The sequence below is a fragment of the Astyanax mexicanus genome, chromosome 2 (assembly GCF_023375975.1).
Source record: "Astyanax mexicanus isolate ESR-SI-001 chromosome 2, AstMex3_surface, whole genome shotgun sequence".
In the NCBI taxonomy this organism is placed as follows: Eukaryota; Metazoa; Chordata; class Actinopteri; order Characiformes; family Acestrorhamphidae; genus Astyanax; species Astyanax mexicanus.
Window position 1 is genome coordinate 53,849,137 of NC_064409.1, and position 72,089 is coordinate 53,921,225.

The 72,089-nt window shown below is 37.1% G+C and overlaps 1 protein-coding gene across 1 annotated transcript; it reads left to right on the forward strand.

The window, feature by feature from the left end:
* Window positions 1-3,697: 3,697 nt before the first annotated feature.
* tafa5b (TAFA chemokine like family member 5b) lies at window positions 3,698-38,926 on the forward strand. The gene is made up of 4 exons (XM_007246616.4): window positions 3,698-4,556; window positions 20,294-20,443; window positions 37,958-38,085; window positions 38,170-38,926. The coding sequence occupies exons 1-4, from the start codon at window positions 4,466-4,468 to the stop codon at window positions 38,176-38,178; spliced, it is 378 nt and encodes a 125-aa protein (XP_007246678.1). The 5' UTR covers window positions 3,698-4,465; the 3' UTR covers window positions 38,179-38,926.
* Window positions 38,927-72,089: the final 33,163 nt, after the last annotated feature.

Consider the following 72,089-nt stretch of genomic DNA (forward strand, 5'->3'; position numbering starts at 1 on the left):
TTTTGGGTCTGCACAAGTGTTTGAGTGTTCGATTCGATCCAGTAACAGGTTGAAGTCAGGAAGTGTATGATCCCTAGAAATCAGCAAAACTCACTCAGGAAATGTAAGATATCCAGCCTTTTATAACATGCTTGGATTTTAAAAGTATTGTAGCATTTCTAAGGATTTAGCAGCAGGCTGGCCCAAAAAAATTTAACAAGATTTATTTCAATCCAGTATTGCATTAATTTTTCACCAAGATCTTGCAGCATTGATGATGGTAGAATCTGACCACTGCACAAAGCCTTCTCCTGCACATCCCAAAGATTCTCAATGAGGTTGAGGTCTGCACTCTGTGGTAAACAATCCATGTGTGAAAATTATGATCTCATGCTCCCTGAACCACTCTTTCACAATTCCAGCCCCATGAATCCTGGCATTGTCATCTTGGAATATTCTCGTGTCATCAGGGAAGAAACTGAGAAATGAGTGACCTCATTCTTTCAGCACATGCTGTTGCTGAACCTAGACCTGCAGACCAACTGCAGAAACCCCAGATCACTCACTTAGTTAAATCCAGGTGCCAATTTTTTTTTTGGCTATTATAAACATAATATTAAATGTCAGCATAAATGTTGTCTGTTTTATCCTTTTAGTGAATAAAATTTATGCAACACTTATCCACATGGCATCTCTCCCACCTCTTCAGAACCTCTCCCAGGGCCTTCAACTTCTGTGGACATTCCTTACACCTCTGCTGGGGGGCAGCCTAATGTGAGTGGCAGCAGAAGCACAAGCCCACCTCCAGCAAAAAGAAGAGTGATTATACCATATCATCAGCAGAGCTAATGTTTGCAGTTGTACAGGCTAACAGGGCTCTGGTATGGACATTGGTTTATAGAATTTATAAATGAATGCCTTTTAAAGACTTGGATGTCCTATATGTGGCACATTTTTTTTTCATTTTGAATAAGGTAAATTCCTCAAAAGAAATATTAACATTACTCTGAAATAGACTTATATTTGTTTGTTCTTTCACACACACCAAATAAATATCGCAAACTCTTGTTGTATAGTGACAGACATCTTCCTTGTATTTGGAGAGGTTTTGGATATTTTGGAGAGATTTTGGACGCTTTGGAAACACTAAAAGGACAGCTAATATAATGCTGTGTAGCTTCTCAATGTTTTCTTGTATCTTCTTCATTTTTTGTACCTTGTGTGTCAAGACTCTGGTGAATCAGGATATGAAAAGTATGACTGATGTTTCTTTTCTAGCATCCATACACACATTATAACCTCCAACAATAAAAAGCTTTTTTTAGTTTTTTTTACGCTTTTTTGCATTTGATGTTCAAAAATGGAACCTAATATGTTTTGTCCCAAGTGTCTACCTTAGTTTACGCCTTAAATGATCATTGTGCTGTACGTAAAACTTAATATAACAAGTGTTATAGTGAAGTAGTAGAGTGGACATAAATTTGTATCTGCGTAAAGGGGTTAATTAAGACCCAAGCCAAGACTTTTCTCTCTGTTTTCTCATTTTTTGTCTGTGGTGGTTATGTTATTGTCAGCTTACAGAGTGTTTGGGATGCTGTAGGTTGAGAAATCTCAGCACCAGGTCAACTTTCACAGGCAGCTGAGGCCAGGGCTCCCTGCTGATATCCCCTTCATATTCTGGAGTTTGTGCTTTAGTCCAGCACCTCCAGTTCTGGGCTTCATCTTCTGTAGAATCAGTCACTACAGGGCAGTTGAGGCTCTTCAACAGCTGCTGTTTGATCTGGTGGCCCACTTTCAGACTCTAGGCCTTCTAACCTCCAGCTTGTAGGTTGTAAGCATGGGGTCCACCTCCAAAAGGTGGATGTGCTAGTGCTCGCTCAAAGTGTGGCCATGGATAAATAAGAAGACATAATTATTCCCTCCAGACTTAGTGAAAAAGAGGAGCACAGGGGCTTAAGGGTCCTCCACAGAACAGCAGCCTATTTCATAATGGGAAGAACCTCATATCAGGGTAAACAAGCCATCAGACCCCTTAGATATAGAAGTTTGATGCCCACAGGGTGTTGGCTGCTCTAAGCTCATGGATCCATCAGGGAAATGGAGTCTGTGCCATCTGATTCAAACCAACAGGGCTGCTGTGATACAATTTAATTTTAAGTCTCCACATTTTTAATGATTAAAGTAATGTGTGTATAAACTGGATCTCGGGAAGATGATTTTTGTTTTATTTAACATCAAGGCGTTAATCAGGTGTGTTTGCTCATTTCACCTGTAAGATGTGGTGGAACATCCAGCCCAACCCTTGCTGGCTCCACCTATAAAACATAAAGGACTGTTATAATCCAGAATGCCTTCAGAGGTTTTGTAGAGTCTACAGTGTGCTAGAGTATAGAAGGTTCAGGTAGCATGCAGAGAACCAGTGCTATATAAAGCAAATAGTCTTAAAGCCTCATTAGTGAATCATTTTTCAATCGAGATGCACCCACTCCTGTCTGAGCATGTCCAATATATTTAATGAGACCATACTTGAGTTCACTGAGCCTCATGGTTGTGTCTGAATAAATATCCCCTGCACTGATTTACTGATAAAATGTACAAATGAGAACAGATTGCAGTGATTACCAGTAAATACATTAATCACACTATGAAAAGAGCCCATAATCTGGATCAGAGAGAGAGAGAGAGAGAGAGAGAGAGAGAGAGAGAGAGAGAGATGGGGGAGAGAAATACACAGAGAGGGTTTGAAAGAGAGATAGAATTAAGGAAAAAGAAAGAAGGAGGGAGAGAAATAAAGAAGAAGATGGACAGAGGGAGGAGAGAGAAGGAAAGAAATGCACAGAGATTAACTGATAGATGAAAAAAAGAAAAAAAGATAGAATCAGAGAGAGATACATAGAGAGAGAGTGCAAGAAAGATAAAGAGAGTGGAAGTAAGAGAGAAGGAAATACGAGGAAAAAGAGGAAGTAAAAGAATAACATGAAGAGAGAGATAAATAGAGTATGAGAGACAGAGAGATCAAGAGAAAAAATATATAGAGAGAAATACACAAAGAGGAACTGTCAGAGAGATGGGTACAAGGAAAAAGAGAAAGAACGAAAGAATAAGATAGTAATACATGGAGAGAGAACAAAAAAGAGATAAAAAGAGGAAGTACGGGAGCAAGGGTGATGGGAGATGGAAATGCAAAAAAAGAGAAAAAACAAGTGACAGAATAACATGGAAAGAGAGTAGATAGATAGATAGATAGATACCAAAAGAGAATTAGAGACAAAGACTCTAGAGTAATAAAGACAAAAACTGAGAGAAAGAGAGAGAGAGAGAGAGAGAGAGAGAGTGAGAGAACTGCAAGAGAGATGGAAATAAGGAAAAAGAGAAAGAGAGATATACATAGAGAGATATGAAAATACGAAAATGAGAAAGAACAAATGGCGGAATTTCTAGAGTAGATAGATAGATCACCTATTTTTAACACACAGTAAAGGTAATCTATAATCAATATCAGAGGTAAATAAGGGAAATACTTCAGTCAACAATAATAAGTAAACAAGATAGAAGATAACACACAACTAGCGTCGAGAACACATTCCAGGGGGTTGAGGTGGGGGGTGATGACGTAACCTACAGAGCAGTTTATGAAACTGTCCCCCTGCAGGGTTTTGGAGGGGGAGAGCTGCTGCTGCTGCCGCTGCTGCTCAGACCAGGAGTGATGCACCTTGCGCGAGCGCAGGAGGAGCAGAAGCAGCAGCAGCAGCACGCGGAAAGGGATATGAGCTGAGCGTGTGCGCGCGCACACACACATTCCTCCGTCACACCACACACACAGCACCGTCGCAGCACACACACACACTCACACTCACACAGAGCTCTCTATGCCTTACGGCATTTGAGGAACAGCGTCTTGCCTTAAAGAGGACATAGAGAGAGAGAGAGAGAGAGAGAGAGAGAGAGAGAGAGAGAGAGAGATAGAGAGAGAGAGAGAGGAGGAGTGCTGCTGATGCGCACGGGGTTCATGGATCGGATACAGACACGCACAGCATCAGCATCAGCTCTGGAGAGGAATATGTGCGTTTGACAGATCAGGAGGGTGAACACATCAACCCATCTTCAGCGTACAGGAGCTGATCTTTACCTTCCGGCTGGACTACATGCTTCTGTAACTTTTTGTCTAATGGAACAGATACCTGTGCGCAGACTGGGGATCTGCACAGACTCCAGTTCTCCATTTCCATTTTTGCATCATGTAGTTCTGAACAACGTCTTTTAACTTTGTGTGTAAAGATTTCAGCCATAGAAAACACACACAGCCTCTCAGAGCATCCTTCAACTTTTCCACCGCAGCCTCTGACCGTCCCATTGATCTTCTTGCATCTTCTTCTTAAAGGATTTGTTTGCGTCCTCTTTGTCCTTTTTTGCTCTCTGGTCTGGAGTGATGGGCGCTGAGTAAGAGAGAGAGAGTGAGAGAGAAAGAGAGAGAGAGAGAGTGGACATGCAGCCTGTCCGGGTCGCGTGGGCGCTCGCGGCAGCAGCTGCTGCCCTTTCGCTCCTGGCTTTGTTTCAGGCACATTTTCTACGAGAAGGTAAAGTACATTGTCTTTATGTAAAAACGCCTCTTTATTAAGAGCATGTTTGTTCGTTTTAGTGCATGAATGACTATATATAAGTTTATATATAAGTATATACGCTTGTATATACAGCTCTGTAAAAAAAGAGACCACTTCAGTTTCTGAATCAGTTTCTCTGATTCTGCTATTTATAGGTATATATTTGAGTAAAATGAACATTGCTGTTTTATTCTATAAACTACAGACAACATTTGAATATAAAAATATACAAATATTGTCATTCAGAACATTTATTTGCAAGTTCATATTCATAAAGTTTTAAAAAGTCAGAAATCAATATTTGGTGGAATAACCCTGGTCATGCATCTTGGCATGTTCTCCTCCACCAGTCTTACACACTGCTTTTGGATAACTTTATGCCACTCCTGGTGCAAGAATTCAAGCAGTTCAGCTTAGTTTGATGGTTTGTGATCATCTTCTTCTTGATTATATTCCAGAGGTTTACAATTTGGTAAAATCAAAGGAACTGGTCATTTTAAAGTGGTCTCTTATATTTGTCCAGCTGTAATAGTACTATTGCATCTAGGCCTTACAAAATCTTTTAAAAGGTTTATATACAGTAACCTAGAGAACCTATTTTAAAATGAATTTACAGATTAAGTAACATATTTAAAGAAATAATTATAGTCTAAAGAATAACAGAATAATACTATTCAAAGGACACATTTTTAATACTATAGAGAATTCTTTTGCTAAGAGTGTAGTCTATATATTGTAAAAAAAAAATTACTAAACCCCCTTGCACTAATATGGAGAACTATGCTGAACCTTGTAATTTTTGCCTTGAGTGTAGCCTATATTTAAGGATCCCATTTTAAATACTATGTAGGACAATATTTTTAGGGTGTACCTGATAATAGTAAAAGCAGGAATTCACTAAAACCCTTTTTTAGTGGGCTATCCCGACAAAAACAGAAAAAAATGCCATGAGTGTAACCTATATATTGTAAAGCCAAGGATTAACTATTACTTATTTTTAGAACTAAACATACTATACACTTTTGCTTTCAGTGTAGTCTATATTGAAAGAATTCATTCAATTACTATGTTGTTTTTGTTTAGAGTGCAGCTATCCCATTCTATTTCTTTCAGTACTATGCAGGAGCCCCTTTTGTGTAGCCATATTTAAAAAAAAACTATTTTGAGTACATGTCAGTATTATGGAGAACTAAATAAGTAGATCTAATTTTGCTACTTGTCAATTTCAATATAAAACCAAGGTTTTACAAGCCAAAAAATAAATTTTAGTACTATGTAAAACCCTTTTTGCATAGTGTTGCCTAGAGTAAACCCACAGATTTACTAAAACCACTTGTGAGTACTATGTAGAACCCTTTTTGCTTCAAATGTATCCAGTAGTAAACGGAACATTTTGTCACTGCTATGTAGAACCAGAGTTTTACTATCTCAGTAACATGTAGACATGTAGACAGGTTTGATGATAATATGTAGAGCCTTCTTTGGATAGAGTGTATCTGAAATGTGTTAATCATAGAGCCGTGTTTTAGTGCTATGTAGAACTCTATGTAGAATTGCTGAAAATACAGCCTAGGAGCAGCTATTTGCTTTACAAATTAGTTTCAGATACAGACACTTTTACTTATTTAAACTCAATTTTACCAAATCTTACAAAAGAATTCTCATTATTGGACTGACATGAACCGTGTCGACTTAATTTGCACATAGCTTGACTTCAGTGTGAACACAGGAAGAGTTAATCCAGTGCTGTCTGGCTGTTCCTCTGGGGCTGATAAATTTCACTGAAATTGCATTGAACACATTACTGCAATATAAATCATCTCTCTTAATAATTTAATATCACTCAGCTGTAAAAGCACATTGGTGTGTGTGTTGTATACTTTCAGTGGTGTTGTGTATTGACATTCAAACCTAACTGAAGGGTAAAGATCAATGGTCAAAATCTTACATGTTTTTTTATTTATTTGTGGGTTTATTTGCTTGTTGCATGAATTGGTAATCTAGAATTGGTTTTGCTGTTTATGTGCACCCCAGCAAGACGATGCCTGAGGGGCTGATCTAAATGCTCCCGCTGACTGTCGTCTGTCAGAGATATTTGTATGGAATGACTAATAGAATGACTGAAGTCCAATATCAAAGATTTCACAAACATATAAGGACTATTGAATGTGATACGCTTGGGTGAGCTCGTAATTATCACGCAGGAAAAGTGCAGCAGAGCAAAGACACTATGATTGCAGGTAATCGATACACCTTCACACTGACCATTACGCTTGTGTTTCCCTGTAGAATGGGAATTGTACCATAAGGTGTTTTGGGAGACTGTAGACTTCAGAGCCAGAACAAAATTGCAGGTCTAGTTTATGTGCATGAAAGCTTTGTTCTCAGGTTATTTTTTGGGTTTATATTATTTTAATGAGGCTTTTAATAGGTTTTCATCTTATTTGGTGCGTTCAATCTTCTCAGCACTGAAGGAGAGATTGAGTGACCCTGAATGGCATCTCGTATGATAACTACCTCTCTGTAAAATATAATGGCCTCAAGATTTAATCAGAAAAAGACATTTGAGTAAAGGCTTTACATAGGAAAACCAGGACTTTACCATATCAGTAATATGTGAAACTTTAGCTTACAATCAAATAACCAAATTAAAAGACCACTTCAGTTTCTGAATCAGGTTCTCTATTTATAGGTAAATGTTTGAGTAAAATGAACATTGTTGTTTTATTCTATAAACTGTGGACAACATTTCTCCCAAATTCCAAATAAAAATATTGTCATTTAGAGCATTTATTTGCAGAAAATGAGAAATGATTGAAATAACAAAAATAAAGATGCAGAGCTTTCAGACCTCAAATAATGCAAAGAAAACAAGTTCATATTCATAAAGTTTTAAGAGTCCACAAATCAATATTTGGTGAAATAACCCTGTTTTTTAATCACAGTTTTCATGCATCTTGGCATATTCTCCTCCACCAGTATTACACAATGCTTTTGAATAATTTTATGCCACTCCTGATGCAAAGATTCAAGCAGCTTGGTTTGATGGCTTGTAATCATCCAGTTTCCTTTTGAATATATTTCAGAGGTTTTCAATTAGGTAAAATCAAAGAAACTCATCATTTTTAAATGGTCTCATTTTCTTCCAGAGTTGTGTATAGTAAGACTCATTTCATTGTACATTTTGGACTATGCAGAACTGTATTTGTCTTGAGTGTAGCCTATATTTAAAGAAACATTTGAAGTACTATGTAGAACACTTTTTGCTTAAAGGGTATCATACATACAGTTGCAGTCAAAAGTGTGGACACAGCATCTTATTCAGCATGTTTTTTTATATATTTTTTTTATATATTTTTTTACATTTCAAATTTTTATCTTGTAAACAAAAAGTGTTAAACAAACCATACTTTTATACTTTAGATTCTTCTAAGTACCACATTTAGTTTTGAGGACAGATCTGCACATTCTTTGTACTTAAACCTCAGTGTCTTCATGAGGGAGAGTCACCTGGAATAGTTTCTCAGCATCTTAAAGGAGTTCCTGGAGGTGCTGAACAATAGCTGCTGCTTTTACTTCACTCTGTGAGGCTCCAGCTCATCCTAAATCACCCATCTCAGCTGGGTTTAGGTCAGGGGATTGTGAAGGACAAACATTTACTTTTTTCCTACATAATTCCATATGTGTCAATTAATTGTTTTTATGCTTTTAATATTAATCTACAATGTAGAAAACATATTAAATAAAGAAATAAGAGAAAACATTGAAGAGGTGTTTGACTGATATTGTCAAATATAGTAAAACCAGCATTTTAATTGTCATTTTGCTAAGGTTGTTAGCAGTTTTACTATTCAAAGAACCCACTTTCAGTACAGTGTAGAACTCACATACTTAGAGAACCCATTGTAATTACTACATAGAACTCTAAGCACAAAATCGCAGGATCAATGTGTGAATATAAATAAATAATATAGTGGGCATACACATTATTATATTATAGGCTTTCAGTCTTCTGAACACTGTAGAACAGATTGAGTGACCCTGAATGGCCTCTCTCATGATAACGACCTCTCTGTAAAATATAATGGCCTCAAGATTTGATCAGAAAAGTGGTTTGCATATTGTGAGAGCAGGGATCAGGTGGGCTACAGCCAGTTACTGGAGGTAATTGCCGGAGGGGCATAAGTGAGCTTATAGGTCTGCGCTGGTTTGCTTCTATGGTTAACAAAAAAGCAAAAAAAAAAAAAAAAAAGAACACATTGGCTTGGTTGCCACAGTAACAGGGCTTTTATTGAAGATAATTGGAGAATGCACGGCTTTGCTTTTCATAAAGTCAGAGGACACAAGCGGAAAGCTCTGGCAGACTGAGATCTGGCATCGGCCAAAACACTTTTCATTTTGCTCGTGCTGAGTGATGCTGGGTGGGGAAGTTGGCGGGCTTGTTTGCCAAGGCTGGAGTGGAGCTCACATTGTTTTTAAAGCTCACTCTTATGTATAAAATTATTTTCATTCGTTAAAGATCTTGTGTATATTTAATTATTTACATTGAATTGATTACATGCATAGTAACATATGATAGTATGACATTCATTTTACTTATAAATAGCAAATTACTGTTTTTTGTTGATGAGTTAACAGATTTCACAGGATTTATTATTATAGGGGCTGTTTTACAAATAAAGTTTTACAGACTACATATTACTTTCAATAGAAAATCTCTATTCATAATGCTGTGTAGTCCAAGACTGCAGATCATTATGTAGCATTAAGACTGTCTGTGGATCTGTTCCGTAAACTCTAATATCTTGTGACAGTAATTGTAAGATTAAAATGGTAAGAACTGTTATAGTCAATCAGTATTCAATATTACAATTATTATACACAAAAACAATAATAAGTATCACTTATTAGAGAACCACTCATATAGAGAACTTATAGCACATACTTAGTACTTGAACAATGATCTTTTTACTAATAACAATCCATGTCTGAGTATCGTTAATATCAGATCCAATGATATAGAATACATAAGATGTTTTATGAAGTAAACCCAGCTGGCACACAACCGACCTTCAACGTTAAAATGTGGTTAAAATATGATTGAAGTAATGTCTGTTTTTGTTTCAACACTGAAACAATGTTAAATCAATATTTAATGTTAAATGGTTGTGCAAATGTTGAAATTTTAACATAAATCAACATTTTCTCCTCATCCCTCTGCCTTTTGAATTAGCATTTTAAATTTCATCACCATACAATTTTAAAAGGACAACAGGTTGGATGGAGGGATGAAAAAGTGTTTTTATTTCATTTGCAGTAATTTTTAATCTGGCACCAATTCTTCACCATATCTGGGGGAATGTTAATGTTCTATTTGTTTTACTGTTGTGTTTTTGAGATCAGATGTTGAGTAATCAGATTGGTAGTGGTGGGTAACATTCTTTATACTTAGCTTTACTACAGTGATGTAAGTGTATTGTTAACTCTCTGTTAACCACAGGATTTTCTAGTTTTAGTAGTTTTTCTACTTATACTAATTGCTTTTTGTTTGTAGTTGTACAGTTCCTACTTATCAGAGATGCATTTTCAGAGAGAGAGAGAGAGAATAACATTCTATAAAAAATGTTCACCATGGCATACAGTTTTTTTTCTTCTATACAATTTTGAGCATCCTGAATGTGAGTTATGGTTTATTAAAGGTTAAGTTTACGACATTGAAACAACGTTGCCATATAAATGTTGATTCACTTTTCAAAATCAACATCAATTCCAACGCTGATTCAATCATAAAATCAACGTTGATTCAATGTTGATTCAATTCAATGCCAGCTATTATTAGGTACTTCACCCTACTTTAACATCTTATTTATCTTCATTTTTAACTTTGAATTCATAATAAATGCTTTTACAGAAAAATATATATATATTCCTGGAAATGAGTCATAGAAATTATATTATTATATTAGTTAATTGGTAAATAAATAGTAACTAGTAAAATATTTTTTTTGCATTAATTGTTAATGCAATAATGTATTGTTAATAATGGCAATACCTATTATTATGAAGATGTATGATCATATTTGTGAAATCGACAAGAAACATTTTATGAAGTGAATTATTATATATATATATATATATATATATATATATAAAATAAACTCCCATAATTTGGGGGTACTAATGAATTTAAAGACCCCTGGAGTCATGAATTAATTTCCATCATACTTAAATTTAAATGCTTGCTAAAAACCCCATTGACCCCATTTAACATCTTAAATATCTTCATTTTTAATCTTCCATTAATAATAAATACTTCTACTGAAAAAGTTTAAAACTCATTCCAGAAAATCATTCATAGAAATGATATATTTAATTTAATTGTTAATTATTGATTTATGTTAAAAGCTCTACATTTCTTGGAAATTTTGCTTCATGGTTATAAATAGAACTAATGTGCATCAAGTTAGTATCAGAGCATCTCTACAAAGCAAATGGACACTTTTTCTAAAAGACAAGCACTGCATTGATGACACAGCAGAGAAAGATTTTATAACAAGAAAGAAAATACTTTTATTTGCTATAGTAGTCCTATCATCAGTCATGTGACAAGAAAAACATTGTTACATCCAACAGTTTTCCATTCAAATATAAAACTGTTATAATGATATAATGCCCAATGTTAAAATGTTTAAATCCTATTTAAATGTGATTAATGCTTGTTTTTTGTTATAAAATGCAAATTGCATTGAAGTAAAGTATTATGGTATTAATGTATATTCTATGACCATATGCTTAAGGAGTCACAGCTAAGTAAAAAGTTTCAGCTCATCTGGGAGACTTTAACTGTCTTCAGCCTTTACTGGTTAAAACTACTATGAGTAATAAACTGCCACCTCTTAGTACAGTGAGAGTGAGGCCTGGTTTTAATAACACATTCCCACACATGAAATGAATAAAATAATCATGGTTTACATGTGCCATTTTGTGGCAGGGATGCAGGAAAGGTTTTCATTTCATGGCTCTACTATGATACATTTTTTGTATCAAACAACACTGCATGTTGAAATGGTGCACCACCAATCTTTCATGTAGGTTCTTGGCAATTGTACAGAGATTTTGATTTATCTGTCTGAGCATATTTTGTCTAAAATATTCTTGGTCTTCCAAATTTCAGGTTAAACTTTACATTTCTCCTCCATATTTCTTCATTCTCTTCCTCAAACACAAGCTGAACTACACTGAAAAAGCTGAAAAACACTTGGCTGAAAAACACTTCTCATTTAGAGCTTTCCTCATTCATGTGAGACTTTAAATTTCAGATCTTACACCCAGTTTATTAGGAAAGTCCATGCTTGCTGAGTGTTTGTGTTAGGATTAAGGAGCTGATTGGTTTAAGGTAATATAAGGACTGAATATATTATTTTATGTATAAATGTATTATTTATATTCATTTTCTTTTTTGATTGCTGCTCTGGCTGTTCTGATATGCAAATGTATTCCCTGGATGTATATAGTTTTTGTTATGGATGTCCAATAATTTTAGTCAATGTTAAAACTCTTAATAAGAAACTCTGTATGTTTTTTCTGTAATGCCTTTCTAAACAGAAAACAATAGGATAAAGAGCAAATGTATAAAGCTTGACATTTCGATTCAGCAATCACACTGGATTTATGTATATTTTTTAACACATATGTTTAATGTTGACCTTGATTTCAGAACAAATCTGAAAGAAATAACATAGGGGAAAAGTGGGCTCTTAGTAGCTTTTTAATGAAAGTCTGCAATAAGCATCTGTATATAAGTACTGAGACTGCAGCAGCCACATATATTTAATATTTCAAGAAATAATTTTAAATGTTTATCTTTGAGGTGAAGTGATATAACCTTCAGAATACAATATAAAAGCACCAGGTAAAAAATGGTTATATATTAAACAGATTTTCTGGACTCTTGTGGAGCATTTTGGGGGCTTTGCAGTACAATGTCTTTTAAAAAAAGAAACATATCATAATCAGTTTAAAGTCATTCTTAGTAGTTAGTTTTTACCATATTTCTAGCCCTAGCCCTAGACCAGACACAACATAAACATATTGTGGGTTCATACTGTCTGCAATTAAGTAAAAGTCAAAATAAATGTAAGCACTTTTTGCACTTTCTATGCTGTATTTTTCTGATTTGAGGTTGTACATAGATTACTTGTACATATATATCCACTCTACTGAAATACTGTTTATCATCAGGACTATCTATAATAACTGAACATATAATTGCTATCAGAACAGAATCTTCCCTGAGACAATTTATCAGTGGCATTCAAAAACATATGAAAGAAGCTATAAAAATTAAGACAGCTGGTGTTTTAAAATGTTGTTAAAAATTATGAGATTATGGAACAGTAAGATCATCGTTCATGTTTAAATTCTGTCAAATGAATATGTATTAGGAATGAATGCGTATTCCTGCTTGGATCTGACAGGACAATTGGTAAAGTTATTTGCATGTGTGGGTGTTGTCTGTACAGAATGTTTGAATGTGTAATTGTGAAAAATGTGCAGTTTGTAGAAGATTTCAGATGTGTTGAGCCTCCAGCCACGCTTGTAGCATCACTAAAAAAATGAGCTCTGGTCCCAGTGACAGATCCCAACCCTCAAATCCAGCTGTACCACTCGCCATCACGAGTTTATCAAATCAAATACTTCTAAATTAGTTTAATGAAGATAATGGCGTTAGGCATATTAAGTGCTTAATCTCCACTGAACTCATTTAGAAGTTTGAGAAATGGAAGATTTTAGCATTTAAGTTTTTGCCATGCAGTAAGATTCATTGCTCGGAGCACAGGGCCTAGCTGAGATGCAGAATCTTTGCCAAACTGGCTTAGCACCAGGGCCAGTGACTGGCTGATGAGCGCTGCACACTCCAGAGAGCAGCTGGCATCTTCATTTTCATCCTCAGCTAATCCCAGCGGTCTCCAAAGAACAGGGAGGAAGAACCCGAGGAAGACGAGGCCGATTAAGGGACGCTGTTTGTTGCGCTATTCAGATTTTTGCTCATTTTACACCTTTTCTTGGCAGATGAAGCTTTAAATGGGAGAACATGTTGGCTATGCTGATTATGTAACACAGATAAGATTTGAACCCCAGCATACTTTTGAGCTGTTGTTTACACAAGATTAGAATCATCCCTTATGGCCAATAAGCTCATCAGTGCAACAGAAATTAGCCTCCACATTTAGTCAACCCATTGCATAGTAGTGACCACACACCAGGGATACTTCACTAGTGCTAAAATGCTGTATCTGCACTATACTAGAGTATTATTTTTCCTCCTAATTTTATTTTTTTACTACAGTCTAAGGGCCCTATCGCACACCCTGCACAAGGCGCATCGTGATGCTCTTTGCTACGTTACACCCCGTCAAACTTTTTTTCTACGCCTTGTGCCAGCACTGTTAAAAGTGCGTCGAAGTTTAGGAATATATCTACATTAATGGGCATGGTGGTCTGGAAATTAGGTGAGTTCAGGTAAATATCTGACGTGTTTCTATCTTGGTGGTGGAACCTACTGTATCTATCTTAGCTACACAAGTGCGCCTTACACACAAACACACAAGTAGGGTTGCAACGGTATGAGATTTTCACGGTATGATAACCGTCTCAGAAAATACCGCAGTATCACGGTTATCACGGTATCACAGTTTGTTACATATATTATTAAACTGACCCTTAAAGAAATTACAACAAAGGTTTTTTGTTCAATTAACTATTTATTGTAGAAACCTGGAACAACTATATAGATAATGTCTCCTTAAAAAAAATAAACTGTACACCATTAGGTGAAGGAAACCAGGTTTTTCCACTACTCTTAAGGTCATTAAGGGTGTATATAATTATATATATATATATATACACACACACACACACACACACGTGTCACACATTACATGTCCTCTAAGAAGTAAAGATCCTGTGTTTAAACTATTAAGTACAATTATTTAAGTTTAAATTATTTAATATCTGATAAACTGAGCCTGGGTCAGTGTCTGATCAACAACTGTTGTAAACGTCCGTTTTACTGCCAAGTTGGTATATAACCAGATACTGCAGAAAGAGGGGATTTATTTCTGACATGATCCTCACAATAGAGATTTCTATTTTAAGGCTTTCACACAGAGTCTGGTTTTAACACATGAAAAACAGGCACGTCAGAATTTGAAAATTAACGCATGTAAATGAATGGCGTCTTTCACGTCCAGTCCGGCCAGGACCTTTACACGGACACGTGAATCCGTCGTAGCACGCACTTCACGCCTGTACCTGCGTGCCCAAATTTCGGATAACTCAGCGCTTTTGCGAGCGCTTACCGCATGGGTTATGCACGACTACAAAGAGGTTTTATTTATGTTCAGATTAAAATTATAAACTAAACACATACTTTGCGCTGCACGGCGGGGTGGTGTTCTTGGAGATGGGAGAACAGGTTTGACGTATGTCCACCTTTAGCTGTGACTTTACGGCCACATTGATTACAAATCGGATAACCATCCTCGGGTGCGTTCGGCGGGTCTCTGAAATAGTCCCACACTGCTGATTTTAGTTTAGCCTTTTTTTAGGTGGACGGAGATTTGTTTAGTCTGATGCACTTTCTGCTGTTCTCACCGCTGTGTGCTGAGTAGCTGAAGCGGAGCAGAGTTGCGCATGCGCGGGTGAGTTTCTCCGCTGGCTTGCGTTTTACCGGTAATAAGCAAACACACACGGTATGATAACCATGCATTTTAATACCATGGTATACCGTGAAACCGGTTACCGCTGCAACCCTACACACAAGGATGTGTTGCAGCACGCAAATCCAGCTTTTACATCAACAATAAACAGAATACAAAACAAAATAACATTTTGGCGTCTTAACGATACCAAATACACATTAACATGCCCCAAATCCAACTAAATACTGACCTTTTATTGAGTAAATATCCTCATGGCTTGCTGTCAATTCTGTTTAGCCTCTCTTTTGGGCAGGTTTGTTTAGGGATTTAATTAGACTCCATGTAAATGTACTGTATCTTGAGCGTTCCTGTCCTTGTACTTCTGCTAAAACAAAAGTAATTGTGAGTGTCCTTTAGCCTAAACTGTAATTCTGTAATTACTCTAATTACATTTTCTGCATTACATCTGTAGCTACATAACACAGTACTTTCAGAGTAAACTCCTTGCAATACTTAAGTTCAAAAAAAAAGTTGTTCCACTTCTGCTTAAAGAACACTTCAACTTCTACTCAAGTCACTTTTTTGATAGAGCACTTAAAGTACTTTTACTCATAATAATCAGTTCTGAATAGGGGCAGTGAGCACACATATATCCAATTTGGTTGGGTGCCTTTGCTGATTCAAAACAAATGTGCATTAACCTGCTTATGAGCTTGCATTCTTTCTACAGTTCTATTTGCCTTTCCTATGCTCCCAACCAATCACAGGTGTTGACACGTTATGTTTTCGTTCCACAGCTTCATTGCCTAGCTTACATGTGTGTGACACAGTGTTTGTTCATTTTTTTTCATAACTATATCATCTTATGTCATTGTTCTCCGAAGCCAAGTGAACGCTGTCTCTGTAAGAAGTGTGCTGAGGCCTTAAGGTCACCTTGGCACCATTAGTTGTAAGTGTTTTTCATTCACTCCTCCCCCAGAGTCCTGCTGGGTTAGGGGATTGAACCAGTGATCTTTCTGTCTTACTGCCACATATTCCAGTTAAAACTCTCACAACACATTACAAGGTGTACAGGGTGGCAGCCAAAATCCCACAACAAAGTGGTGTGAAGTGTTTCATATTATAGAAAGCTTAACTAAACCATATGTAGTTGACTGCATGATTTGTCATCGGATTGAAACGCTGATATCATGCTGGTGCATTCCTAAGTGCAGTCTTGGTCCCCTGATGATAGATTCACTTTTCACTCCATCACTTTTCTGACAGGCTGTAAGGGATAGCTTTTGAATTTCAGATCAGCAGAGGCAGCACACTCTCCCTCTCGGAGATGCGTGGTTGGCAGCTCTTTCATCCCTAAAACGGTGGACTGAAGCATGCAGTGAAGTATGCAGGAGATTTCGTAGGGGGAGCTTTGAGGGGTCTGAGACACGGCAGACGTTTCACTGTCACAAAGGCCATTCACACAGACAGTCATGACATATCATCCATCTTGAACTGGGCCACTTAGCATGGCAAAGACTTCAGTTAAGTAGCATGAAATTTAGGAGCTATTTTTCTATTTATTTAAGAGTCATCCTTAAATCGCCTGGGTATTTGTTTAAGCGTAAATGTTGCTGAATTAGTGGATGAAGGGGGTTAGAGTAAACATTGATGGGCACCAGAGAATGAAAGTGAGGGGGGCTGATGTGTTTGTCATACAGTGCAGGCCAGGCCCGGGCCGAATGAATGCGCAAGGGATTAAAGGAGGAGTGCTTGAAGTCTGAATTCAATCAACACAGGGCCATGCTCCATTGGCAGCATGCTGATGAAGCTCTATGAATGGCCCCATGCACTCCCTCACTCCAGCGTTCAGCAGGTCTCACTCATTAGACTCTATTTGGGTCTGAGATTACAAATGAATGCCAATACTTTTCAAGCATATCACCTCTCTGCTTATGATGGCTGCAGACTGAAATATAGAGAGATTGAGAAAAATATGTACATTTACTTATGTAATGTTCAGCTAATCTTGATTGAATCTGGATATGGATGACACAAATCATGTTAGATGAAGAACTGGTAGAATAAAACTAGTTAGGTTGCATTGTTGGTGAAAAACACTGTTAAATGGCTCTTAGCTTTGATCATTGGTTGTCACACAGGTCTCATCTACGAAAAGTATTTATTTAAAGATCTGTTCATTGAAAGGATCTTTGAGGAGACAAAATATGGCTGTGGTTCTCAAACCAGTATCTTCCCTGGATCGTAAGTGGCACTTACATAAAAGCAGGACACAAGTTACTTTATAACCATTCATAAACTGCTTTATAAACTTTTTATAAATCCTTTATAAAGGAGCCTCGTTTTATAGGTGGTACCAAAGTGCTTCATCTAGGTCCTGGTATCGCTAATGTGTCAAAGAAGGTTTACATCTGTATTGTTTTCTAATAAGATTTTAACTATGTGTAAAATTTATTTGTTTTTGTGGGAAAGAAATTGCAAATTTGTTTGTTGCATGGCCCTTTTTACTGGTGTTTTAGTTGCAGAATGCTGTCACTTGTGGTCCAGATGCATCTCGCACCACACGTGTCTTGTGTTTGTTTATAATTGCATTGTTATGTGGCTTATTCTTATCCAGATATAATCCGGACATTTGATATGGATTAAGGGAGCAGGTGTAAACATGGCTAGTGTTTTCCATTCTTAGCCCCGGAGATCCCTTTTCTCTAACACATACACTTCAACTAAGCTTGTTAATAAGTTGATTAGTCGATGGCTGAAGTATGTTTAACAGGGGAAGCACCAAACCACTGACCAATCTCTTTTTTCTCTTTTTCTGGCTGTGTTCTCTTCTTCTGATCAGTGTTAATAAAACAGTTACAAAAATAGCATCACCTTCGATTCTCTTGACTGATTGATATTTAGAATGGAATAGACACAGAAGCACTGCAGTGTGATATTGCAACGCCAAGGGCACTATATGGAAGTTTCTTAGAGAACAGTACAATAACTTTGAGAGAGTTACTTTGGGAGGGAGAGTGAAAACGAGCGAGAGCGGCTGGTGGGAGGGGAGAGATGGGGAGAGACAGAGAGAATCAAATCACTCTTGAAAATGTTCCAATAATCACTGAAGCGCTCAAGCAACTCAGCTGCCTGAAATAGATTGGAGTGAAAGTACGTTCGGTTTTTATGATGAGAGAGGCTTGCAACAAGGGTCGTCTGGAGAACTTTTTTTCAGGTTTTTATGGCAGCTCTGACAAGCCCTGCAATATTTCTCTGCTGCTTTAAATGTAGCCTGAAATACGGGGAGTAATAAAGGCTGCTTTGCATCCCGATGAGTCAGTGATGGGGTGAAAGAGGAGGGAGAGAGGATGGAGGGGTGTTTGCCTGTGGGAACAGAATGAAGTCTCATCATGCCTCACAGGAATTAGGGATGTTTTTGGGCAGAGGAAAATGAGGAGCGAAACACATATTGGAGAAAAGTCCAGTTCTCGTGTCTTCAGGGGATGTTTGTGTGTGCGTGTGTGTTCTTGGCATCTCGACAAAATTCAAAAGAAATACAGCACATAATGCTAAACACTGAGGAAAGCTGGAGGGTATAATCATGAGCACTGTAAGGATGTCAGCTAGCGAGCTCACAGCAGGAGTCTTTTTGCTAAAGCGAAAGAATTAAACCACTGTCAAGTCAGAACACCATTAGTCTGGACACATTGTGTCAAGCTAATTAAAGATCCGGTCTGATTGTTTTTGGAACAGTTTTCCCCCTTTCTTTGCCGCTTCCTAAAAACACTGTTTTGAATAGTTATTTTGAATAGATTTGACTAATTGTATCTAATTTATCAGAGTATTTACTGATCACTCTTCCATTATAGGCCTGTTTTAATTATCACACCATGTCATTTATCTCTACAAACCTTTATTATACCGAAAGAGCTGAAAAAGGCTGCAATGCAAAAAACACATAGAAGCCACAATACAGTATATTCTGGCTCCTTTTGAGCATCATTTTGTTTTTGACAGGCTGGATAATGCATTTGCCAGCTGGACTCAGGAGACTGCCTTCTGCTTGCAGCCATTTGCCTTGACAAGGAATTGTTTTGATTGTCAAGCATCTGCACTCCCGCCTTGAACATCAAGCATTAGCTGACACATTGCTGCTAAGTGCTGTAAAACCACATTCAGCTAACTGCAATCAAATCTACTGTCTATCAGATTTTGGAGCATTGCTGTGAGGATTTGAGTGCATTCAGTGAAAAGAGCGGTGAGGTCTTAGTGAGTTTAGGATGTCCACTGCCTGACCTTATTCCAAACTACCCAGCTAATACCTCAAAAGTAGTGGACAAGCAACCAATATTCCACAGAACACAGTTCCTCTTCACCACACTGCGCTTAATAGGTTCATGCGTATCTGCTCTAGATAGTCCTATTTTATTGGCAATACTTCTTTACAAGGATTAGACAAGCTTTGCGTGCAGCAAAGGGTGCAACCCTCTGCAAGTAGCTGAATGCATTCATTAGAATCAGTGTCCACAAACATTTAAACATACTAAATAGTGTATATGTAAATCAGTGTCACAGCAGGTTATGTGCAGGTTAATGAGGACAGGGCTGAATTATGGCAGTGATGTGTTTGTTTAGCAAAATAACTGCCATAAGACATTAAAATCCAGACATAGCCCTCATTAAACCCATCCATAATGTCTTGATTTGAGCAGTTTTTAGGTTTATAGCATTCTAAACAGCATTGGGCAGCACTAGGAATGGAACATTTAAAGGTGTTAATTGCGCTGAACAGAACAAAACCAATGATGATAATTGCATTGGTTCAACCTCTGATTTTTACAGTGGCTATAATAGCTAAAAGTGCAATAATGCTGAAAAAAAAGCAATTTTTGTGATATTGTGATGAGAAATGGTCGTTTATTTCTATCCCCATGCAGCAGTGTGAGGCTTCAGGCCTTTAATTACACTGAAATTAAAAAAAAGGATTTTTTTTTCTATCTTCTCAAAGCCTTTTGTCTTTTTATCCAGGTCAGCTGGCAGCCGGTACATGCGAAATCATCACCCTCGACCGGGACAGCACTCAGCCGAAGAGGACCATCGCCCGGCAGACGGCCAGGTGTGCCTGCAGGAAGGGCCAGATTGCCGGCACAACCAGAGCCAGTCCGGCATGTGTAGACGGTAAGAGCCAGGGGGCACTGGTCCAGGCTTTGGTGCCACTGTATAACTGAGCCCACTGGAGCACACCAGAGCAGCGTCTGATCCTAGAGATTATGCTGTCTGCACAGTGATCGAATGTGTGAAGCATCACTCATAGGATTTTGACTTTGTTGCTGTGGGTTTCATCACTGTCTCCCTGTGAAGGGAGACCACCTGTGGAGGATTTGTTTCAAGGTGCTGGACACCTGGGAAATCATGATCTTGTGGGGATGGGGATTTAGATGCCTCTGTGTGATCTCTCTGTGTGAAAAGAAACCTGTGGAATTGACACACAACTTCAGAGTGAGATGCTTTTCAAGTGTGTCCTGCTTGCAATCGAATCATTGATGTTGAACAAATTGCAAGCGAGATATACTCCACATAAAAAAAAAAAACAGTTACAAAATAGTTGCACCCAGAGGGAGAGATAGAAGTGTCAGATTGCAGATTTCCAAAATGATGTTTGGAAGGAAGATTAAGGTTACCAGGTATAATACATTATTAAAAGACATAGAAAATATGGATTGATATGGGCAACTCTTGGTCATATTCATTGACCTACACATGCAGAACTAGTGTGTAATGCACGTGTAATACAGAGTTGTAGAGGTTCCTAATGGTGTCCTGCAATATATCATTCCATGCAGATTTTGCAATAGGGGTGGAGTGTTGATAGTACGTCCAAAAGCATCCCCTTCATTTGCATCTATTGCATAGTATCTTGAAGATAGTATGGCAGAAGTATATGAACAAGCATTGTCCTGTTGGAAAAGAGCACTGGAGCATGGGTTTAGAAAAAGTAGGGCCACTGGTAACAGGACCTCATTAACATAAGTCTGGGCTGTCAAAGTGCCTGTAATGAAGGTGACCTGGTATTGTACAAAACTGCAACCCACACCATGACACCAAGCCTTCATATACATATATTGACAATAGCCTCTCTAAAGCATATAAACATAGTATTAGAGACTAATGGAGCAGATAAACTACTACACCCTTGTGGATCTATCTATCTACCTACCCAGCCACCCACCCACCCACCCACCCACCCACTCACCCACCCACCCAGCCACCCACCCACCCACCCACCCACCCAGCCACCCACCCATCCACCCATCCACCCACCCATCTATCTATCTATCTATCTATCTATCTATCTATCTATCTATCTATCTATCTATCTATCTATCTATCTATCTATCTATCTATCTATCTATCTATCTATCTATCTGTCTGTCTATCTAATGCCAGTCGTGTGTTAGAGGGGTATTGAAGGGGGTGGGGGGGTTGAGGTGGGGTAGTATTTGACCAACATCTTGAGCTTACTAATGCTCTTGTTGCTGAATGATTCAGATTCTCACAGCAATGCTCCAAAATCAAAGTCAAAGTCAGTAAGTCAGGTTTTCCTATCAAAAACAGGATAAACTAATTTGGTATCCCTGATTTTGGAAGAACTTGTCCCAGTGCTTATATACAGATGCACCGGTAACACCTCATAATAACTTTCATTAATATATTTTTAACCAATGATCAGTAGACGTGAACAAAGCAGTAGTTCATCAGAATTTTAATATTAACAAATGCTCACACATGACACTTATTTATCAGCATGGATATTCATATTAAAATGTTAGCAAATCATTAGCTCATCAGAATTGGAACATTTATAAATCGCTAGTAAAATGTTTATCAATTGCAGTTCCTGTTGCCAATGCGTTCATTAGTATTTACAAATGTGATAGCAACTTTTAGTTTCTAAAAATGTGAAAAATAACAGATATTAGTCATTAAATAATGGTATATTAATGAAAGTTATTATAAAGTGTTACGGATGCACCAATCAATATATCTAATGTCCTAAACAAATTTGTTAGTGTATGCCTACAGGCTTAAAAATACAAATTCGTAAGTTGTTATTGGATTGTATTGGAGGAAAAACCTTTAACTGTTGCAGAACCACAATAAACTACCATCTGTAACATCTTTATTATTATGGACTTACATTTTAGAAAGATGTAATTAAATCACATTTACATACACTGACATGCCAAATGTCATGAAACATGAACTAGTATCGTGTCCCATGAATTTTGACATGTCCTATGAGACTGAAGAAAACAGCCCATTCTGACCTCCAGTATATGTGTGTGGAGTCTTCTGCAATGAATGTGGATATGATTTTCACCATAATAGCACCAGACAATTCTAGCCAGAGAGCATACTGCTATCCCATGACTTTTGGCATTTCAGTGTACACGGTGTACACAGAGTATATGACTTTTAATCCTTTTTATATTGGAGCTCAATGTTTTTTTTGGAGCTCAACGGTTTGAAAAAACTGTAGTGATTTATCTTTCACAAGAATCTTGTGAATATTGGTAAACACAAAACATATCTAGACACAAAAAACATTTGGAAAATGCAGTGTTTCTTTCACTAACCGATTAATTCTTCCCAGAAATGATCCACGACTCCAAGAATCACTGGCTTCATTTAAGCAGCATCACTGTGTGATAACGGCAGAGGAGCAACATTTCCTGCTTGACCACTAGCCGACCACAGACAATCCTTAGGTGCAATTTCATGCTCTCTAGCCCTTCCCTTGTCTCTCACAACATGACAGGGTGAAGCTATTGATTTCTGTGGAGGGCGAGAGGGGATAAATAGGCACTATTGTCAGACAACCACAGCAGCTAGTGGCCTGATTGGTGGCCTTGTGATGTCCCCACTGGATTAAATGATAGCTCTTCAGAGCGGCTAAAGGAAAGTATACTGTTTATCTTTGTGCCCGGTGGCGCTCTATCTGATCCTGAAGAAAAAGCAGGTGATCAGAGGGACTCTGGAGTCAAAGGGAGAAATAGGCTGCTCTGTCTACCATTGTGCCAGGCCTTTCTGCCAGGTTCAGTCAGGCGATCGCTGACAGTGTGTAAACATGCCTAGCTGTTGGAAGGTGAGCTATTTTTCAGTCACACATGATGGGATGAGGCTAGGAAAATCTAAAGCCCTCCGTATCCACCGGAGCATGGTTAAAAAGATGATGACGAGACTGTAGGTCAACCACAAATCTTGCCAATAGGCCGTGTTTGAAGTCTTATCTTTGGTTCAGCAGTTCTCTGTGAAAAGTGTCAGCTTTGTTTGTGTCCTCGGTCTAATCACTCGCACTTATGGATCTTTTTGTATTTTTTTCAGTAGAGGTCAAACTTATCACTAAAGTCCCAACATAAAAACATAAAAAAAATCATGCTTTCCTTATTTTGTGTTTTTTAAACACTGTTCAAGTTTAAAACACATTGCTTTGACTCTAAATCCTATATGTGGAAACTAAACTTTAAAACAAACCCCAGTAAAAAAAATAATAAAATAAAATAAAACCCTAAATAAATTAAATCTAGATTTAAAAGAAAAGCTTTCTGATTTTGCCTTTTTTTTTTTTTCTAATTTTTCCCATTTTCTCCCCAATTTACATGGCCAATTACCCAACCCACTCATTAGGACTCCCCCTATCACTAGTAATGTCCCAACACACCAGGAGGGTGAAGATTAACACATGCCTCCTCCGATACATGTGAAGTCAGCCAGCGCTTCTTTTTTTTCGAGCTGCTGCTGATGCGCAGCGGCTCGGCTCCGGTACATCAGCTCACAGACGCCTTGTGCTGTGGACATCACCGTAGGAGTGATGTGGGGAGAGAGCGCCATCTACCCACCCGGAGGGAGCAAGGTTGGCCCTTAGACCGCTGGACCACTCGGCGCCTGATTTTGCCTTTTTTAATCATTTAATAACCAAAATGAAAAATTACTAATATATCATAATAAATTATATAATTAAGACCTATATGTTGTCCACTCACACACACACACATGCATACACACAGTCAGTCTACACATAAAGTCTACATTTTACTGTTAAAAACCTATTAATGATTAATGTCTTTTGCTATCTAATCAATTCCAAAAGTAAGAAAATCCTCTGTTTAAACATACACTTATCACACCCCTGATTCAAATATCTTTTATTTACTGTATAATGTAAATGCCAATTTACATTTATAAAACTGGAATTTATAAAACTGGAAGACATTTTATTTTCATAATTTGCCATAAAATAATAAGGGCTCTCTCCACCCACCAGGATTGCGATAGCAATGTAACCATTAATAGCAGTCCTATTTTAACAAAAGTGTCTTTTAAATTATGTATCAGGTTTAACCACATTAAGATGTAAGTAAATATTTGATCATGCCTCATTGATTGTTGCTGATGATGATTGAAACAGGAAGAAGCACATGGAGTAAAGTGGTAAATTAAAATTATTAAATTTTACGGGTTGTGCAGCCTTAAGCAGTTCTTGCAGACACTGTCCTGCCTGCTTATTCAAAGTTACATGGTGCAGTTAGCAGCATAGAGTCCAAAGTAGAAGCAATAGAAATGCTACTAATACAAGTGATTGAAGTATCAAAGAAATTTAAAGCTGTTTTGGGTAAAAATGTTATATAATGTTGCTTCAAATGGCGAATATTACAGACAATAATGTGATGTTCTATTTAAAATTTGTTGATGATTGAAACATTGATTTCTTAATTTTTACAGTTTATAATGATATTAAGCTACAAAACAGCCCATTTTAAATGAACTGATTTTTGTAAAGTCAGTAAAAAACTGTGCATTTACATAACATTACTGTGCAAAAGTCGTATGCATTTGAAATAAGACATAAAATCGTTTTGGGCAATAAATGTTCCTTTGTTTAAAGCACCAAACAGAAAGCAGCAGTCCACCTTAATTTAACTTTTCAGCTTTTCAAAATATTTAGATGTGTGTGGTTGGTATAGCCAGTAGTTTTTCTGTGTGTGAGTTCACAAGGTTATCCAATCCTCTCCTTGAAGAAAGCCAAAAATTTAGTATTTGTCCACTCACTTGCTCTCAACACACCTAATGTAGCACTAATGATCTCATTGACCAACCGTTCCTGAGGTGAACTCTGAAATCTACAGTAAACTACGCAGGCCGTTGGTACTCTAAAACTGTGATTGAAAACCACTGAACAAATCAATTCTTCATTAATCAGAAGACCTGCTGGTGGAACTGAACAGAACCTACAATTACTACAATTACTGAATCTGTGTTATCAGAATATTATATTATGTTGCACAAGCAAATACTTTTAAACAGGATTCATAGCTGCCTAAAGCTTGAGCTGAAAGTGTTTGGATTATTTTAGCCCACATTTATTTTAAAGACTGAGGGTGGTCTCTTACGACCTCAGGATTAAATCTGTGTCATCTACCTCAATCAGACTTTAAGAAACCATAGGAAAAAAACCCAATATGTTTAGTATTAACAGATGAACAAAAAAAGGATTGAAAATGTTTGTGTTAAGATAAAGGATGCTAAACAAAATGGGTGAATTAACTTCAGTGAGAAAATAGAAGATTACAAGAAAATTGTAGGATATGAGGTCATCAGTGGTTACTCTTGAGGCTAATAAGGTTTATTTAAATGGTGAACGTGTCTCCTACAGTGAATCTGTTGTTGTGATGATTAAGGGTTTGCAGGTGTTAGGGCGTTCTGGACAAAATAATAACAGATTATTAATACCTCCCATTTCTCTCAGCACTTACCGAGGGCAAAACATTGCAGTTTGTTTACGCCTCAATTAAATTTTGTAATTATCCTTCACAGTGTGGCAAAATGCATCTAAAATTTACAGACTCATAAACTGGCTCTGTTTTTGTTCCTTGAGGCGTTACTCAACACCTCCAGCAACTTCTAATAAGTCCGTTTGGAGAAAGGAACTGTGTGCTCGCTCTCAGAATTAAAGCGCGAGAAAAGCAAGGCAATGCCAAGCTTGACTAAACTCACAAGGACATCTGTCATTACTCTGTGTCATGCAGACTGGTTAGACTGATACCACCTCATTGTGCAGACTGATTAGAGTGATCACAGCAATAAATAGCCCTGCATTCCGAATGAGCTCATAGAGGCTGCAGCTCTTCAGTTCAGCAATTTAAGGCAATTGAAGGCAATGCAATTTTAGGGACAAGAAAATTCAAACCAGAAGCCCTTCCAAACAAGTAATTCTGAAAAAATATTCACATATAAACAACTGTTTCCTGGAAAAGTATCCGATTTAATATCTTCTTTTTTACAAGATAAAAAATACACTTGTTGACAAAAAAAAACAACAAACGATCAAATAAAAGAAATGAAAAATGTAAATGTGAAGATGATAAGTGCCCTGGCACGTCTAGCCTGGATACAAGATATGGTTGGGCATAGAGACATACAGGTTCACTATGGTAGGGCTTTCTAGCCTTTTGTAACTCACAGGCCATTAAACCTACTGAAGGTATTTTTTTGGGGGGCACAACCATCAACCTCGTAATTTTATGTTCCTGTAAATGTAGAGCTTAGTGCTAGATACTCGCTGCTGTACTTTCTTTGTTTGGGTTGATGTTTACTTTTCTTGGTTTTCTTGGTGTTAAAGAGTGGCTGCTTCACTTGTAGATAGCTTAGTTTCAGAATATTTTGTTGTCAAAGACAACCATTTATCCATGAGGTCACTCATATTCTCACTAATAACATAACTAGCGTTTTAATCTACTAGCTATCTCTGCTTGTGTTTTTTTTTAGTTTTTTTGCAAATAAGTTAATTCCATATTACCCTATTAATTAACTTTACATTTTAAATGACATTTGATGAACTGTCATGAAATATTTAAAATATTTTTTGCTTTGCAAAAAAAGAAAAAAAAAAAACCTTGCAGCTTATCCTGTAGATCCTCCACACTTGTAGTTTTCAGAAGTTGGTAGAGCTTAGATTGGGCCCAAAGTCTCACGCCCGACCCACCCCGAGCCCGTGCAAGTTCTGCCCGAGCCTGACCTGACCCACTCCATACACTGTCCTTTAGAACCTGAGCTCAAATAAAACCCGACAAGTAGAGCGTTAAAACTGCTTTTAAAAAATATTTTCGGAATGTTTGAATGAGCAAAATCTGTTCAGAATGATTGCAATTAACATTGCAACACTGAATAAAAAATATTTAAGAAAAGATATTTATTAAGAATATAAAATATTCATCTGTAAATTAGGTTACAAGAATGATGTCTGAATGACATCACATTGATATAATTTAACATGGTTTAAGAATAGAAAAATATTTTATATTGAGCTTATAGTCTATGTACAAAAACACCCACATAATAAACAGTAATACAGCTATGCACTGCACAGCGCTGCAGGTCAAGTGTGCAGTATGGACAGGTGGAGTGTGCACAACTCACTTTTTTTAAAACACAATTTGATTTATTACTTTGCTATATTGTGGTTAAAAAGGCAGAACTTTATATAAAATTAAAATATTATTTAAAAAAGACGCCTACGTCACAGATAATAGGAAATTGGTGAGAAATCTCTGGTGGGGCCTCGGGTCGGGTTCAGGCAGAGAATCTAAGCTGTAGAAGTTGACATCCCAGCTGAACCCATAAACGGGTGATTGCCGATAAATCAGGCAGGCCAATGAAGTGTTGCAATTTGGCAGAGACATTTCTGTACAAACCTTGCTGTGTGTATCCTGCTGAAAAATGCCAGTTGGAAGCCCTGTCATGGGAGGCAACACATGGCTACAGGCTGTCTTACACAAATTAATGAGCCCTTAGTGTCCCTCCCCTCATATCACTACTAGGGGTGACTGACTGTTATATGTAATGGCATATATCTGGAGGATCATCACACCCGCATTTGTGGCTGTGTGTCACTAAACAGCAAAGACAGGGTGGAAGCTCTTTCAACAAGGCCTTCATACATGAACCCAATCATCACTGAATCACAAAACAAACCTGGATTTGTTTCTAAAGACAACACAGTTACAGTTCATTGCACATTTCCCATTTACAGTATGACAAATTAAGGTCATAGTGGCTGGCTGTTGGATGGCCTTCATGGTGAGCAATTCCACCCTGAAATGACCACCCTGGATCTCTCAGTCTAATGATGCTTAAAGTCTGTCAATAGGCAAAATGTATTGTGCATGAGTGCATCATAGGGGCATGTCTAGTAGTCAACAAGCTCTCACCAAGAGGTACACTACCCACAAGTAGCCTCTGGGAGCCTTTTATAGAGTATCAGAGGAAGCACTTTAATTCCCTCTTGTGGCAAGACCCAGTTTCTAATTAAATCACACCTGTAATTTACACATCTGCCTGACACATAACTGAGTGCCAAGTTTTGCAGAAGTTTTTTGTCTTTTTGCTTGCCAATGATTGGATAATGCTGATCTCAGATGAACGAGCAACTTCACAAAAGCATGTTTTCCAGTATACTGTAGTTAAAACACTGGAGGTTAGACCTTTAACATGAAGTGGCTTACTACAGAAATTTTCCATTCTACATTGAAAGGTACAGTATGTACATTCTGGCTCCTGCATAGTTCTTAGAATAAGAAGCAAAGAAACTTTGCCACAAAAAAAATATATTTCACATTAAGCTCAAGTTGGATTCTTATTACAAAGCTCAATTTCATCTTGAATAGTGCAGCATTTCATTTGGTAGTGTTGAGAGGTGCCACCAGAATGTAAATGCAGGAAATCTAAATCCAAAGTTACTGACAGCCTTGTCTTACTCAGTCTATTTGCGAATTGGAAGAAAATTAAACTGGAATTAAATTTGAGCTAAAATCTGACCATCACTGTATTAAGACTTTACGAGTTGGTTACTGACATGCCAAATATTATATCAATTTAATTTATATAAGACTAGGATATCATATGGGCTTCCTGGGGAGTCTCTTGTTGATCACAATCATTACCATCCACTGTGCTGTCCACAGGTGGTGATAATGCTCTCTATGACCCTATCAGGCCTTGCTTCATCTGCTTCATCAAATTGTCTTGCCACGAGCATGGTGTCCAGTGATTAACCTCACTTATAAGATAACACCTCACAACTTATACATTCAAGTATGGACCTTCCCAAGCCATCACTTGAGTTAACACTTGATCACATGATCAATTTACTGTACATACTGGTATCCAGTGTATTCTGTTTTGTAGCTCCCTGTTATTGTGCTTCAGAAAGCTGCTGTACATGAGTGGGATATACAGTACAGACACAGAAAAGAAAGAAACAGAAAGTTTTGCTATGAAAATACAAGTGAACTGACTGGATAATCAGACAAGTTAAAAGAATGCTGAACAAACCACTGTGAATATGTAGATAAGCACCATGTGTATCTTCACCTAACAAATCGATGACACCTGTAATTTGTCCAGGGCCGCCCAAACATTTGCAGAAGACAGTGTGTTATTTTGCATCACGCCTGGCTGTCTCCTCTCACAACTCGCCCCGCGCCAGAGTTTGTTCTGCAGCTTCCTTCAGCACTTTTTCTTTCACTGAAGTTTGTTTTCTTAAGCTTTGGGAAGCTTCATTGAATTGAGCGGCTCATTTCCTTTCCCATATTGTCTCCCGTCTCCAGTGTTGGTTTAAAAAAAAAAAAAAACATTTATTTTGGTTAGCACTCTCAAATCCAAGTATAGACTCTGGAGATCCAGCAGGCCCACAGTGATTCTCTTTGTGAATAAATGAAAGGATTATGGGAGAGAGCATGTTATGTAGTTACTTAGAGTAGCTGTCCTGTGATGATGGAGAATGGTGTGTGAGCTAGCCTACTCTCCGAGATGCTTGATTAAAACATGGTGTCTCCGTGGGGAGCAGCGAAGAAAAATGTCTCTGCTGCCTCGGTGTGGAGTTTTACTCTTGGGGGAATCTAATAAGAAAATTCCTCTCTGCTAAATATGAAAGTGCATATGTCTGGTGTTTCTATGTGGCCTCTAAACTTCACACTCTTCATCTCAGGATTAATCCTGTGAGTGTACTGATCTCATCAGTTACAAAACGTAATGTTCAGGTAGCCTTACCATACTTTATGAACTGAACTATGGTAAAGTAATTCATAAATAAGTCTCTGCCAGTTCCTTTAGACCAGGGGCCGGCAATTAAGTTTGGCTGTGGGCCAGATATTTTCCAAGCCATTACGTGGTGGGCCAGAAAAAATAATTCTGTTTTAGAAAATTACGTGATGACGTATGTGAAATGACGTACAGGCTAGGAGCTCTCCAGCCCAGAGGGTTGTTGAACCCAGTTGCAGGAAATTTGAATTCAATGCATTTAAACCCAAGAAGAAAAGAAAAAAAAATAATAAACACTGCACTCCTTATGCAGGATCAAACCCGTGTCATCAGGGTCGCGGTCCTGAACAAAAGCTCACCAGAGAAGCATTTTTTTTTATTATTGTTCATTATAGTTCAAACACTCTCACAGGCCAGATGCCACAGGCCTATTGCCGATCCCTGCTGTAAACCACTGTACCCAGTATGCCACTCTACACTGAGGTTCATCACTGGTGACCTCCATAAAACTCATTACTGAAGACTGTATGAAAACGTATGAGGTTGGCCCTCATTATCAGCACAATGAGAAAACTGTTTTATTAATAAACATTGTTTTTTTTATGAACCCAGAAGAGCCCATGGTTACTTACATGTCACAGAACTTTAAAAGCTTTGGAAACTTTAATAGACTACACTGTCCTTCCTTTTAACTCATTGGGCCCTATTTTAGTGAACTACAGGTGAGCCCTAAACTGTGCACAACTTTCAGAGTGTCTTTGGTATTGTAACGATTGGACAAGTTCTCCTTGCGCGTCTCGTCTTTTGGGTGCAACATACAATAAACCAACCAGCACATAACTTGCCATTCCCTTTAAGAGCCAGGTGCACTCTGATTTAGCGGATTGCTATTTCAGGGGTGCAGCTAACTGGTCGTGTCCATTGCTTCTCAGGAGAGAAAACTGACCTGCAGTTCACACTCATTCATGCTTGTTTCTTCTGTTTATTGTTGATGTAAAAGTTTGCTGTCAACAGGCACGTGCTTCATGTCCAAGTGTGCATCAAAACAATGAACATCTGAGGGTTAACTGTTGTCTAGGTTGTTTTTAGACAGTGGCGCACATGTGTTTTCCATTGCCAAGATAGCAATACGCTATAAATTAACCTGTCCACATAAGCATCTTTGCTAGTTTAACAGCGCAGGTGCACGGCATTAGAAGAGACTGGTTGCAAGATAACAATTATTATCAGGGCACGCTGGCACTGTGTAAAAGACTGTGCATGGGTTGGGGTTTAAGATAAAATTAGTTCATTATAAATGTGTCTGTTCTGACCATTTTAGCAATTAAAAAGCTTTAAATAGGGTTTAATACTGACCCCATTTTTAGAACACAATTATGAAATACAAGTTAAAATTGCCTCTTGTTTTGACATGTGTTACAGTGCAATTTTATTTGTAAAAATATTTACAAAAGTCATGTGATTGTGTTATCACCAAAAAACACTAATGGCTGCTTAATTGATGTTACTGAATCAGTAAATATTCAGAAAAGGGTCCAGGCTCATCTGGGTTAGTATAACACTCTCTGGTAACGTTTTTTTCATTTGGTTTAATATTAAAAATAGGTTTGTTTAAATATTTTTTATGTTCATGGCTTGCTTATTTTTATTTTTCTTGTTTTTATTAATGATAGTTAAATATTGTTTTTTTTTCTGTTTCAGTCTCTGTGTATTGTAAATGCTCAGCAACACTGATAATGAGGGTCACCCTGAAAGCACCTCTGAGTAAAAATAGAGGTTTTTGATTGTTTGATTGATTGATTGTTTATATGCTGGAAGGGATACAGTATCTCTGTGGTGGATGTGACTTGTTTTATTTGGATGTTGGACTCTCTCAATCACGCTTTGTGAGTGGTCTGGCTGAGAGGTCTACAGAGACAGAGTGTGGCTCTTTGAAGTATTGATTTGGAAAAGTACTATTGTGTTTTTGCCACAGTCGGCCTGCCTATCAGAGGAATGGCCATCTCCCCAAATCCCCTCAGAGACTCTGCAGACAGCTCATTAGTGCAGCAGGCTGAGAGTAGCACTCAGTCAGTGGCACACCGGTAGGTAATAGGATGCTCTTCGGCACTTGTTTGTGTTTGTTGATTGTCGTTGCTCCATTAGACAGTGGAGGTGTAGTGTCAGACAGTGCGCAGTTTGGATTACTTAGCACCTGCAATCAGGTCCTGAAATTACCGCAAATAGAATTAGTCACTTTTATATCTTTAGAATTACCCAGAAAGGAATCATTCCGACTCCAGGGGCCAGTCCACGTCCAGCTGACAGAAAGAAAAGCTTTCTATGCCACACGTTTGCTGGTTGCTGGATATTGAGCTTTGTCGAGTGTAAAAACACCTGACAGCGGGTGTGAACTCTGCTCTATTTTTGCTCCAATGACATTCAAAGTCCACTTTAAAGTATCACATGGACAAGAGAAAAAAATGTATTGTATTGTTTGGGTGTTTCTTCATGTATGAATAAAAAGTATGTAAATGGCTACGTTAGAAAAATGCTCAGATGTAATTTTACAAATCTATTTACAATCCTGTAATTTGGCATTCAGAATGAAACAGGGTTTTGTATGAAGCATTGGTGGGAAAAAAAAAAACAATTATTTTTTTATGCATCTGTAGTGAAGGCCCTGCTGTCCCCTCGTTGTGTACACTTAGTTTAATAAGCTGTTAGCAAGCTGAAGAGTTTGTGGCTGGCTAGCTTTTAAATTTGGTTGCCAGTTTTTGCTTATGCTTTTGCTAGTGGACTGGGTGTTTGTCAGTTCTATGCTGTAGGTCAAAACTGCCAAAACACATTAGTTGTTATAGAATTGTTTCATTTCCCGGCCCTGTTTTTTGGTTTGGCAGAATATATATATATATATTTTTTAAGCAGAACATGGTGGTGTTGGGGTGATTGTACTGAATTATCATTACAATTTGTCACACGTCTAACCTGTTATCATTTTATTTCAGATCAAAATGATCAAATGAGAGAGAGGCAGAGTTTAGCAGTCTTCAGTTCCTGTGCTGAGAGATGCTGGAAGATGTATTTCTGCAGTTCTATATGTGACTGAGTGCTCAAGTCGTTTATTGATCCTCTACTTTTGTGCTTCTACTGATGTTGTTTTTGAAATGGTACTTTTACTATCGATTAAGACGCTGCTTTACAGAAGTAGCAATATTTTAAGCTGAGTATGGATTTACACTGGTCTACACACCCCTAAAATCACACCTCTGCTAACTCCACTGGTAAAGAGCTTTTATACAGTCGTTAAAAAGACAAAAGCAAGGGCGCCGAGTGGTCCAGCGGTCTAATGCGCTGCCACTATGAGCGGGAGGTCGCAGGTTCGAACCCCCGCTCATGCAGCTTTGCCATCAAGCTGCCGGTGCTTAGAGGGAGCAAAATTGGCTCTGCTCCCTCTGGGGTGGGTAGATGGCGCTCTCTCCCCATCACACTTAAGGTGATGCTGGGCGGCATGAGGCGTCTGTGAGCTGATGTATCAGAACCTAGCCGCTGTGCTTTCCTCCGAGCGCACTAGCTGCTCAGGCAATGATTCATCAGCAGCAGCTCGAAAAAAGGGGTGATTGACTTCACACGTGTCGGAGGAGGCGTGTGCTTGTCCGCATCCTCCAAGGGTCACGGGCGTCACCGGTGATGGGGACGCACAAAGGGGTGGGGCAATTGGATATCCAAAATTGGGAGAAAATGGGGAAAAATCAGAAATAAAATTATAAAAAAAAAAAAAAAAGACAAAAGCAAAAGCTAAACTGACATAGAAATTTAGGACCAAATTGTGAGCAGCAGCTTTCACATAAGTTATATAAAAGGGTCAGTTCTCATCACTGCTTCAAAACACTTACACAAGCAAAAACTGTGGAAATGTGTCTTTAAGCCTAAAATAATTCAACCTACAGATAAAATTAAGCCTCTAATCTAATGAAGGTGTTTTTTAAGGTGAGTTTGTGTGTGTCTTAAAGCTTTAAAAATCAATTCCTGAATGTAACAATTATTAATGACCTTTCATTATCTTTTCATTCCAGCAATATAAAGTACTTATAGGCAAGACCTTTCACTTGGAAGCCTTGGCATCTTTGTTGGCAGTCATAAGAGACCCGAGCCATACAAAAATACACTCCTGTCTGTTTGAATGGGGAAAAAGAAAATACAAGAAACTAAAATATAAAATAAAATACATATTTTTCTAACAATATCTTCAAGAAACCTCATGAGAATTTTGTAGCATTTGTAACGTAATAATGCATAAAAAAATATTTTTCAGATAGTTTTGACTACTGCGCTTGCACAGATCTCCATATCGAGGAATGGCTTCTCCAAAAGCACACTGCCAAACAAACACCATGATAATCGTTAAAACAAATCCTATTAATATTTCAATAACTCATCTTTTTGTTATTAACTTCTCTGATCAAGATCAGAGATAATGTTATTGTTACATCTTCTGAGGACAACTTTTGCAATGGCAGCAATATAAAAGGATAAAAAACTGCTTTAGAAGTGCACAGCCTATTTCAGTATTGGAGGCACATATACATCCACAGAGAGAAAAGGAGAAAACAGACATCCATAGTCAAAGTTTGTTCTCTTCTTTATCACATCTGTGCAGTGAACACACACTCTAGTGAACACACATACCTGGAGCAGTGGGCAGCCATCGCAGTGAAGGTTAAGAGCCTAGCTGAAGTTCCCAACAGTGGTGGCTTTTCAAACCCATGTATTAAATCCACAACTCAACAATCTCATCAGTAACTCAGTGCTGTTTTTACTGATCTATCTATTTAATTATCTGAATTAAAAGTCCTATTCCAGATTTTAAATAATTAGGAGAGCCAACAAAAAGTAAGACAATATATATATATATATATATATATATATATATATATATATATATATATATATATATATATATATATATATATATATATATATATATATATTTATATATGTCAGATTGTTCCATGTTTTTTTATAACAAAGGAAATAGAGTTGACCTCTACATTTAGACAGACATAACATATATTCTGAAAATGAGAGAAATTATATTACATGCAATTATTTATGTAGATGTTAATTAAGAATTTTGAGCTGAATGTATAAATCAGGAGATGTATGAAAACAGTCAGCAATTTGTGCCTAAAATATAATATCTATACATAAAGCAATACAAACTTGCTTAAATTTTACCACTGTGATAAAAACAGAAACAATCACTGTTCCCAAGGTGTTTAAGAAGTTAATATCATTAGTATTTTCTTATGATATTATTTTATGATAATCTGAGTGACATTTACATTACATTACACTTTCTTACAATTCCACCTTAACATTATAACTTTGTAGTAGCTTTATTAGTCACAGATATTTTCTGATCATAATTTTTCCCTAGAAATGTGAAACTAACCCCCTTCTTCTTCCTCCATCTCTCCGTCTGTCTCTAAGGGACAATATGTCATGGTATGCAAATGAACATATATAGGTGCCCTAGATATTATAAATAGACATTTGTGTTTGATTAAGTGAAAAAAAAATCTTACCTCAGGAAAAAAAATTGGTTCTCTGATGATCCAAAGTGTTCTGTTTTATTATCAGGCTGAGAGTGACTTTCTCCTGTGCTTTATTGGCTTTATTCTCTGCTGTATGTCAGACACTGTGCCCTTCCTTTTCTTAGCTTTAACCTTGAAGTTTACTGTGCATTTCTACAGCAATTTAACATGAAAAGCTTTACACAACACTGTTACACAGCAGTCTGTCGGCAGTGCTAAACGATGACGTGAATCCTCAGCAGTGGAGGCACATACTGGTTCTGTTACTGAGTTGAACTGGATTATATGATGTGCTATGAAGACAAGAAACAGATGAGTCATGATACAGTGGATTAGGATTTACGGATGTAATCCAAATGTAATTAATGTACAGTATCTGATCTATAGTAAGGCAATAAGGTCAAGCTAACTGTTGCATTCTGATAAAAAATAGGTGATGCCTTATTGTCCTGCAGTATTGTATGCAATTTGTGATTTGTATGTAACTGTACACATTACATTTATTAACTCATAGTTTTTATCTACCTATGGCAAATTTACTGTGTAGTGTTGTGTAGTTTAGCTTGTTCCACCAGGGACTTCTGGGTGTTTATTTTCTATGTGGAGTTATATAACTTAGTTTTAGGAGTTTGATCCACGCCCTTACTCCTCCCTTTCTCCTCCCTGTATAAACCATCACTTTCTCTCTGCATGTTGAACAACCCACCTCCTCCCCATCTTCCTCCTTCATTTATTTCTCCCTTTCTCTTCCTGTTTCTCTTCATGTGGGGGGCTTCAGCTTCACGCTTTTCCAACGAAGCTGCCCCGAACTCCAGCCCAAATACTCTGAGTTCCCCCCCCCTTCTTCTTCTCTGTCCAGTCAAGGGTGTGGGACAATACTAGCAAAACAGTAATATTCATGTCTATTATAGATATTAAACTAGAAGGGCCATATCTTATACCCTGCGCAAGTCCCGTCACAATGTTCATTTCTATGTTACACCCCGTAATCAGTCTATTTTTACACCTTGCGTCTGCATCCTTAAAATAGCGATAGAGCTATATCTAGTAGTGAGGTGTGTTATAAATTGAAGAATTTTCTGGGGTATTGTTATCTTACAGCTACTGACTGATAAGAATGTAGACAACAGTCAAATGTCAGGTGTTTATTGCTATCTTGGCAATGCAGAAGCACCGTGCACAGCAGTGCACAAACCCAACCTTTACATCAACAATAAACAGAATACTAAACAAAATAGCACTGCTGTTCCCGTAACCGACCTGGTAACGCACCTTCACAGCTTGAATGAGCAAATAATTTTTTTCTGCTAAAAATCCAAAAATCGCTGTGCCGTTAAAATAGCAATTTGCCAAAGTCAGAGCACACCAGGCTTTAAAAAGGTATAGCAAGTGAAATGCTGGTTGGTTTATTATTACATGCTACTCCCAAAATCAAGGTGTACTTTTGCCGTCATTACAACTGCAAATACAAATCAAGTTGCACTGTGCGCTGTTGAAAGCTCACCTATATATATATATATATATATATATATATATATATATATATATATATATATATATATATATATATATATATATATCACTAAAATAGGGTCTGAAGTATTACATTAAATGATCATAGTCTATACTAAGAAAAGCATTTTTTGGCATGTGTACCACAACCATTACCAATCACATGCAACTATTTAAATACGCTTGTTTGATATTATGTCAAAACGGCAAAAAAATATACAAATATATTTGAATGTATGTTTAAATGTAGATGTTTATTTTTTTTTTATTTGATAATCAATTTTTTGACTTCTAATTATTTATAGTTGTGCAGAATGCAGGGATGAAACGCAAGTTTAGACAGGGCCAACTGTATTGATGCCTTCCCTCTGAAAGCCGCTATGTAGATTGAAAACCTTGAAACTGGTGGAAAATGAAAATGGCATTAATTTAAAAGTGCTGAAATTTAAAGTGCTGATATGCAGGTATATATTTACTTATATAAATGTTTTTTTCCTGGTTGCAGCTCATATCGTGAGGAGCAGGCAGTGGTGTGAGATGATGCCCTGTTTGGATGATGAGGGCTGTGACTTATTAGTAAACAGATCAGGATGGAGATGTGCACAGCCTGGAGGAAGAGTGAAAACGACTACGGTAAGTTACAGTGCTGGCATGTCTTCACTGACATCATAAAGATGGACTTTGTCATTAGCTCATAAAACTCTGGTCATTTCCCAGGTATCCTGACGTCTGCTGGAGTCGACACTTCAGAGAGAGGCTACTGCAGAAGCACCTCTCCATCTTCAACGGCCACAGATAACATCACTATCTGATAGCGTGTCCCTCCATCTGTTCATATGATGGATGGAAGAGACTGAAGATCTGCTCCTGGTGCTTCTGTTGGTGACAGTTGTATCTCCGAACAGCATGGATGATGGGAGATGCGTGGAAACGGGTTTCATGTGGGACAATTCCAGAAATAAAGACAGGGACGCTGCTGGACGGGGCAGGAATGTGGATTTACTGACAAGTGAGAAGAAGAAGAGACAGCAAATTAGAAGGACCGTTGAAGTTTCCAGAACATGGTCTTCTTCATTATTGTGTGATATTTTTTACAGACCAAAGAAAAACTGAAAGGACAGTTTATATCTGTGTGGAAAGAGTTTGGGACATAAGCTGTTAATATCAAATATAAATGCACAATAAATGAGGCAAACACACCAGTATACAAACATATATACACATGCAAACCCACCTACATCTGATTGTGGAGCACTGAAGGCAATAAGAGTGCTCTTAAAAGCCTGGAATTCTCTGTGTGGTTAAGTTGGTAATTTTGCTGTATTTTGAACATTAAACAGACATTTATAGAAGGCATAGAGCGCCTGATTGATGACAGGCAAAACTCTGACTAAAGACCAATAAATGTATTTTCAAAAGTGCACAATGTGTTGATTTTTTTTATTCTGTGTTTCTATAGAGAAGGGTATTTCAGCCCTTTCAAAAAATACCCATACATTATTCAAGCATAACAATATGACCACCTCATTTTTTCAGCTTCACTGAGCACATAGGAGCACTTGTAGGAGTTCTAAAATTACAGACTGTTGTTCTTCTGTGTCTCTGCATAATTTATTATCCTTTTTTCACTCTGTTATTCAATAGAATCCCACAGGTCAACCACCGACAGAGGTGTCAAATAGCAAACTACAATTACTTCCTTGCCTTAAATATCAATTTTGATTATCTATGGTTTACTGGAGTAATTATTTTTCGGTTGACTTTTTACCTCTACCCTTTCACACAATAATCTGAACTTTCTACTACTTACATTTTAAAAATAGCCTTTTTCTCCTATTTCATTTTAGCTTGTTTCCATTACAACTTCTCATATTTTAAAAATAAACATTACAAATAGTGATTCATCACACCTGCACACGTCATGTCACACTCCAGTAAGAACATAACAGATGTATGTAGTCTAGTATGAAGATAATCTGTCGCAGAGACTCAAGATAACTCGAGTAAAATGTCCCAACTGAGCTTCTTTAATATATTTGCATTGTACTAAAATGCATTCATTTCATTGGGCATATATGCAGCTGAAACAGGGAGACTGTTGCATCCCAAGTTTTTTTCCTTAGTGGCATTTCCCCTTACCGGTACATTACTTTTACTTTTATATTTTAAGTAGTAGTAAAACCAGTAGTTTCACACATTTACTTGTGTGAAAAGCTTTAGTTGATAGTTCAACTTCTACAGAAGTATTTTACACCCTAGTATCTATACTTTCACCTGAGTAATGAATGTCAATACTTTTGGTACCTTTGTGTATTAGATACAGCAGTGCTGCTGAAGTTTTTAAACACCTCAGTGTCACTGCTGGACTGAGAATAGTCGACCAAGCAAAAATATCCAGCCAACAGCCTCCTGTGGGCAGCGCCTGTTGCAGTGTCCTGTAAGCAGCGTTTTGTGGGTAGCATTTTGTGACCCCTGATGAAGGACTATGATGTCCTTCATTTAGACGTATATTCCTTCATTCATAAAGACACTTACAATTACTTACAACATCAAAGAAAATTACACTGATTTCTCCCAAAAGGAAAAAACGTTTGATATATGGTTATTCACTGAAAGGGCTCATTTAACACCAATAATGTGCTGAAGCATGCTACCGTAACTGGTGAATTCATCTCCAGCCATGTCCTTGCCTTTCTGACATACTTATTCTTCTCAAGTATTAAAAAAAAAGGACAGATGAGGTGATGCCTTTATTATTCCAGCAATGTATTTATCATGAGAAGATAAATCTCACAATGGATGTCCCCCGTAATGAAAGTGTTTATGTGCCACTTCGGCCGTTATATGTCATATGACAACTGTTGGCGCATTAAGGTAATGGTCCTAATAAGATAATGGAGTTTTGCTCTTTCATATATCTTGTGTACGCACCCAGGTCTGTCTCAGCAAGCTCTGTGTCAGGTATCGCCTCTCCTAGTCCATTACTCTGCCCTTGTCCTGTTCTCCCCCCCTCCTTTACCCCCCTCCTGTCCGGAGCCTGTGGAGATATGCTGCTGTCAGCCAGGTTTCAAGCTCCATTTAACATCACTAACAGCCTGCATACATTACACACTGCTCCTCTTATTACTGACACACTGCTGCTGCGCCCTGCCGGAGCACTCACCTCGCCTCTGCTCCCCTGCGCAAAGTGACATACTTCACAAAAGAAAGAGAGAGAGAGAGATAAAAAGAGAGAGAGAGAGAGAAAGGAAGAAAGATTGTGTGCTTTTTAAACACTGCACTAAATAACTTTACTATAACAAGAACTTTTGTCGTAATTTGTTGCTGCAGCCATAATTCCCTTTCAGGCTGCCATCCCTAGTAAAAACTACTAAAGCCTTAAAGGACCAATATGTAACTAATTTTCAGTAGTAAAAGATAAAATGATCAGGATGTATCATCAGATATTAAGGAAACATGTTGAGTGAAAGCACTGGCAGCTCTTGTCAGCATGGCTTCAGCAGTACGTTCCTATTACGTCCCATTGACAGTCCCCACACTACACTACAGCGATCTGTGCTGCAGCAAAGGAGCTAGCTAGCAGGGCTGAGTTCAGTTAATCCTCAGCTGCTACACAGCCTAAAAAGCCTCAGCATGTCTCAAAAAAGCTCAATGACCAAAGAAGGAATATAACAAAAGTGAATATTGGCAGTGAGGGGCACAACCGACCACGGCACTCCCTCGCGCGGGATATAGCCCCGCCGACTGCGTCGCTCCCTCGTGTAAAATACAGTCAATATAACGCCAAATACGGGTGATAAAAGAGTTTACAATTGCTGTATTTCTCCTCTCTCCTCTTGCTTGTACTCTAAGTTCTCTGCCTTTCCCTACTAGTCTAAACTTTGTATAGATTGTGTACATTCAGCCTGCTGAAATTGGCAACCCGAGGTAGTTTCGTGTTTGGGGAGAGGTGGGCGGGGCAGACTACTCTCTGTGGTGTTTTGAAATTGGACTGCTGTAGCCATTTCACACACTCGCTCTCAGTTCCTACAGAATGTACCTTTAAGTATACTTAAGAGCACTAATAGCAAGTTCAAATTAGGTAAAAAACACTAAAAGTACATTTTCTCTTTTATATAATTTATGAAAATACACATTAAACATATTTTCTCTGCATTTGCCATCAAATAAATTAAGTAATATGCATTAAATTATTTTTTAGGTGTGCTGATAGAAAATGTATGCACTGCCTAACATACTAAAACAAAAGTATACTTCATCATAAGGTAAATAAAAGTGTATTCTTTAAAAGTATATTTTAAAGAAATGCACTTTAATATGTGACTAAGTACAACTGAGGAAGTCTACATAAATAAATATATTTCTTCACATACCGAAGCACATTTAACTAAGAATTTGTTAAATGTTGTTATTTCAACTAAAAGGCATTATATAAAAAATAATTTTTTAAAAACGCACTTCAATCCATGCATTAATCCAACGTAGAATTTACACTTCTTTTAAAGTGTCACATATTGTGGTTTTCCTAATTAAAAGTACATTGTCATGATTGTCATGTCATTTTAAGTGTAGTATGTAAAAATATTTTAAACATTTGCTTTTTAAAAGTAAGAGTATGATTAGATACAGCTTAGGAGATATGGTTGTGGGAATGGATTTCACTCACGCACTGAAGCAAGCTTCATATGTCAATAAATATACCCTAAATTGATATAACAAATTAAACTATTTTATTATTTTGTTTTCATACAAAAAATATTTGGCTAAATAAAGCACTTTCTTGTCATGTAATCTGAGTCGTGACTTTTAGGTGTGTCAAATGTTCGGGTAGTGTAGCCTTGTTGAGTAACTTGCTCAGTTCCCATTGGTTACTTGTATTTGCAAACTGGGCGTGTCTTTCCCTTCTTTACGTTCCATCAGGCTGCAGTTATTCCTCCCAGACTACCTCCTCTCATGTGAGAAGGTAGAGCAGTCGAGCTCTTTATTGGATTGTATTTTCCTGGACTTTAAGAGCAAGTTACTGAATTCTCTGCTGCTGAGAGTGGGTCATGAATTACATCATCAGCATTTGTGAAAACAGGAATTAGCAGTATGTCAGTAAAAAGAACTTGCATGAAGTACTGCTCAAGTGTAGTTTGGTGTTCACAATGTTTGCATCAACACAGAAATCAATACATTTACAATATACTATATATTCAAGTGTATTAACAATTAACTTAAATATTAACTTAAGTTTGCATATGTTGTACAGAAAAAGCACTCAAAAGTTCAACTTAATTATTTTAGGTTGTTTTATATATATATATCACAATTACATATAATATAAATAGAAAATATATAAATAATATATTTAGTCTGTACTTAAGTATGAATAAATGTTAATGCAAAAAGTTTGTACTTTTTGTCTTAAATTCACTTTTAAAAAATGGAAGCAATAATGTACTCACTGAGTTGTCATTTATGATAAAGAGGGATAGTTAATACACTAAAATCTTTTAAAATCAGTGCTTGTCAAGAAAATAAATGTTATATATCTGAATGATAATTCTAATAAAACTCTCTCAAAGCCCAGGTAAATCATAATCACTCTCTCCAGTATATTATCTCCTTAACCAACAGTAATTGTAATGACATTTTAAAACAATTATTAAGCCGTTATTAAACTAGCAGGGAAGAGGGCAGCCGAGAGGCAAAAGAACCATTTGCCGAAGTCAAAAGCTCTCATAAATTCATAATCCCAGCTTGAAGTGATGTATTGAACCTTCGCAAATTCCTATACACATCACAGAAGCCCGACTCACTCATCCAGAAACTAAATGAGAAAAATTACAGACTTTGCCAGCTCCCGTTAAAACCCCATTTACATTCTGTCAGCTCCTATTAAGGACGAAGATTGGGACAATGAGCAAAAATATGCATGGAGAAGAAATCCAGCCCCAGTCCATCACGCAAATTTCAACACTGCTTACCATGCTGGCAGCCGATTTCTCCACAGTTTGGACTTTCCTCCTCGCAGGAGCCACACTAAACACAAGCTGATAAGCACCCTGCCTGAAAACCTGCTTTAACATTATTATACAATTATGTGCATCCAGTAACAGTATCAGCCATGGATTAGAGGACTAAATGCTGAGCTATGAATAAATTTCCCAGAGTTTTTGCATAAGCAGGAAAAGCTAATGGGGAGGGGCATGTAAGGCCTCAGCTTTTCATTGTCTAGCATGGGTTCAGTGACTTTGGAAAATAAAATAATGTAAATTGCAGAATTACTGGAGCAGATGGTTCATGTCAAAAAGGCAAAAGCTGAAATTAGTTTTGTTGTTACACACAGCTGTTAGTGTATATGCTTTGATTTTGGTGGCATTCATATTTCAGCTAAGGATTTACACGCCTATCAACACGGCCCCTCTTATACTAAACTGTATTGACAAGGAAATGTCATCTGCAATTCAAATGGAAATAATTAGAAGAGGCAGAGATGCAGATCATTAATAAGATCCCATCGCTGTGCTGGTGAAATATCAGAATAAATAGCTGGGGCTCAGCTGTGCGTATAAGCAAACTCGATTCTCCAGAATTGAAGGGAGAGATTAAAAGCGATGTATTTATAATAGTGAAAAAATCGAACCCCCAAGCCTCTTTTTATAGTGCAAATTGCTGATTATGGTGAAACCAGAAAAGAACTCTGCAATTATAGATAATTGTGCCGCAATTATAAATTTGCATGACAAAACCGCTGCTTACATTAAAACCTGACCAACAACTTTGCACCTGGAGTGAACACAAGCAAGGAGGACAAAGCGTGCTACCTTTTTAAAGGTGTAGAGGAAACAAAAAAAAACAACCTGAATTGCTGTTATTGTCACAATATGAATTACTAGAAAATATGGGATGAGCTATAACACAAAAATACAATCGCTAACACCTTTTTAAAAGTTATAAATGTGCTCTGTGCATGTGGCATTTTCATCTCTGTAGTGTTCCTGCAGAGCTCCTGCAGAACTGCCCTTCAAGCAGCTGTATTGTTCCTCCATTAATCATCTGCAGCGTTATCATCCTCCCGAGAGGCCGAGAGAGTGTTCCCACGCTGCACTGAGACCTGCCTGTACCTAACCTGTCCACCGCAGCCCCCAAAGACCCATCTGAAGCACAAACTGCAGCCAAAGTCACCACGCTTTAGGAAGTCAGAGGTTTCACGGGACTTGGACAAATTTCATTTACAGCCAGTCATGCTGCTCTCTCACGCTCAGGTACACATAAAAAACAGTTTTTAGCCATAAAGATTTCAAAATTCAATAAAAAAACCCAAGTTCAAAATGTACTTATTTTATTACATGTTACACTTACATTGTTTTACTGTTTATTTACATGTTAAACTGAAGAAGAAACTGAAACTGAATTAAGTTAAAGTTTGTATACAAGCTGCTGTAATATTCATTATAAAATAAAAGGCAATAAACCTCTTAGCTCTATTGGCTAATTTGGCTAATTAATCAGTTTAAACTGCACCTGAACAGCTGTTTAGATCAAATATAATTAGTATATTTGTCAGATGAAGACCTGATCACATGCTCACCACAAACAAACTGCTCGGACCGAGACTGACCTCCTCTTGCAGGTTTTGGAATGGTTGTTCTGATCCACTCCCAAGTGCTATTAAGCAAGTATACACTCAAGGTTCGTGCTCTAACGTGTAATATTGTCACTGCAGTTATCGCTGTTTATTGAAAGATTTTAAGTTAAAGAGGATGAGAAAATATGATCTGTTTGATTATAAAATCTAAAACAGTTCCATTGCTGCTCTGTTTATAGCTGCAATGTTTGGCTTGTAAGCGCTGCATCGTTGCTAGGTTACCTGTGTGTGGTGGAGTAATACATGGGAAGATTTAGTTACTGTGCATTACCGGCTGATAATGTCACTCATAAAACGCCTCTCAGCCAATCACATTGCAGGGTCGGTATATAACTGTGGTAAAATTACTGTTTTCAGACCTTCCCAAACAAACCCCACTAAGAGTACAAATGAAACAGAGTCCGTCTTTACCAGACCAAATAATGCTGGCGTGAAAACACCCTAAGTCTCTTAGAACTTAGAAAACAAAATGACAACAATAAAGCTAAGTTATTTCTAGAGAGAAAAGGATCACGCCATTGTCACAATAGTTTTTTGGTAAAAAAGTAACTTTTTAGCAGCATGAGTGACAGAATAATCGTATTTATTTTCTCACATTTTTTGCAGTTATAACTGTTTGACAGTAATATAGCCACATGACAGTTTTTTTTTAAATATTTAGAAAATGTTTCTAATTATACTGTTACTTTCTATCAAATTGAGAGCTAAAAGCTATTAAAACAATAGAACAAATCCCCTGTAAAATGACATGAAACAATGTAATAAATAGATTATTCTTGTCATTTCTATGTGATTTTTTAGGTAAAATATATATATATTTTTTTATTGTGTAGGAGATATTTAGACTTGTATCTGTACATTGTTTTTGTCAGGTAGTCCTACATACACATCAGGTATAATCAGTCTGACATAAAAAAGCAATTTCGTAATTAAGTTAGTTTAAAAAGTTATATCAGATTATATCAAATGTGTTAATTACCTGGCAGTGTGTAAGAAGCTGTGAAAGGCTTGGTAGAAATGTAGCTCTGGCTGCTTTTTCCCAAAATAGTGGACATGGGGTAAAATAAGCCAGCGTCTTGATGCAATGACTGAAATTATATTTCAGATATACACTGACCGAGACTATTTATGGAATTATCTAATCAACTGTTCTTATGGCAGCAAGAAAAAGGCATAAAATCATGTAGATATGACCCAGCAGCTTCAGGTAATGCTCACATCAACCATCAGAACGAGGAACAAATGGTATTTTGGTGAGTTTGAGCGTGACATAATTGTTGGTTCCAGACAGGCTGCTCTAAGTGTTTCTGAAACTGATGATCTTCTAAGATTTCCAGTTTAGAGTTTACTCAGAATGGTGTATAATAAAAACATCCCCAATAAGCAGCAGTTCACGATGAACAAGGCTAAAAGAGAATATTTATTTATTTAATATAAAACATGAATTTGGGGGATTATTAATAATTATATTTAGAATCTTGATGACTACCTATTGATAAAATGTAGCCTTTTATTAGTGGAATTAGACCTGGAATTAGACCTGGCCCACACCAGTGAGCAAACACACATAGTGATACAGTGAGCACACATGCCAGGAGAGGTGGGCAACCATCGCTGTAGTGCCCATTTTGTTCTTCATTTCTATACCTCTATTAACAAAATGGTTTTGTATTAATGTTTATAAATATACTGCCTGATGTCTGAGAAATTGTTTAGGATATTTGTAAGGAATTCTTTCAGTCTAAATCTCAAAAATCCCTTTATGATGGATGTATGTGCAGAACATAGAAACAAAATTTAAAAAAAGATGTTAACATGAAATTCCTTTACAACCTCTAGTTCCTTTCACTATCACAGTGAAAAAAAAAACTCTCTACAGTGAAACATTTCAGACCAAACCCACTCTGATCTCAATCTGAACCCCACTGTTCATATATCAACTATTTAATTAAGTAGAACTGTATGTTTGTTTTTCTTTGGAATTCTCCTTAAAAGGTTTCAGATATCAAATCTGAAGGGGCGTGTCCCCTTCACATTTCAGTAACCCCCCCCCCCCTCCCCCATTTAATATAACTCTAGAGCAAGAAGTGTAGCTGCTTGTGTGTTTAAATGTGGTTAAAATGTGCTTAGTTAAGCTTAATAGTGTAAATACAGGGACAGAGCTGCTGATAAGGGAGCTGTGTCTGACTCTGAAATAGTCATTGAATTAAGTTCCTTTCGTAGATACAATTAGGTGTTTAACTACCTGTTAAAAATACACTAGAATGCAGAAAATTTACTAAAACAATTATGGGGGAAGACATTAAAAACATTAAAAACGCTACTGACGCCCCAGGTTAACCGATAAAATACCAACACATTCGATATGCATGTTTAGTTATAAAATCCATATATTAATGAAAATATTTAAACAGATCAATGTTGAAATTGATGATAACAGTAGTTTGTAGAAATGTAAAAACTGTAGCTATAATGGAGGACACTTGGCTTTACACAGTGTAAAGAGGATTACAATAGAACTCATATTGAAGCAGAACTCCACTGACCGTGAGTTATTCTGAGCTCCTGCTACCAAAACTGATTGATTTACATCTGTGACTCACCAGTCACGCGAATGTCACCTTTCCACACCAGCGCTCTTCACTATACAACAGGACAGGAGCAAAGAAAGCAGAGAGGTGAGAGAGAGGGAGATCTTGTTGAGACACGAACAACACGAACAAACACACAAACTGACAAGATAACAGATTTAATGACCAGATTTAATGAATACAGAAAGGGCCACAGATGACAAAGGTGATGTTTTGGAATCTTCATTAGGAAATGAGTGACGTGATGCCCTCACTTCATGTTAGGTGCTGCATGGAGAGTAGAAGATAAATAGCACAACAGTGGCTTATTCACTGCATGACCTGACTTTACCTTTAAACAGACAAAAAATATGATTGCAAATAGAACAGATGCAAATAAACACAAATACAGTAAAAATATTAAGTATTTCTATTTTTTAGAAAGTAGATTTTTCCATAAGCTAGTCTGGAAAAGAAAGTTTAGTTTTAGATAATCCTGGATGCCTCGGTTAGTGTGGGTGGATTTGTTCCATTCCATCAACAGCTCACCTTTATTTAACTGTATGAAGCAGTGATTTACCTAACCATGTGTTGATATAATGATATTTATGAATAATACTAGAATTCGATGAGGACAGCTTTGTGCTTTTTATTTTTTATATAATTTTATTTCTATTTTTTTTTCCCATTTTCTCCCCCAATTTACACAGCCAATTACCCAACCCACTCACTAGGACTCCCCCTATCACTAGTAATGCCCCAACAAACCAGGAGGGTGAAGACTAGCACATTTTTCCTCTGATACCTGTGAAGCCAGCCATCGCTTCTTTTCGAGCTGCTGTTGATGTAGCATTGCCGAGCAGCCAGCACGCTTGGAGGAAAGCGCAGCAGCTCGGTTCTGGTACATCAGCTCACAGACGCCCTGTGCTGTGGACATCACCCCTTAGTGATGTGGGGAGAGACCGCCATCTACCCACCCGGAGGGAGCAGGGCCAATTTTGCTCCCTCTGAGCGCCGGCAGCTTGATGGCAAAGCTTTTTATTTTAATGAACTCTGTGATCACACATCTATAGCACATGCTGCAGCCGTAAAGCCACCAGCATTGTGGACGACCCCACCCATCCTTCTCTGCACTGAAGCTGTCCAGCAGAATATACCAGAGCATCCAAGCCACCACTACCAGACTCTGCAACAGCTTCTTCCATCAGGCAATCAGACTCCTCAAAAAAACAAACAATGAAAAACAACATTATTACAACATAGAGTAGAATACGTAGAATAAAATAGAAAATATACATTTAAGTTAAACAATATACACAATAACTTTTACTATAGACATATGGTATTGTAAGGTAAAGTATGACTAAATAAATAGACATACAATGCTATATACATGTGCGGAGAGAGTAACTATGAGTAAAGTGCATGCTGCAGAATGAGTGGTGTGGGAAGTTCAGGGTGCAGAATAAGTAAGGGATAATATAAATAAGGGATAAGTATTGGACAGCCCGATAGGTGAAGTGTCAAGTAGGTGCAGGGTGCAGTTCGTATGAGATGTCAGTGGAATGGGTTGGGAGGAACACTATTCTACTGGCTGTTCCACAGCCTGGTTGCCCGGGGTAAGAAGCTGTCTTGGAACTGGCTGGTTCTGGTCTACAAGCTTCATGGGTTAATATTGCAGAAGTAATATTCCTTATTTACACATATCTGTTATTATTTCCCTATTTTGCTGCTGCAACAATTCTTTGTGTGGCCTTGGTCATGTCCAGCCTGCTGAGTCGCTCCTCTTTGCTTGATAATCCAACATGGCTGACAGCTGACCGCTGATGCTAACAATAGCATGACAGCATGACAGCCAGCACTAAAGACCATTGAATGATAAATTACCCTCTTCAGCTGGTCCAACCAACAGCCCTTTAGGTCACCCAAACAGCTTGACGTGACATTTTTCCTGTACTGTATATGCAAAGTGGTGCCAATCAATTAACAACCTCTCCGCCCCCCTCGGTTACACAGTAGAAATGTAGGGAATTGATTGTGGAGTGGAGAATCAACAGAAAAGTTGCCAGGAGTCCAGATTAATGGGAACAAAATCAGTGGAGTTCAATTTAGATCTGTTTTGTGCTTTTAATAACAAACGACTGATAGGAAGGAGCCAGAGAGAAATACAGGTCTGGACTAAAGTCCAAGTCCGTGACAAATGCTCTCTCTCTCTTTCCCTCTCTCTTTCTCTCTTTCTCTCTCTCTTTCCCTCTCTCTCTCTCTCTCTTCTCTCACACATGCACACATACACCACTGAATGCAGGAGTTTCCGAATTAATGATTTTTTCTCTGAAAGAAATAAAACATTTGAAATCAAATGAAATTAAATGTATTTGTATAGCTCTTTTATAACTGACGTTATTCCAAAACTGCTTCACAGAAAACGGTAATAAAACATCTAAAAATCTACAAAACATAAAACCCTTATTGATCAAACCTAGGGAAACAGTGAAAAGTAAAAACTGAAGCTGGAGGAAGTAACCTTGGGAAGAACAAATAATTTAATTTTAATTAATTTTATACACTAAAAGTGTTGCTTTCTGTGGTTTCATCATTTATGTCTGTTGTCATGCCGTTGTATTGACCTAACCTACCAAGTTGATTTGTAATGTAGTTAATCATTAGTTAATAATTCACATAAAACACTACTCCACAGAAACTTAAGCTACAGTATATTCAACATTCTCTCTAGAATAAACAACATCAAATGACTGTAAGTTGTTCTAATATTAAATTAATGCATAAATCATGAGTAGTTTAATGTAATTTAGCATGGATCAGTGGGTGTTTATAAGTAGGCAGCTTTGTTGTGCCATGTTTGTCAAAAAACAGCTTATGGTCAATCTTTATTATAATTCATAGTGCATAATAAACATTTTTTTCTATGCTTAATTTAATTTTTTTAAGTATTTGGTACTTGCTGAGTGTTTTTGCACAGTAAAATCCACAGTATTAAAATCACAGTGTAAACATGTTTTAACTCTTTGGGAGTTTTTCGAAAAACCCCTAGTAATGAACAATCCACAGAGTTGATGTTATTATTCAGAGTTAAAGTTCAACTCTAACAGGCTCCGCCTCTTGATTCTGCTGCGTGTGTGTGTGTGGTTTAGCTTAGTTGCGTTATTCACCCTCTTGGTGTTGGGTTGAATGGTGGATAAGGGTCTCCATCCAAGAGTTATTGTGTTTTGGGAGAACCGCTGCTTTCTTGGCAGTTTTTGATGGTATTTCTTGTTCTAAATAAAGCTTAGATAATATAAAAAGGCAATTTATTCTGTGGTATAGCTCACATTTTATAAAGTTTTATAGATACCCTGGTATATATTTTTTGCGGTGAAAGTCAGAAAATGCACAAAAATAAATTCAACAATTGTTGTTTTACCCTGTTTTACAACCCTACAGTGTTGAATTAACTCTAAAATATTAACACTGATGAGAGTTACATAGGTTAATATATGATTCCATACGGTGTTGAATTAACTCTTGTGGTAGAGTTATTTTAACTCCATAGTGAGTGGGACCATATGTTATCTAGGGCAGTGTTAAATGAAACTCTTACTGAGTTAACTTGACACTGGCAATTTTGCTGTGTAGTCCAGAGTAGGACTCTCTATTTTCTAACTCTGTACAAAATAGACAACCTCAGACCCCCCTGAGGTGATGGTGGAGTGTCCACACTGACAAACAAACAAACAAACAAATACATAAATATATAAATACACACAGACACTCAGCCCATGCAGAGAAAAGAAATGTGAAATAAGTCAGAGACTGATATTAAAGGTCTGGCAAAGATCTGCGGGGCTGCTGATTGTGTAGGGCACATACAGGATGTTAGATATGAGAACATGGTAGATAAGAAGTTCAATATGAGTATCAGACAAGAAAGTCATGAAAGTTAATGAAAACGGTCAGTATCTGTGACTTTGCAAAAACACACTTTCCTGTGTGACCTTCTTTGACCTTCTAGACTGCATTTCTTCAGTGAACAACAGTCCATAAACACAGAGAGCTGTGTTAAAAACACAGTCTGAGAAAAATGTTACTGAAACTCTTTCTGTATATTCAGTTCTGAATTCCATCTTATAAATTAAACATAACTGTTTCTATAAAGACGAGGCCTGTGGTGAACCGGATTGATTATTTAATAAAGTTAGGAAATAGCATTTTGTCCTATACGGCCTCATCCTATGGCAAATATTGATTGTGTGTGTGATTTCTGTCAGAGTCGCTTGTCTGTTTGCCTGGACAATTCTAACCAGATGCCACCAGTCACAATGATTTACCATCCACTGTGCTGTCCACTGTAAGTAATAACCCTGGTACTTAAAACATATTGAGAAATGTCTAAGTATGCTGTAAATATAACAGATTTATGTACTTACTTAAAATATATTAAAAGTACATACATTTTATTTATGCTTTCATCAAATGAATGAAAGTAAAATTTGATCATACTTTTTAAAAAGTACAATATAGTGTATTTTAAATAAATAGACAAGTACACTTTTAATTTAATGTAATTCTACATACTTCCAAAATATTTATTTCAAATTAAATTACTACATTGGTATTTTTTATGTATATATTTAGGTATTACATTAATATAACAGTTAACATGTATTTAAATGCTCTGTAATTATAATGAGGAAAATAGAAATATGAGTAAATTATAGTATACAGTGTTAAAAAATACATTTAAATGTCACAAATTGTAGTACAGTATATTAAAATATATTTTTATAGCCAACAAAGTATACTAGAAGTGTGATCTTTACAAAAGGAACAACAAGCGTATTTGTACTCTAATGAAAATATATTTTACATGAATTCTTAGGACATTTCTAATATACTCAGTGTATAATAGTGATACAGTGATGCAATAATGATACTCATTAAATGTATTAGAATTTAACTGTACACATATTTAAAATATGGGGTTACATACATGAAGTAGTATGTTTAAATGTTACTTAAGTATATTTAAAATAGTTCCATTTTAGTACAGTTAAGTACACTTAGCACAATTTAAGATCTTTGTACAATGTTTATACAATCAAAGTATAATAAGTTAAAAAAAGATTGTTCCATTTTATCACTCTTTAAATATACTAATATGGTATATTAATGCTTGGTATAGTTTAATCTATTTTTTTCATAAGGGAATGCCTTCTGAGGTGTATTCCCAGTACGCCCCAGTCTGGAAAGGAAATATTCCATTTATCTGGCGCTCACTATCACTTTTCGCTCAAACTCTGATCATTCACATCACATTGTCATGAACACGCTAGTCGGTATTTAAGATAACTCACAAGATAACACCTCACAACTTATACAGTGGGCATTCTGGAGCCATCCCCTATAATGTAACACTTAACAATTAATATATATATATACTGCTTCTTTGAATTTAAAATGTCTCATATCATTTATAAAAGTGCATTGAGTGTATTTATTTTACATGTTATTAAAACAATACACAAAGCATTAAGTACAGATTATAAACATGATAATCTCTGAGAATATAATCCAGCACTATTTACACATGTACACAGCACAGGTTCAGTAGAATAATGAAGTGTATTTTGAAGGCTCAGGACTTTACAGCATCTTGAATGTGTTTTAAAGCTCTAATGAACCCAGGAATTAAGCTAATGATTCGGTCTGTTAGCTGAGCACAGCAATGTGGCAAACAAACAATTCAATTAAGCACAAGGTTGCAGTGTTTCGTGCCTAGTAATATAATCAGGACATTACGGAGACTTAATACAGACAAACAGACTTTTCCGTGTTCGGCTACTCCGTCTGTCCGTCTCCCTGCAGCACTGGAATGAGTGAAGCTGGGAGTGAATGCTGTTTAACCCCAGAGGAGACACAGAGGCCCTGGGGAGAAGCCAGTGCTCACACACCTCATCCATCACACACACACACACACACATCACCATTACACTGCCTGCTCCCCGTGGAACATCAGCCGTCCTTGGGAGGGCCCTCATACCCTACACGCATCTGTAATGGCAACAAGATTTCTCTCTGTTTCCAAATAGAGACGATGGCCTTGTGCTGGGAGGAAATGCAGTGTAATGAACTGCATTACTGAAGGCAACTGGTTTTATTTGGACTAATCTGCGGTTTACATAAAAGAAAACAGAAAAATATCGGCTTCTCCAGAGAGAAAATGTAAATTAGAGGCAGTAAGTATATGTTTGTTTCCCCCCAAAAAATGTATCTCCACTTTTTGACATAAAATGAATTTGACAGTTGCCACAGACAGTAAGGAGACTGGATATAAATGCAAGCCTTTTATTTATAATTTAAACTCAAAACAGACGAAAACACATAATCAGAAAACTGTACAAACAAAACTCAAAACTTTAGATACTAAGTATCAGCAGGTTTAAAAGAAGGTTTAAAAAAGAACACTTACATATTAAAGGCACACAAAGCAACATTTTACAGTTTATCAAAGCATTTAATACTGTTTTAGATTAAAAAATGTATCATTACAAAGCGAATGGAGGTTCTCTAGGAGAAAAAACACTTGTAAGTTCAGGAGTCTTTGGCCCTCACCCATCAGCTCACAAGTCTCGGGCATTATGAGAGGCAGGCTAGTTGCTACCGGCTCTAAATTCACAATGGAGATACCTGTAGATATGTAGGTTTTTCATGAAGGAGCCAATGAGAGAAAGCAGTGAAAGTCCATGATGGAGCAGACAAGTAACAGGAAAAGAGATCTCAACAGAGAGAGGAGTCACACACAGGTGAACCTCAGAAAAGCCTTCTTCAGACTTGGTTTAAAGTGCATTTTACAATGAGCTGCATAAATCAGGATCGGTATCTACTCACATTTGTTTGCCATAAAACTCACAAAATTAGTATCTGGCTATCATATACTATTTTTTTCTAATTGTATTTTACTTTCAACCATGCAATGCACAAACCCATTTCCATTAATTTTTTTTTTACATTTTTTATTCCAAATTTTCTTCCCCATTTTGGAGATACAAGGTTTTTCTATGACAGTAACAATATGATGATTATTATAAAAAGGTCATTAACTAGGGTAATTCTCATTTCTGCTGACACTGCTGACTGCTACATTAGGCTTAACTTGTAACTATTAATTTATTGATTATTTGAACAGCCCTGGGTGAATTATCTGCAAACAATCAACTTATGCTGTTTGACGGCACTGTGGATAGTGCATGTGCCACGTATCTCCAGGGGTCTGGGGCTGTGGGTTCGATATTTTTTTATGTATGGGTTTTGCCCAGATACTCTATTGTCCTTTTTCCCACTAAAACACATGGTTACAAACTGGCTATGCTAAATTCCCCCTAGGTAGTGTGTATGTAAGTAAATGAGCGCTAGCTTCAGCTTTGGGCATATTAAGATGCCTTTATGCCATACAAATGTCTTTCTTTGTTAAAGAATTTAACACAAAGTATTTAAGCATGAAAGCACGTATTTGTAATATGTGACAGCATCTTGTATTATTACATTTCTGCTGTTTGTAACAAACCAAGCCGTGTTAAATTTGGGTCTAAATTGGCAGAGTCGTGATTATTACAGGTATATTAAACACCTTCCACAGTGTAAATGAATGCACTAGGTGCCAGCTGCTGTTCCAGGAGGCAGGCTATGCATCGTCTATGTATATATGTCTATGTCATTATCAGTACAGTGATGGCGGCACCCGGAGCTGAAGCTAGCACCACGGGTTGTAAACAGTGGTTTTTAATAAGCTTCTTGTGCACTTTTGACGTTATTAACGCATTGTTTTAAATGTCAGAGCTCTTCATATTCTATCAAAGAGGTGTGGAGCTACTTTAAGCCTGGGTAACGGTGTAAAAAACGATTTATCATGGGCAAAATATGTCCCGAAGCGCCCGTTGTAAAGAGTACTGGAAAAAAGGACAAAATGACTGGATCATGGAAAGCTGTGGGAGAATAAAGGTGGGCTATTCAACAAAGGTTAATACTTTTTATGATGTTTTAGTACATCCAAAATCAATTTTACACCCGAGTTCTCCTTTAAGGTGAGGATTAGATTTGGGTCAAGGTTAAGGTTAGGGATAGTCTTAAGGGAATTAAAAGTAAAATTAATTGAAATCTAATTTGTTTAAGTTTTTAACATTTCTTTGTAAGCAAACGAATAGAAATGCTGCAAATTTAGTTGAAATAAAACCTTTTTACATAAAGTAACGTTTAAAGTTAACTGTGTTTTTTCCTTCTCCTCTAAGGTTGCTGTTCTGGACACACAATGCTGTGACACACAACAGTGACAGTAAACATTTTGAACATCATTTATCACATGTTCAATCAACAATGGATTGATTAAAGAATTCGATACTGTTGATGCATCAGCCGGCTATGACAATCAATCAAGTTTAGACACCTCAATCATGCACACACACACACACAAACACACGCGTGAGCACTTGCATTACTGATTATTCACTAAGCCTGATTACATTACTGATTAGACAGCTTTGAGGCTGTCCATTACTTGTAGAGAAAAAATACTAAATTATATAAACATAAACAATACAGTACAAATGTCTCTGTACACGTGTTACGTAACATTACTATACCAAACAGAAGCAGGTTCATCTCGGCCTGATTAGATCTAAACAGTCTATATTAAACTTTACATTGTCAGAGTCATTGATCTTGTTTCTGTTACCCCTCTACACTTTGTTCAAACTTTGTTGAACAATTGATATAAGAAAGGGCTAAGCAGAGACAAATGGGGTAGGATATAGTTCATCCATCACTTTCGCGTCGAAGTCTCACTGTTTTCAGCTTTTTAAATGTAGGACTCCTCCCCTGCCCCATGCGGAGCTTCTCAGCCCACTCCTGCAGCTCATACAGCGTGACTCACTCTATTCTAATTTAAGACAGAAAAGGAGAAACGAGGAACATAAAGAAACCATCTCTCTCATACTTCATCACACTGAAGTGTGCACATCCACTCCATTACACTCCTAAAAATAAAGGTGCTTTTTAAATCATTCTGATAGAGATGAGAACTTACTGATTGTTTTTGTCTTTTTAAAATAATAATAAAAGAAAAATTCTTAGAAAGGCCAATTACCCAATCCCTGTTTACAGTGTATGAACTACCATATACCTCCAATAGTAGGAGGGTGGAGAATGGCACACACTTGAAGACAAGAAAAGCACGCCATCAACCCACAGCTGAGAGAGCACGATTAATTGTGACCGTACCTCTCGGACTCCGGCTGTTGCTCATGACATGCAGCATTTATCAAGGATTCAAATTTTTTATCTGTTGGACCACTGAGAGCCTTTTCTCAGTCTTTTTTTTTTTTTTTACCAATTTAAAAGCTGTCTATTACCCATCTGTTACACTCTTACTCATCTCTATTACCCATCTATATATACATATATATATATATATATATATATATATATATGTATATATATATATATATATATATATATATATATATATATATATATATATATATATATATATATATATATGTATTTTTTTTTAGCTTTTGGTCTTTGGTATTAATTACAGCTTAAATATTATATCTATATATTCTTAGTTATTTTTTTACTATAAACAATTATTTATGATTTTACAGTTTTGCTATGCTATTTTATGTAATGCTTTTTATTGAATCCTTCCTAATGCTATTTTAATATGTTCCACTGAAAAATATATAAGAATGCTGCTTTTTATCTGCACACAGAAGAAGACTCTTAATAGTCTAAAGAGACAGCTGTATAAAAAATTACTTTAATGAACTAACATATTTAATTGCTCTTTTTTATGTCCATTGCTTTGGATGCCTGTGTTGCACATTTTTATTTTAGATATTGACCTTTTTACTTCACAAATCATAAATAAACAGTCACATTAACAAAATTAAAGTGTTCTAAATCACATAAATCACATACTTGTAAAAATTATATCTTACTTTGCATCGTTGGCTGTAGTGCTGACATGCTCTAATGTCTGAGTTGCTGTTTTATTTTTCTGATTCAGTGGGAGGGGATGAGCTACTGTAATTTTTTTTTATTGGCTGGTTAATGTTATATTTTGATAGACAATAGGTTTTAATTAGTATTATGTGTCACAAAACATAAATACAGAAAACACATGCTGTCCACTGTAATGGATGCAGGGTCTGAAAGGGTTAATTCATGTAATTGCGGTTATAATTATGCAATCATAATTCATAATTGCAGTTATATTATTGTTGCTGTTCTGTGTGAGGAGACCTTTGTGGACCTTTTTCTTGTTTTCGGATGTCACACAAAATCATTGCAAAAAATGTAAAGGATATTTCTTTCTATTGTAAAATAACATCAAACACACAATATGAACCAGGATAAGGTGTATATGCATATGTGTGTGTGTGCGCGTGTGTGTGTATGTGTGTCACTGTCTCTTTATTTTCTGTCTCTCTCTGTGGCGAGTCAAGGTGTTCCTGTCGTGTACGTGAAGCTGTGCTGGGATTGGACAAGACAAGGTTATGTCCCCTATGGCATCAGTTGGCTACACCCTAGAAAGACACCTACAGTGCACTACTGGTACACTGACCTGCACGGCACCAGGCATCAACTTTGCAAAATCTTTAGCAGTTAGTTAGCAGTTAACTGTAGCATTTAACATTTAAGCACAATATTCTGTACTTGTTGTTAAATTTATTGAGTGTTTTTAGCTTGTTAACAGGACTTGTTATTATATGGTAGCTTGGTGTGTAAAAGAGCTGTGTCTATTTACAATTAAATGGTTCATTGAGTGATGCCAAATACCTATGTTTGTAAAAGAGATGTCTACTTACTCATTGTGCTGGATTTTTTTTTGTTTATTTTACCAGTTTAATAGTTCTTCACTCTCACACATCTTTATTACATGTATAACATGTTTTTGTATAGAACATTCTTTATATTTTATCTGCTGGCCGTTAATATAACGTCACTACCTTCAAGATTGCAACTTTACATGGGAAGGAAAAAAAATGTATCTTTCAATGGAAGTCACTGAAATGATAGACTCAAATGATGTCAAATAGTTAAAAATCTGACAAAATTAACATAAACAAAATTAACATATGAATTATGTATGAGAATTTTTTTAGTGTTTCTTTTATTGTTGATGATTATGGCTCACAGCTAATTAAAACACAAAAGTCAGTATCTCAAAAAATTAGAATACTATATGAGACCAATTGGTACTTTTGGCAGTGTGGGCAGTGTGGGCAGTGTGCCAAGCCCTGCTGGAAAATGAAATCTGCTTCACCGTAAAAGTTGTCAGCAGAGGGAAGCATGAAGTGCTGTAAGATTTTCTGGGAAAACACTGCACTGACTTTAGCCTTAATATAACACAGTGGACCAACACCAGAAGATCACATGACTCTCCAAACCATCACTGACCATCAGTAAATTTTACATTTCATTTGAAAATCCACAGTCCAAGCTGCTTGAGGTCTAGTGTGCAGTTTCCACAATCAGTGATGGTTTGTAATTTCTTCCTCTCTTAATGTGTTTGAGAGCATCAGATGCAAAGTTGTGAAGAGGTAGAGTTGGTATACAGTGAATAGAGCTATTTGAGTAATGTTTAATTCATGTTATGGCAAGAACTACTCAACTAACCAAAGAAAAAAATAGTTAAAAAAATAAAGGTTGGTCAGTCTGAAAAATTCAAGAACTTTGAAAGTATCCTCAGGTGCAGTCGCAAAAACCATCAAAAATGTTATGATGAAACTGGCTCTCATCAGGACCACCCCAGGAAAGGAAGAGTAAGAGTTACCTCTGTTGTACAGGATAAGTTAATCAGATTCATCAGCCTCACAGAGTATTTTAGTTTGTTTATGTTTACTACATGATCCCTTATGAGTTCAGTATTAATTTGGAATAAAAACACTGAATGAGAAGGTATGTTTAAGGAAGTTTGCGTGGTACTGTACGCATCCACTGGTTCCTGTTTGTGTGTGTATGTGAAATATTATTTTTGTAACTTTTTTTTTTTTAATGTCAGTGCAAATTTTTTTGCACACGTTCACATACTAATCCCTTCCTCATTTTCCAGTGGTTGCACTCTCATCCTCCCCTGCGACTGTGCAAACTTGCGTCATTTAGTTCAGTCTCTCCCACCCCGGTGCTGAGCTGTTTACTGGGGTATGCATGTACATAATCAAACACTTCGGTTAGTTAGCAGAAAGCTGCCGGAGCAGTCGCACTGAATTTTTCCTGACACTCTTGTTGGCAGCTGTGGCTTTGAGAGAGGTAGCTGTGAAAACAAGTGCTAATAAGCGTAGCGCGAGGCAGGTAGATTCCAGAAATGTACCCTGTTAAGCTACAGAGGCCTGCAGTCTCTCGGGGGACTCGGGGCGAACACAAATGGATTCTCTGCTACATGCAGCACTAAAACTGCTAAAATAAAAAAGGGAGAATAAAACTTGAGAAAATATGAAAAAAGTGCAGCTACACTTGTTTTGTTATTATTAGTTGTCCATGCACATAATTTACATTAAATTAAATACAGTATAATGTGTATATTGTTATATCAAAAAGCAATCTTAGGAAAAAGCAATGAATAGCTGAGAACTCCAGCAGCACTGCTGTGTGTGGTCCTGCTACTAATACCAGCACAACATATACTAACACACCACCATCGTGGCAGTGTCACCCTAAAATAGCTGCTCTGTGGTGGACCTGAGGGGTCCTGACCATTGAAGAACAAGCAGGTTGAAACAAGTGTAGCCAGGTGGTGAATTGAGAATACACCTTTAAAATGTGTGTCTGTAACTTTAAGAAACACAATCAGAAGTGTTGTCACCCTGAGAGAGGAAAGGGAGGAGCTAAGAGCATGGTAGAGAAGGAGGCTCAAGCTGAAGTGAATGGTGGTGCTTCATTTTAGGATCCATCCAGAGCCATCCTAATGAAATAAGAGGTAAAAATCAGGAAATACTGAACAATATAAGGTTTAGTTGGCCTGTAACAGTAGTAGATGCCTATTTTGCCTTTCTAAACATGTATTTTGGATGAATCACAACCAGATGCGGGCAGATGGCATTGTTTCTGTGGGGTAGTGTGCTCCTCGTGTTCAAGCCTTGTATTTGTCTGGGTTACAGAAGCTGTTTGTCCAAGTTCTCTTGATGAAATGCTCAAGTCTTGTTGAGTAAAGCTGAGTAAATCGAGGTGAGCTTAAAAACAAATATAAAAAGAGCTCTGTTAATGGTATTAAGGTGGTATTAATGTTATTTATCTATTTTCTGTAATTAGTGCCACTACCAAATACTGTACTGTGTTCTAAGCTAGGGTTTTACAGTGTATTAATTTTATTTTTATTGTTTTAAATACAACTAAATCAGAATAAAATACCCAAAAAAAGTTCTTTTGTCATTTGGTGTGCGCAGGGCCGCTGCTAAGGTTTTGGAGGCCCTAAGCATAACTGGTCAGGGAGCCCCCCCCCCCCCCTAAAAAAAAAAAAAAAACACACACAAACACAAAAGGTTTACGCAAAATTTTACTATTTATTAAAATTACACATGTAACTGTGAATATTTACAACGTTATAAGTAAGGCCAATAACAGTGAAGAACAGCACAAGAGTACTATTTATAATGTATAAATAATAAATGAAACGATGCATGTCTATTTTAAGCAGTGGACACGTCATTTACACAAGCCAGCCTTAAAGGTTATGAAATTATCGTTTATATTCGTGGTGTATTTATATCAGCCTGTCAAAATCTATAGAGCTGTCTGATCCTGCTGTCATACAGACATTTGGACAGTGCACTGACGGCATTAGTCAATAGGTAGGCTACTCTGTTTATTAATTTTTTATTAAAGTCACTAAAAATCTTCAAACTACACTACTACTATTTGCAAACGTGCCACGTGCCTTGCAATACCCAGATTAGTTTCTAGTTAAGCGTTTAAAGCTACCAAATCAGCAAAGCCAACGTAACTATAGCTCAGGCAACACCACTGAACATGAAGTAATCAAAACTATTTAAACCTTTATCATCGAAGTTACTCACCAGAAAGGGATGCATGGGCCTCATCTTTCTGCTTCTTTTTCTTCTTCTCAGCTCCAGACTCAAACCGTCGCTTCATAGTTGAATTACCATTTAGTAGCAACTTCGCGCGGTGAACTTGTCTCCTGCCAAACTCAAGTAGCGTTGCTACTTTAGTTAGGACTAAGGTTGCCAGATAAGTTACGATTTTTCATCCTATTTGTTTATTTTATTTTAAGTTTTTAACTTACACAAATATTGCACTGGACAAGTTTTTGTATAGAATGGCCACATACACTTTAAAAATGGTTAAACATGCGCAAGATTTAGCGCCTCCATGCATTTTTTGATTATTTATTTGACTGGAAAATGTCACATCTGGCAACAACCAACAGAGCAAACCGAGCCGTGCCATTTCAGGCAATAGGGGTGGGGGCATTATATTATGCACAAAAATAATAACGTGCCGCTTTTAAGTAGTAGAGTAGGTGCCCCATGCAATGTTTAAAGACAAAAAAGATGAGCGTATCATAAATAATTCACATTGGGTTTTACATTTAATAATGTCATAATTTCAACACATTTCATTCTCAGTCAATTTGGCTCCCTGCAACTGCAAAATGGTTGAGGCCTAACGCTGGCTGCGTTGTCTGCGTATGCAGAGCGGCGGCCCTGGGTGTGCGTCCTTTCCCCGGTGACACAAGGATAGACAACTATGCAGAGAAACAGAAGAACTACAGTGTGTAATACTAAAACTAAAACATCACTGTGTTCTCAATAAAAATTAAAATTACATCCTAAATGCAAATCTTAGTAGAAAAAAAAATCATAATTTAAAGTGATTACATCCTTTTGAAGTTTTTCTATTTGTCCTTTAATCACATACGTCTGATACAAAGTAAGGAATATCTGTCAGATTCAATTTATGCCAAAATGAGCAAACTGGCAAAAATTAAAATACATATTTTTCTGTGAAAAGCCATAAAATGTGGAGAATTTTCTACTCTGGGATAAAGTAGTCAGTGTTAAAGTCATAAGCAGAGGCCAAAGTATTCATCTGCAGAAAAGTGTCTCAGTATTTTTCAGGCGATAAAAAGAATTCTGTATCCAATCCAACACAGACAGTCAAATATAGCTCTGAGCAAGGCTTGATCCAGGACTCACCTCTTACCATCCTCTAAGTAAACCGGCCCAGAAGCATCAAAAACTGAACCTCTGCTCCAAATCCTCACGCCAAGAATCAGCAAAGCTGCCTTCGTTAAGTATTAATGAAGATAAATATTATATTAAATGAATGAGCCCAATACGTCATTTTACTGATCACATCACAAACACAACCTACGGAAGGACATATTCATCATCAGCTTGTTAAACGTCACCCAACAAACCAGGAAGGCTCTACACAGTCGTTCTGCATTATACAAATCTATGAATTATTAGATTGCAGGGAGGTACATTCATTACGAGTGTAGAACTGCCCCACAGCTATTTCTAACTGTAGCTTTTCAGGCGTGCTTGGGCTCTGATGAATGTTAGCTAATCGCTAATGTCAGCTGAAGCTCTAGACGCAATTTATCATGTCTTTAAAGGACATGCTCATGAGAATATTAACAAGAGTGCCGCTGCTGCTTAAGGCAGAAGTATTACGTTCATCAGAGCAGAGTTTAGTTCTGTTTTGGAAAAAGGAAACAACCAAATAAGATCAATCAGCTTAGCATTGATTGGATTAAAATGCTGTGCAGCATCAATGTTTAAGATGAGATTAGATCTTCCGTAATCTGGAATGGCTGGGCTGAAATATGAATCAGGGGACCAAAAGTCCCAATTCAAAAGCTCCATTCTATGTATTTTAGGTAGTTCATGAATGATTTTGAGATATTGCTTTGAGGTATTGGATCATACTGATTTATTCTTCTTTAAGCTTTAGTTTTTTTGAAAAATGGTTTGACTCTGGCATCCACATTTGCTGATATATTGTTAAAGCTGTTCTTTACTACACTCAGCAACAGTGGAGAATTAGCAACACAACCCCAAAGCACTAAAACTCCACCCTCATGCTTCACAGTCGGCAAGGTGTTCTTTTGTGAAATGCAGTTTCTTCATTTTACCTCTTCAAAACACATCCACAGCACTTGTTTCCAAAACTTGTCTGGATTGTATAGATGTTCTTTTGCAATGTATCACATGGGGTTTCCATCAAAAATTAAACATAAAAGAGTGTAGAAGCAGCAACAACTCAATCCTACACTTACCTATCAAGCTTTCGAGATGATTATTGGCCCTCCAATTTTGTTCTTTGGTTTTTGTATTGGTTATAGTTCTCAAAATTCTGTAGTGTATACTTATTACCTGAAACGTAAAAAGAACATGGGAAGTGTGAGCTGTGCTCAGATTTAAAAATTTGCTCAAATAAAATCCTGTAGCATTTATTAGGATATAGCTAAACTTTTGTTTAAATTCTTGCGTTCAGTGTGGTCTTTCAGAACACATTTTGACCCCCACAGTTCCCCTGAAATGACATTTCTTGACATTTCAGTGCAGCAGCAGTCTGCACTGTAGAAACTGTACGCTAAAAATGTTTGTTCTTATAACCTTTCTCTGAGGTGTGGGCATGAATTACTTTCAGGTCTTTAGATAGTTGCACAGGAAAGCCTATGGTTGCTAGCAGAGTGTTAGCACTGGGTTTAGAGTGTAGATTAGATAATTTCTAAAGTTTGAATAATCTGATTCTGCTGGCTGTTCTTAATATATAGTTTTTGACATTCCTTTTCCCAGGTCACATTGATGTTTTTTTTTTTTAAGTATTTGTAATTTTAGACTATTTTACATTAATTTGTTAAGTCTATAAAATTGCAGCAATTAAGACAACTAAAGCTTGTGCCAAAATAATGAAACACTAAGTGTGTTACATTTTATTGTTCAATTCAGAAAAATAGAAATATGCAGTACATTTGTATGTTTTTTCCAGTACTCGACTGTTCCAGTACTCATTTCCACAAAAAAGACTTTTAGAACAGTTTTATACTGTAACACAAATGGAAAATAGATGTAATCTGATGCATAAAGACCACCTTATGAGAAGGTAATAATTAAAAAACAGCACAAATAAAAATAATACACCTTCACCTTCTTCAAAACATCTTTATTCATGTGTGCCCTGTAAGTTGCTGCAGTTTGTTATATTAGTAGCTTTTGTTCTTTGCTGGTGAGGGTGACTGACCCTCAGCCCCTTTCAGACCCAGACTCAGCAGCCCTCAGCACAGAGGGCAGTGACCCACCAGCCGGGTTTTTAAACGAGTTGGAGGACAGGCCGCGGGGGCAGCACCTGTCCAGAAGGCGGGGAGCAGAGGCCTGGGAGCGGAAGAGCAGCAGGAGAGAGCCTGCAGGTGTGCGCTGGACATGGGCCAGAGCAAATCTCATGGGACAGGCAGGAAAAAGGGATGCTGTGATCCAGTCTGCAGGGTTTGAGTTTCAGTCTGAACTTTGCTACTTTCTAAAGCAAACACAGAGAGTCACTGAGAGCATCACTGAGAGCGGTAATAACCAAAAAGTCATAATAATTCAGCTGTGTGTGTGTGTGTTTGTGTCTTCATGTTGAAACATGTCTCTTATTTACAGAACATCCATGTGTGTGTATTTGTGTATGGAGAGAAAGAATAGGACTGAATATTCATTTCAAGCTGTGTGGTGCTTCCTCGAAGGTGCAAAGGGAATTTTACATAAGGCTACTTTGGGGTTTCATGTTTATTTCACAAATTATGTCATTTCCCAGCTTGTGTTTGAGTGCACTCCTCTAATGCACCACGGTGAAAATAGCTTGCAGTAGCAGAGTGGTTTGGGCTTCTAAGCAGCGCTGGGGGTGAGTCCCCTCACTGCAGCGCTCGTGCTCTCCACCGTCCTTCACATTTCACTGGTCAGCACTCAGTAATCAACACACTACACCAAGACAGAGCTCGAGCTTAATTACCAATCACATCGCAGGACAAACACACCCAGCCTCTCTGATACCTCCACCACTCCGCTTCACCTTTAGCTCCATTATTCATGCGGAATATGATGTGAGTGACACATGAATATGTAAATGTCGTTTGTTAGATGCTGTGCAGAAGTTGATATGCTGATAAGGAAGGCTCATGAGATTGAGTGACATCTCTCACCACAGGAAAAAGACCTCCTGGATTTTCCTCATCAGGCAACCTGCTGAGAGTTGTTTTCTCCGTCGAGGCAACAGCAGACTTTTTTCAGCCCTATTTTGCAAAACATTAGAAGCCGTATTTTGCAACAATATTGAACCTCTTAAAGAAAAGCAGAACTGAGCGCTCACTGTCTTCGTATTTCAGCTTTGGGTAAAGCTATACCTGAAGCATTCATCTGGAAATCTATACATATAAATCTGTCCATACAGTGAGACAGTCAGGGTGTTCCTCTGTTCCTGAACATTTTGGTAAACATTGTTGTACCCCAGAGACCCCTGGTCATCATGGGTATATTCTTTTGAATGAAAAAAGAGCAAAAAATAAAAAATACTAGAAGAATAAATACTTAACTTTGAACAGGAAAATAATATTCTAAATAACATTCTTGTCGTAATACATAATCCATATTAATTAGGGGTGTCAGCGTTAAAGCGTTAACGCACGCTGTTAATTTGGAATCAGTAACGCGTTACTATTTTTTTAACGCAAGTTAATTAAGGCACCAAGTTTGACTCCTACTTCCGCCGTAATCTGCCCTGCCCCCGACCAACACACTGATCTATTTTCTGGCTGAACGACTGAAGGGCGCGCTCATACGGTGTCCAGCAGTAACACTCCGGTTCAGACTTCCAGCTCTGACCCGGTTATACACACACACGCACACACCCAGCACACGCGCACACACAAGCTCACCCGCACTCCTGCACCGCACTGCTCCTCATCTCTGATATTTTTTAAATATTCAAATTAAGTTCGAATTCAGAAATCCTCACAACCAATTTTACAGTGCAATTATCATGCATTCTCCAGCCCCCTGCGTTGATTTTCATCTCCCCTCAAACATACAAGTATATACTATTATTTTAATTGACACCACTACTATACATATAATTGAATTTTAGATTTCTTACATTCATTCTTTTATGTACATTTAAATATCCACTATAATAATTTATGTCTGAGGAAAAACAAATGCGATTAATCGCAGTTAATCACAGAATTTTGTTGTGATTAATTTGATTTATTTTTTTATCGATTGATACACTAATATTAATACATAATACAATGTGTAGTAATACATTGTAGTAGTAATACATAATACGATAATTATTGTATTTATACATTCACATCTATTTATTAATTTGACTGATTACAATGCTCATAGCAAGTCTATAAATCTGAATATGAATTCATTCATCCATCAATCTGCAGCCTACATCCATTGTTCTAATTATGTATTTCTTCATCCAAACCACACCATTCAATCCACACATCTCTCTATTCCTCCATTCTTTAATTCATTCATTAATCTCACCTTCTTGTTAATCATCCCTCTATTTTTTAATCATCCCTTCATCTTTATCCTTCCGCCCATGATTTATCTCTCCTTTTCCAACTATTCATTAATGCTTTAATAAATTTATGTCTCAATTTTTCTATTCATTCCTCAAACCTTCCATCACTCATTCATCCATCCTGCTATCCAGTCTTATCTCTACCTTTTATATTCATTCTTCCACCTTTCTATCCATTCATTCTTTAATTTAATATTCATCCTTCCATCCATCCATCCATAGCTTCATTCATTAATATATTAATTCTCCATTCATACTTCTTTCCATGTATTCCTTTATCATTTCATTCATTCTTTCAAATTTCCATTCATTCATTTCTTGATTCATTTACAAATTCTTAAATCCCCAAATTCCTCCATTCATCCATAAATCTCTCCCACCATCAGTCTTAATTCTGCAGTATATCTGGCTCAGGGCTCTGGTGATGGTACCTGGTCAGCAGTAGTGGTGTAGGTAATTCAGGAATAGTGAACAGGAAGTTACAGGTGTGACCCAGAGGCTCTGGAGTGTTCCTGGTCGTGAGCAGATGGATCAGACGTGATTACAGCATGAAGATGGAGGAACCATCTGTCCCCCTGTTTGTTTATAATGGTGAACCCGGTGTTTAACACAGAACATGAAGCAGGAGATGAGAGGAGCTCTGCAGCAAATTCAGCTTTACTGATATTTACAGGATTTATCTAGTCTGAGATTTTGTTATATGTAGAACCATAGAGTAAAATCCCTCCCATTACAACAGTGTCCATTCACTGTCTATTTAAACCATGTGTCACTTTATGTATTTAATTATTAAATAGTTATAACACAGCAATGAAGGAGTTACTTGCAATTATTTATGCAGCAATTTACCACTAAAAATATTTAAATGAAAGGTAATACAACACAAAAAAAAACCTGATTTCCCCAAAAAGGAAGAAATGGTCAATATACGAGTATTTGTTGGAAGGACTCAAATATTGCACATGATCACATATTTCTTCTTATTATAATTAGCTATTGTTTAAGTGTCATTATTACAGAATAATACATTGTAGGTTCCATACATGAACAGAACAAGCACTAAATTTGTTAAGTTGAGTTAAATCTAATTTAATATGAGGTAGACACTTACCATCAACTCATCATCCTGAGCACTAGATAGAACACAGTTCCACTGTTTTTCAGGTCAGTTCTGATGGATATATACCCCTCTAGCCCGTGCCTGAAATTCTATTCTAATGGTAATAGTTCTCTACAAGGACCAGACAAGCTGTGTGTGTTCTTTTGCCATCTGTGTCAGCAACGGGTGCAACCAAATATTTATAGGTATGTCAGTTCACTCATACAAGGCCAGCCTCCCATTTGTTTGAATAGGGGGATACCAAAATACCAGTGACGTGCAGCGAATATAGTGGGTACCCATTCTGCAAATCAAATCAGGAGAAGGGTCCACGCAGACACGTGAGCAGAAGACATTTTAAAAAGCTTTAATTGGTCAGTACCGCTGTCAGTCAGATAAGAGTCTTATAGCAACTGAAAAACACAGACTTTGAATTAGTTGCTGTTTTTTATTTTAGTTAATTTATACACTTACAATAACTATAATATATATTTCCTGATTGAAAATCATGTAATTATTTACATGCACTTATTGTCACCCCTTCTCTGAAGGGTAAGAAGGGCCTCACTGCACACCACTGCAAAATACACTTAACCAAAGGCCTATTTACCTTTTAAACAACACATTTTACATCACTTATAAAATATGACAAAATCCTTATAAATTGTTTGGTTTTGCTCCACGATGCACAAAAACATGATTTTTTTGGCTTGATATGGCAACTGCGCAGGCACAGATCCCCTTATCAAGGTTAGCTTTCCCCACTAGCACACAGCTACCCCTTAACTCACAGCTTAAGCAACAAGCTGTTTGCCTCTTTTTGTTGTAAAACTGTTGCAAACCCACTTAGCAAAATAAGTAAATACTGAATGAATCACTTTTACGTTTTTAAGAATCTGAAAGAATCATGTGTTAGTTATTGAATGAATCCACCAACAAATGAATATGCTCCACAGTATTGGTCACAAATCCTCTTTTATTCCTACTTTTCACATTCACAAGTTTTTATTCTAAATGCATCCAATGTTATTTGTACTGTCATGTTTAATTTTTATCTCTCGTTCTTATACACACATACAAATTGTTATTTTCCTTTCCTTTTTATGTGCACAGCCACAATGACCTCCCTAAAAGAGCGAGAGCAGAACATCTGCTTCTGAGGCCAATTATAAACCAACCTCTGGAGAGCAGCAGCTAGCAGGAGACTCACACTGGTGGTGCCAACACACAGGTGCACTGATTCCCAATGGTTCCTTATGGAGGAGAGGGAGCACTGGGAATGAGTGCACCTGTGTGTGTGTGTGTGTGTGTGTGTGTGAGAGAGAGAGAGAGAGAGAGAGAGAGAGAGAGAGAGAGAGAAAGAGAGAGAGGAAGAGAGAAACCAAAGGAAGTCCTTCCAGTTCTATGTGTTTATAAATCTTCCAAACAGTTTCATGTTGTGTGAGAGAGCTCAGAGAGCTCGGAGAGGCTCAGAGCACATTTACCTTAAAGCACTAAAACACTGCTTCAAGGTGTGAGGTTCCTAACCCAACAGAATAACTGTGGGCTGAGAACATCAAATGATGAACTCAGTATGAAACATATGTCATTAAAGTTTAAAAAGGAAGATAAACTGGACAGCATGTACAGTACCAGTCAGGTCAAAGTTTGAATACAATTTTTCATTCAATAATTTTATTTTTGTGTAGTATCATGTAGTTAAAATAAAAGCGTTAAACAAACCAAAATACTCTTGTATGGGGTGCTGTTTAATTGTGGTTAACTCTAATGAACTTATCCTGTGCAACAGATGAAACTCATGCTCTTCCTTTACTTCGTTTCATCATAGCGTTTTTGATGGTTTTGTGATGACTGCACTAATAGTATAATTTTAAAGTTCTTGATGTTTTGGATTGACTGGCCTTCATTTCTTAAAGTATTTTGTTTTCTTTACTTAGTTGAGTAGTTCTTGCCATAATATGGATTAAAACATTATTCAAATAGAGCTATTTACTGAAAAACAACTCTACCTCTTCACAACTTTACAACTGATGCTCTCAATCACATTAAAAGAGAGAAAGAAATTTCAGTAATTAACTCTTGACAAGTTCAGCACAGCTGTTAACTGAAAGCCATTCCAGATGACTCTACCTCATAAAGCTGACTGAGAAAATCCAGCCAAGATGTGCAAAGCTGTCGTCTATGCAAAAAGGGGGATCTCTGGAGTAAACCCCTGCATACACATGGCAAACATGAAAATCCACCAAGACCCCAACATTGAGAGGTGATCAGACTAACTACCAAGTTACTATGCATCCTAAAATCATCTTATCCTATCAGTGTTGCCGGGTTCATGGTTTTCCAGCCAAATTCGGCTTGTTTGAAAATCCCTTCACAGGTAATTTTTTTTAGGGCTACTTTTAAAAATTACTGCGGCTGCCAAAGAATACAAAAAAAGAGCATGTTGCCTTGGATGTTAGGTCCTTGGGAAATTGATTGCAACAATAAGAAGTAGAGAACATAAGGGAGGACAGCTTGAAAAGGAGAGAGAGAGAGAGAGAGAGAGAGAGAGAGAGAGATCACAGGCGATTAAAAAATAAATGTTAAAGAGAAAAGAAAAAGAGTTCAGGAGGGGCAAGAACAGACATATTAAAGTAAATGTCAGTTCTTTTTTTTTTGTTCTTGACTTGGATTTAAAACCATTATAAAATAACTAATAAAACAGTATAATATGTTACAATATTATTAATGACTTTAAGGTAAATAGCAATACTGATAATAAATCAGTTGCACACTCATAGCTGTTTTGCCGTTTGCTTCAGATGTGTGTCAGACATATATTTGGGCTAGTTTAAGCTTCTGAAGGGCAGGTTTTAGACTGACTTCGGGTTGGATATTTTTGTTGGACTTGGACTGAATTTTACAATGATCTCCACATTGTTCACTTAATTTACTGTGAGGGAACAGAACTGTTCCATAACAATCGTGAAATAAATGTATAAAACAGTGCAGATGACAGATATTCATGTAAAGCCCCAGAACCACTGTAAAGAACCTCCCACTCTTCTGTCAGAAGCTTTCTTTAAAGCCTGCCCTGAAATTGACCTGTAAGAGCCAGCAGTAGCCGCAGAGGGAAGAGGCTGAAGCTGAACAACAGCAGGACGCAATGTGGGCAGCACATCTTTGCAGCAATTTATTGAGCAATTAGTCTGTATGAGCCACAGAGGTCAGGCAGTGGGTAGCCCTGAGTAGCTCAGCTGGGGAAGAAACTGTAGTTTTACTGGTGTGTTAAAAATAAAGATGAGTGCAGGATGACTACACCGCGGTCCTTATGAGGAGAAGTCCAGCTATTAGTCTGCAAAAAAACAGCCACTTAGACACAGTACAGTACATATGTGCATAATATAATGTGAACCAAGAGACTTAAAATACTCTCTCTCCTCCCACACGTTGTTGCTGATAGAGCACATAAATAGATCTCCCACTCTCTCTCTCTTTCTCTCTATCTCTCTCTCTCTTTTACACACACACACACACACGCTATACAGTTAATTAACAGTAATGTCAGTGTACATTTCTGTTAATCACTGTTTTGATCTAGCATTGCTTAATGATGATGCCACCTGAGAAATTTCCTCTAAAAACAATTTCTATTTGAAATTACTAAGCTAATTATAACAGCGTTCAAATATGGAACAGTAATCACACACACACACACGTATGCTCAAACACAAACGGCAAACACTTGCACAAACAAAGC

Coding starts and splice junctions, on each gene's coding strand:
- tafa5b (XM_007246616.4), top strand. CDS start 4,466: ATGCAGCCTGTCCGGGTCGCGTGGGCGCTCGCGGCAGCAGCTGCTGCC. Junction 4,557..20,293: donor GGCACATTTTCTACGAGAAG/GTAAAGTACATT, acceptor CTTTTTATCCAG/GTCAGCTGGCAGCCGGTACA. Junction 20,444..37,957: donor CAGTCCGGCATGTGTAGACG/GTAAGAGCCAGG, acceptor TCCTGGTTGCAG/CTCATATCGTGAGGAGCAGG.